Source organism: Oncorhynchus mykiss, chromosome 2 (genome assembly GCF_057628025.1).
Source record: "Oncorhynchus mykiss isolate SJ-2025 chromosome 2, ASM5762802v1, whole genome shotgun sequence".
NCBI lineage: Eukaryota > Metazoa > Chordata > Actinopteri > Salmoniformes > Salmonidae > Oncorhynchus > Oncorhynchus mykiss.
The window spans coordinates 88987516-89058866 of NC_143023.1; the positions used below are offsets into that span (position 1 = coordinate 88987516).

Genomic DNA, 71351 nt, shown 5'->3' on the forward strand with positions numbered 1-71351 from the left:
ACAGGGCGTTTAGCCTCAGGCCTTAACTCCTTGGCTTTACCCCATTGGAGGTAGCAGCGGGAGGGAGGGAGAGATGCAAACTAGATAGGAGCAGCAATCGGGGAAAATATAAGCAATATTCTAAGTGAGATATTTGCTGAGAACCAGTTCAGTGCTCACAGTGACTACATACTATGGTCACTCAACCCAATCCAAGCCAAAAGGTACACACAGTAACAGAGTGCGCCTACTAGATAAGAATCATACAGTACCTTCAGAAAGTATTCCCACCCCTTGACTTTTTGTTGTGTTACAACCTGAATTTAAAATGGATTAAATCAATATTTTGTCACTGGCCTACACACAATACCCCATAATATCAAAGTGGAATTCATTTATTTTTTACAAATGAATAAAAAATGAAAATTTGAAATGTCTTGAGTTAATAAGTATTCAACACCTTTGTTATGGAAAGCCTAAAAAAGTTCAGGAGGGGAAAAAAATTAAATAAAATTGGCTTAACAAGTAACATAATAGGGTTAATCGACCGTGTGCAATAATAGTGTTTAACATTATTTATGACTACCTCATCTCTGTACCCTGCACACACAATTATCTGTAAGATCCCTCAGTCGAGCAGTGACTTTCAAACACAGATTCAACCACAAATACCAGTTTTTTTCAATACCTCACACATACTTATATCTCCCTCACTAACTTTAAGCATCAGCTGTCAAAGCAGCTTACCGATCACTGTAACCTGAACACAGCCAAACTTCATCTCCATATTATTTATTTTTTGCACCCAGTATCTCTACTTGCACATCATCTGCACATCTATCACTCCAGTGTTAATGCTAAATTGTAATTATTTCTCCTCAATTGCCTTACTTCCCTAATCTTACTACATTTGCACACATTGTACATAGACTTTTCTATTGTGTTATTTACTGTACGTTTGTTTATCCCATGAGTAAATGTTGTTTTTGTCACACTGCTTGGCTTCATATTGGCTAGGTCGCAGTTGTAAATGAGAACTTGTTCTCAACTGTCCTACCTGATTAAATAAAGGTGAAATATATTTTTCAATATTGGTAGATGGGTTAATATATATATATATATATATATACACAAAAAAAGACATAAAATATCCCTTTGAACATGAAGTTATTAATTATACTTTTGATGGTGTATCAATACACCCAGTCACTACAAAGATACAAGCAACCTTCCTAACTCAGTTTCCGGATAGGTAGGAAACCGCTCAGGGATTGTTGACTAAAATATTTACAGTTTAAATGGCTGTGATAGGAGAAAACTGAGGATGTATGAACATTGTAGTTACTCCACAATACTAACCTAATTAACATAACGAAAAGGAAGCCTGTACAGAATTTTTTTTTTTCAAAAAATATGCATCCTGTTTGCAACAAGGCATTAAAATAATACTGCAAATAATGTGGCAAACCAATTAATAATTTGTATTCAGGACAAAAGGTTATGTTCCGGGCAAATCCAATCCACGTCACGTCCTGACCATAGAAAGCCTTTATTTTCTATGGTGGAGTAGGTCAGGGTGTTCTAGTTTATTATTTATATGTGTAGTCTAGTTTTTGTATTTCTATGTTGGCCTGGTATGGTTCCCAATCAGAGACAGCTGTCTATCGTTGTCTCTGATTGGGGATCATGTTTAGGCAGCCTTTTCCCACCTGTTGTTTGTGGGATCTTGTTTTTATATTGTTGCTTTTGAGCCCTACAAGGCTGTATGTTTGTTTGTTAGTTACTCTTTATTGTTTTGTTGCTGGTTCACATTTGGGGCGGCAGGGTAGCCTAGGTGGTTAGAGTGTTGGACCATTAACTGAAAGGTTGCAAGTTCAAATCCCTGAGCTGACAAGGTACAAATCTGTCGTTCTGTCCCTGAACAGGCAGTTAACCCACTGTTCCTAGGCCGTCATTGAAAATAAGAATTTGTTCTTAACTGACTTGCCTAGTAAAATAAACATTTAAATAAATTATGAACCCAAAGCACGCTGCGCCTTGGTCCACTCCTTGGATTGTTACGATCCAACCTATTACGGAGTACCACTCCATATTTTCAAGCATGGCCAGCATGGCCACACCACCACAAATCTACACTGGAGTTGCTTACTAAGACAGTGGATGTTCCTGACTGGCCGAGTTAGTTTTGACTTAAATCTGCTTGAAAAAAACTGATGGTAAGACCTGCACTTTTTTTTCTAGCAATGATCAAACATCCAATTAGACAGTTTGAATTTAGAAAAATAATAAAATGTGCAAATGTTGCATAATCCAGGTGTGGAAAGCTCTTGGAGACTTACCCAGAAAGACTGCAATCAATGCCAAAAGCTGATACTAACATATATGGATATATGGTTTGAATACTTATCTAATCAAGATATTATTTTACATTTGTTCATATATATATATATTTTTTAAATAAATGTTACAATTTTTCTTCCACTTCACAAAAATAAAGCCCTTTTAATCCCACTAACACTGGGGGGTGAATACTGTAACCCCCAGGGACTTTGAGGTATAGGTATACCTTAGTACCACAAGATATTATAGCCTAGTCTCTTCCCACAGCCACTGGAGCGCCATGAGTCTGGCAAATAGTGCTAGACTAGCTATAGCCCCAACAGGTACTGTATCTCACATGCACACCTCAGCGACTGACTGGTGCAGAACCAATTAAGACTCACTTCAGCTGCTCATTGTCCTGCAGAGAGAATGAGAGGCCGGTCAGCCTGATAAGAGGCTCAGCAACACTTTATACCAGCAGCATTACCACGCTGTTCTACCACTGGAGTTGTCCCGCTTAGGACCCGGTGCTATCTCCAACAATGGTGGCAAGAAGAGGCAATTTACCGAGGTTAGAGACTAATCATGCTAGCTAATACAACTCAGTGTATATTTTGTGTTATCACACATTTGATAACCTGTTTGGGTGTACCCAAGGAGGGAATTGGCAGAATAAGTCTCTGCAAATGCAAACAGGACTAGGTAATCTAGGTGCAAATTATGTAAATATATTGATTAGATATTTCTCAAAATATTATGCTTAACACAGCGGTCAGATATCCAGCGTTAAACTATTAATAAGCTGTTGATTGGGTTTGCTCCGATTCCCAGTCTTGGTACACAATGAGAAAACAAGCAAATATTTTTCTCTTCTCTTCTTGGCACTTTTCTCAGTGTGTGAATTCACCAGAACTCATAGCCGGAGACCCAGTGGACGCTCTTTGTCCACCAAAGCTGTTGCATGTTAATTTCTCTACCATAAGCCACCTCCAACGTCATTTTAGACAATTACGTCCAACCGGCCTCACAACCAGACCACATGTATGGCGGCGTGTGGGCAACCGGTTTGCTGATGTCAACGTTGTGAACAGAGTGCCCCATGGTGGTGGTGGGGTTATGGTATGGGCAGGCATAAGCTACGGACAATGAACATAATTGCATTTTATCTATTCAATTTGAATGCACAGATACTGTGACGACATCCTGAGGCCCATTGTCGTAACATTCATCTGACGCCATCACCTCACGTTCCAGCATGATAATGCACGGCCCCATGTCACAAGGATCTGTACACAATTCCTGGAAGCTGAAAATGTCCCAGTTCTTCCATGGCCTGCACACTCACCAGACATGTCACCCACTGAGCATGTTTGGGATTCTCTGGATCAATGTGTACGACAGCGCGTTTCAGTTCCTGCCAATATCCAGCAACTTCGCATAGTGGGACAACATTCCACAATCAACAGCCTGATCAACTCTATGCAAAGGATGTGTCGCATTGCATGAGGCAAATAGTCTTCACACCAGATACTGGACTGGTTTTCTGATCCACACCCCTACCTTTCTTTTTCAAGGTCTGTGACCAACAGATGCATATCTGTATTCTCAGTCATTGAAATCTATAGATTAAGACCTACTTCATTTATTTTAATTGACTGATTCCCTTGTTCGAACTAACTCAATAAAATCTTTGAAATTGTTGCATGTTGCGTTTATATTTTTGTTCAGTAAACCTCTACCTCCCTCTGAATATGCCTCTCCTTTCGCTCTCTTACCTAAAGTCCTAAAACAATTTGAAAGGCCTTGCTGCCAGTCTTTAGAGAAGCTACAGAGGTGGCATGCATGGCTGACAGTTACAGACGGATGGTGACATACACATGCCTCGACTTCCCATGACCTTGGTTGACCTGGTTAGACATAGACAAACCATCAATCAGTCTCACTAGATGAAGGCCATTGTAACGGTGAGAGGTCAGGAGCTGTAGCATTCCTCATACAAAACACAAAATTAGGCTAGACCGCAGGAGATTCGCATTATAGCGCAATTGACATTTAAAGGTAATTTCCGATTGAGCCGACATATGTAGTGTTTACCGTTAAAGAGGTCTCCGCGAATGCAGGAAAAAAACAAACATTGCCTTTAAAAAGGTGCATAGCTGAAAAAGAGCGATCATATTGAATCTGAATGCTCGTAAACCAGTTACATACATTTTTGCTAGAAGCTTAATAGCCAGTAATAGGCTTTAAAATGAGTCATACCAGGGATGTGCTCAATACAACAGTCTCTACTGTAAAATATTGTTGTTCTGTTTAACCTGGGCATAGTGTATCATGAAGAGGGAGAATTTGAACCTCAATGATTGAGACAGTAAACGTTCCCTTGGAGACTAGTGTACTCTTACTGCCCTCTAGTGAAAAATGACAGTCACAGAGTACCATAGTAATACTGTATAGGGACCCAAACTGGTGGGGGGCAAAGAAGGTGAGAAGGTGGAAACTAGCGTGATGTGTAGAATAGAGCTATGCAGGATTTCAACTGGATGACCCATTTCAGGTTTAAAACCACCCATTTCTCCAACGAAGTGCCGTTGTAAAGAAAACACTACTGTTTCTAAAACAAGGCAAAGACCAAACAGGGTTACAGCATCTATAGTAGCTATGCATTGTATTTGTAGAGGGTCATTTCACATGTAAAATACAGTCATTACAAAAGTATTTACCAATAGAATAAAAAATAAAAAAAATTTTATTTTATTTTTTTATTCTATTGGTAAATACTTTTGTAATGACTGTATTTTACATGTGAAATGACCCTATATATATATATATATATAATATATATATATAATATATATATTATATATATAATATATATATATATTATATATATAATATATATATATAATATATATATATATATCCATACACACACATATACATACAGTGGGGCAAAAAAATGATTTAGCCAGCCACCAATTGTGCAAGTTCTCCCACTTAAAAAGATGAGAGAGGCCTGTAATTTTCATCATAGGTACACGTCAACTGTGACAGACAAAATAAGAAAAAAAATCCAGAATATCACATTGTAGGATTTTTAATGAATTTATTTGTAAATTATGGTGGAAAATAAGTATTTGGTCAATAACAAAAGTTTCTCAATACTTTTATATACCCTTTGTTGGCAATGACAGAGGTCAAACGTTTTCTGTAAGTCTTCACAAGGTTTTCACACAGTGTTGCTGGTATTTTGGCCCATTCCTCCATGCAGATCTCCTCTAGAGCAGTGATGTTTTGGGGCTGTTGCTGGGCAACACGGACTTTCAACTCCCTCCAAAGATTTTCTATGGGGTTGAGATCTGGAGACTGGCTAGGCCACTCCAGGACTTTGAAATGCTTCTTACGAAGCCACTCCTTCGTTGCCCGGGTGGTGTGTTTGGGATCATTGTCAGGCTGAAAGACCCAGCCACGTTTCATCTTCAATGCCCTTGCTGATGGAAGGAGGTTTTCACTCAAAATCTCACGATACATGGCCCCATTCATTCTTTCCTTTACACGGATCAGTCGTCCTGGTCCCTTTGCAGAAAAACAGCCCCAAAGCATGATATTTCCACCCCATGCTTCACAGTAGATATGGTGTTCTTTGGATGCAACTCAGCATTCTTTGTCCTCCAAACACGACGAGTTGAGTTTTTACCAAGTTATATTTTGGTTTCATCTGACCATATCACATTCTCCCAATCTTCTTCTGGGTCATCCAAATGCTCTCTAGCAAACTTCAGACGGGCCTGAACATGTACTGGCTTAAGCAGGGGGACACGTCTGGCACTGCAGGATTTGAGTCCCTGGCGGCGTAGTGTGTTACTGATGGTATGCTTTGTTACTTTGGTCCCAGCTCTCTGCAGATCATTCACTAGGTCCCCCCGTGTGGTTCTTGTGATCATTTTGACCCCACGTGAGGGTGAGATCTTGCGTGGAGCCCCAGATCGAGGGAGATTATCAGTGGTCTTGTATGTCTTCCATTTCCTAATAATTGCTCCCACAGTTGATTTCTTCAAACCAAGTTGCTTACCTATTGCAGATTCAGTCTTCCCAGCCTGGTGCAGGTCTACAATTGTATTTCTGGTGTCCTTTGACAGCTCTTTGGTCTTGGCCATAGTGGAGTTTGGAGTGTGACTGTTTGAGGTTGTGGACAGGTGTCTTTTATACTGAGAACAAGTTCAAACAGGTGCCATTAATACAGGTAACGAGTGGGGGACAGAGGAGCCTCTTAAAGAAGAAGTTACAGGTCTGTGAGAGCCAGAAATCTTGCTTGTTTGTAGGTGACCAAATACTTATTTTCCACCATAATTTGCAAATAGATTCATTAAAAAAATCCTACAATGTGATTTTCTGGATTTTTCTCTCTCATTTTGTCTGTCATAGTTGAAGTGTACCTATGATGAAAATTACTGGCCTCATCTTTTTAAAGTGGGAGAACTTGCACAATTGGTGGCTGACTAAATACTTTTTTGCCCCACTGTATGTATGTATGTATGTATGTATATACACACATATATATATATATATATATAAAAATCATTCTTGATCCACTGTTGAATTTAGGCACAAATTAAGTGAACAAAATGCATTCCTATGATTTAGTTACGTATGCATTTTTGCTAAATAATTTTACAAACCATTCTGTAAACAGTTCCATCATCCAGTTGATAGTCCAAAGGATACCGTGCCATCTATATTATATATCAAGAAATACTGTTTCAAGGTGCAAATGTGCAACCAAAACAAAACACAAACGTCATAGTATTGTCCAGGTCTACAAAGACCAAGCCTAACATTTTGTGACACGTAAAAAGCTGTTCATTTCAGGAGAGTTGTAACTACAAAACACAAGTCCCAAACTTCCCTGGTTTTCCAGAAAAAATTGGATTCTGGGAATCTTTCAACCAGGATTTCTGGAACTTTGCAACTCTACTAGGGAATACTAAGAAGAGAAGCCTCTGGCAGATCATGATGATCCAGATGCATGCATAGAGAGACATAAAAAAAATATTTTTAAAAGGACAACACAGCATGAATTCAATAAAATATCACTACAAATACTTCTCGCAATGCAAAATACAATGAGCAAGACGTAGATGTCTATGTACAGGTATGAAGGTGTTATGGCAACGTTTCCTAAACTCATTCCTCGGGACCCCATGGGGTGCAAGATTTGTTTTGCAGTAACACTATACAGCTTATTCAAAATATCAAATCTTTATGATTAGTTGAATCAGCTGTGAAGTACTAGGGTAAAAACCAAAATGGGCACCACTTGGGGCCCCCGAGGACCGAGTTTGGGAAACCCTGTATTATGAAATCCTTACAGTGCCTTTGGAAAGTATTCAGACCCCTTGACTTTTTTAAAAATGGATTAAATAAACAAATCCTCAGCAATCTACACACAATACCCCATAATCTAAAAAACAGGTTTTTAGAAATGTTTGCAAATTTATCAAAACATTTAAACAGAAATACCTTATTTACTTAAGTATTCAGACCCTTTGCTATGAGACTCAAAATTGAGCTCAGGTGCATCCAATGATAATCCTTGAGATGTTTCTAGAACTTGGAGTCCACCTGTGGTAAATTCAACTGATTGGACATTATTTGGAAAGTCACACCTGTCTATATAAGGACCTATATAAGGACAGTGCATATCAGAGCAAAAACCAAGTCTTGAGGTTGAAAGAATTGTGTCAAGGCACAGATCTGGGGAAAGGTACCAAAATATTTCTGCAGCATTGAAGGTCCCCAAGAACACAGCGGCCTCCATCATTCTTAAATGGAAGAAGTTTGGAACTAACAAGACTGTTACCCGATGGTCACTGACAGAGTTCCTTTGTGGAGATGGTTGTCCTTCTGGAAGGTTCTCCCATCTCTGCAGCACTCCACCAATCAGGCCTTTATGGTAGAGCGGCCAGATGGAAGCCACTGCTCAGTAAAAGGCACACGACAGCTCGCTTAGAGTTTGTCAAAAGGCACCTAAAAGACCCTCAGACCATGAGAAACAAGATGAGTCTGGAAGAAACCTGGAGGAAACCTGGCAGCATGGTGGTGGCAGCATCATGCTGTGGGGATATTTTTCAGCGGTTGGGACTGGGAGACTAGTCAAGATCAAGGCAAAGATGAACAGATCAAGGTACAGAGAGATCCTTGATGAAAACCTGCTCCAGAGCGCTAAGGACCTCAGACTGGGGCGAAGCACACAGCCAAGACAATGCAGGAGTGACTTCGGAACAAGTCTCTGAATATCCATGAGTGGCCCAAAAAGAGCCCGGATTTGAACCCAGTTGAACATCTCTGGAGCGACCTGAAAATAGCTGTGCGTCAACACTTCATCCAACCTGACAGAGCTTGAGAGGAATGGGAGAAACTCCCCAAATACAGGTGTGTCAAGCTTTTAGCGTCCTACCCAAGAAGACTCAAGGCTGTAATTGCTGCCAAAAGTGCTTCAACAAAGTACTTAGTAAAGTGTCTGGATACTTATGTAAAGGTGATATGTTTTTTATTTGGGGTATTGTGTATAAATTGGGGGGAAAAAACAATTGAATCAATTTTATAATAAGGCTGTAACCTAACAAAATGTGGAAAACGTAAAAGGGTGTGAATACTTTCCGGAGGCACTGTAGGTCAGTACCATTCAAATAAAGTGTGATCCAGCTAAAGCCTTTACCCAAGGTTTTGAAGAATCATGTAGACAATCTAAATGCTACCGATGCCATCTACGCATGTACACAAATAAAGAATCAATTCATATTTCAACTCCTTATAATACAAATTCAAATGTGGCTTTTAGCTATGAATCATAGTGGTACACTATCAATACACAAGGCAATGGAACTGAACGTTTTTCTTGAAAAATGAAGAGTACGTGCGCCTATATATGTATTCAGGACAGAAAATAGATCTTTCCTACATCAAACTGTACTAGACTCTGCAGTATCAGAAAGTAGATGGAGACTGTCTGTTCAATGTTTCTTCATGGTAGAGATAGGAGCAGAAATGTGGACAAAACAGATTTCTGTCTAATAATGTATTGGCAGGCAGTCTCCCGTCTCAGTACTAACCAGGCCTGACCCTGAACAGGCGTGTTCTGGGTGTTATGGCCACAAGCAGTTTTTTTTTTTACCTAGTCTTCTCCCCGAATTAGGTCCCTTGGCATCTCTGCAACTCCTCAATGGGCTTGGGAGAGGCAAAGGCCAAGTCATGAGTCCTCCGAAACATGACCCGCCTGGCTGGCTGCCTTACCACACCGCCTGCTTGAGCTGGATGTCAGCCGCACCAATATGTTCAATTGACGACGGGATTCAGCTTGCAGGTGCCCGGCCCTATCACAAGGAGTTGCTAGAGCATGATGAGCCAAGGAAAGCCCCACCGGCCAAACCCTCCCCTACCCCAGACAGTGCTGGGCCAATTGTGCACCCTCCTATGGGGCTCCCGGTCACGGTCCATTGTGACAAAGCCTGGGATCTCATGTTTAAAACACAGGGTGGGAAAAATGTAATCATGCACATTTCTCAGGTTAATTTAACAGATAGACAGTCCATTCAGTAGTAGGTTACTTACTCCAGCCCTAGATGGACTGTAGAGGGGCAGGTTTGGTGGTACAGTGAGACCTGTCATAACCAGTTTAAATCTTACTGGTTCCCACTAGGGCTGTGACAATACCAGTATCACAAAAAAAATTCCATGACCAAAATTAAAACACGAAGCAGATCTAACTCTGGTCCTTTAATAACCTGCTGTATGCAAGATATTGTTTGCTACAGCTTGGAAAATAAATACACGTGACTCTGGATGACAACATAATTACATTTGATTCCAACATTAGGGATGTTTTCCTAAAGTTAATTCCGCTTTGTGTTTGGTTTCCTTGCCATGATACTAACGAGTATGGTAATACTGGTATCATCCCGGCCCTAGTTCCCAGTCCAGCCTCTTCACTGGTAAGTGTGCATGCGGCGCTCAGCAGCTGCCGCTAACTTTCTGCGTCGCAGGGTCATAGAGTCTAAAACTGAGCCTGCTGGGATGTCATCCTCAAGAGAGGGCAGACCTTCATCGTACTCATCATCGTCGTTCATAGCAGCAGCATTTTCCTCTGGGCTCTTGCTCAGATATCTCCTGAGAGGGGCGCAGGAAGAGAGGAGCAGGTTTTAGTTTAAGACCTCTGCTGGGTTCTTAGGGTTACGGTTGAGCCAGGATGTGGACATGAAGCTAGGGTTAGGGTTGAGGCTAGGGTTGAGCAGGGACGTGGACACGAAGCTAGGGTTAGGGTTTTTGGTTGAGCCGGGACGTGGACACGAAGCTAGGGTTAGGGTTTTTGGTTGAGCCGGGACGTGGACATGAAGCTAGGGTTAGGGTTGAGGCTAGGGTTGAGCAGGGACGTGGACACGAAGCTAGGGTTAGGGTTTTTGGTTGAGCCGGGACGTGGACACGAAGCTAGGGTTAGGGTTTTTGGTTGAGCCGGAACGTGGACATGAAGCTAGGGTTAGGGTTTTTGGTTGAGCCGGGACGTGGACACGAAGCTAGGGTTAGGGTTTTTGGTTGAGCCGGGACGTGGACACGAAGCTAGGGTTAGGGTTTTTGGTTGAGCCGGGAGGTGGACACGAAGCTAAGGTTAGGGTTTTTGGTTGAGCCGGGACGTGGACATGAATCTAGGGTTTTTGGTTGAGCCGGGACGTGGACATGAAGCTAGGGTTTTTGGTTGAGCCGGGACGTGGACATGAAGCTAGGGTTTTTGGTTGAGCCGGGACGTGGACATGAAGCTAGGGTTAGGGTTTTTGGTTGAGCCGGGACGTGGACATGAAGCTAGGGTTAGGGTTGAGGCTAGAGTTAGGGTTGTGGTTGAGGCTAGTGTTGAGCCTAGAGTTAGGGTTGAGGCTAGGGTTAAGGTTGAGCCGGGATGTGGACATGAAGCTAGGGTGGTATTTAATATTGGCTTATTTTTATTTTTTTAAGACTTTGGCTCAGCTTGATTTAGCTTGCCTGGTGCAATGGAACCAATAGAATAGTCCCACAAGTGCAACTGCAGACCCTGCCCATCTAACGAACTGTATTTGAAAGAAGACAAGTACTATTTAAAGCCAGGCATGTTAATGTCCTGGTGCCGGGGGACATGTCTATCGGTGAGCTAATGGGGTCAGTGCTGCTCAGAGCCTCATGACCAGGTCGTATTATTAGCCATCGCTGACAATAGAGATCAGTACCATTAACAGGAGCATGAGAAACACAATGAGCTGAATGGAATAGAGCAGCATGAAAAGGTGAAAAGCACAGGGTACGACCCCTTTAGCATACAATACCAAATATTCTAACAAAAACACCAATAGACAAGTGGGCACAAACAGAGCATAGAAAGGTAGTAAATATGATAAAATAGACCATTTGCAACATCCATAATATATTAATTTGAAATCCAGGCTAGCAGGTTAGGAACTGGAAGTGTTCCATTGAAGTCAGTACTTTCTTTTTAACTTTAAATAAGCAGATCCAGTACCTCTGTGCTCGTAGCAGTAGCTCATCTTTCCTCTGTAGCAGTATCTTCTGTCTCTCCTCGGCTGACTTGGAGAAGCGGCTGCCTCTGACCTCAAAGTCCTCCACCTCGGGGGTCACGAACTCTGAACTCCCGCTGGCCCCACCCACATCTTGTGGGGAGGGGTTGACGTGGGAGGCGGAGTGATCCACAGGCTGGAGAGGGAGACAGCAGACATTTTAAGCAGACCTGGAAGTCAGGTATGCGCTAAACTTACTGTGGAAGTCAAGTGTCCCAAGAAGGCTTTTCTCAAGTCATTTTGGGTATCGGCTCATGGGATGAATTGACCCTGAACTCTATTTTAGCCCTTCCTTATGTTAATGTCACATCCAAGGAGACCACATAAGCACCCACACAACCAGCGTGTGGAGTTCCCTGTAGCAGTGTGGGACTGACCTGTATGGGGAAAGGAACCACGATGCGTCCATCCAGGATGTTGTCAGTGGTGACCTCTACAGAGCGGGTCAGCTGCAGATCCTGCAGCACAAGATGGTAGGGAACCCCTGGAAACATCTCCCCGATTTGATGGGCCTAAAGATAGCGAGAGAGGAGATGTAGCATTATTTCAAACATCTAAAGTAGCCTCCTTCCTTTACCTCCTTATCTTCATTGTTACTGACATGAGAGAATAGCACAGGTGAAAGTTAACAAGAATATAATGAGACACTGGTAAAAAGAAAAACAAGTAATGGATGGACCCCACAAACACTGACCATGGCATTGAGCTGGGAGTTGTTGGCCTGTTGTACAATTCCCAGGATGTTGGTTGTGTGCATCACTTCCACAGAGAAACTGGGCAGCCAGCTGGCAATGCGAGAACCTAGTAGGGGTGATACATGCACGGACAAGCTCATTAGATATTCATGGAGAGGTGTCCTCTCTAATCTGTATATGGATTTAGAGTGGTGAGAGAAAAGCCTGAATAGTTGCCAACTGTGTCAGATTAACCACATAGGATGTCTATCTGCATATTTTATGGGTGTTATTCTTGGCCCTAAAGATACTGATGCCTGATCCAGAAAACAACAAAACTAGTAGGGACTACAGATTTCATTTAGTTTCATAGCCAACACTGACATTTACATTGATGAGTAAAAAACTTTACAGGGTTAACTACTGTAATCAAAAATATCCTGTCAATGGGGGTGAGGCCTGAAATAGTCCCATGGGGTTGGGACTTTCTCTCTGACAGGAGACAACAGGTCATTATGGTGCCCCATCTGAATGAGAGTCCCTCATGTGGGGTGGCCCTGGGGACTCTCCTTGGCCCGGTCCTTTTCCTTGCCCTCAATGACGCTGAACATGAAGCTGCCAACCCTGTGTGGAAATATGTATTTTCTAGATATGTGGTAGTAGAGTAGTGGCCTGAGGAAACACACTTAATGTATTGTGTAAAGTGTTATGAAATGTAATGTAATATTTGAAGTTGTATATAACAGCCTTAATGTTGCTGGACCCCAGGAAGAGTAACTGCTGCCTTGGCAGGAACTAATGGGGATCCTTAATAAATACAAATACAAAGCTGCCACCCACACCATGTATTTATAGTATTGTTGTTTGTATACAAAGCATTAAGAACACCTGCTCTTTCCATGACATAGAATGACCAATGGCTGCACCATTGAGAGCATCCCGACTAGCTGCATCACCGCCTGGTATGGCAACTGCTCGGCATCCAACCGCAACATGCTACAGGGTAATGTGTATGGCCCATTACATCACTGGGGCCGAGATCCCTGCCATCCAGGACCTCTATACCAGGTGGTGTCAGAGGAAGGCCCTAAAAATTGTCAAAGACTCCAGCCACCCAAGTCGTAGACGGTTCTCTCGGTTACCGCACGGCAAGCAGTACCGGAAAGGCCAGTCTGGTACCAAAAGGCTTAACAGCTTCAACCCCCAAGCCATAACACTGCTGAACAGTTAATCAAATGGCTACATAGACTATTTACATTGACCCCCTTATTTTATTATTATTTGTTGCACTGACTCTTGCACAGGCTTGATGTACACTCAGTGGAATCCACACACAAACTACTCTGTTATTATCTATGCCTAGTCACTTTACCCCAACCTACATGTACATATTACCTCTACCTCGTACCCCTGCATATTGACTATATAGTCTAGTTATTGCTATTTTATTGTGTGTTACTATTTTTCCTTTAGTTGATTTCAATTTTTTTTTCACGGTAAGGTTGTATTTGGCGCATGTGACAAATAACATTTGAAGTCACTTGTTAAATCCACTTCAATCAGTGTAGATGAAGGGGAGGAAACAGGTTAAAGAAGGATTTTTAAGCCTTGAGACAATTGAGAGATGGATGGTGTATGTGTGCCATTCAGAGAATGAATGGGCAAGACAAAATATTTAAGTGTTTTTGAACGGGGTAAGGTAGTAGGTGGCAGGCACCCCGGTTTGTGACAAGAACTGCAACACTGCCAGGTTCACACAACAGTATCCTGTGTATCAAGAAGGGTCCACCATCCAAATGACATCCAGCCAACTTGACACAACTGTGGGAAGAATTGGAGTCAACATGGACCAGCATCCCTGTGCAATGCTTTCGACACCTTGTAGAGTCCACTCCCTGATGAATTGAGGCTGTTCTGAGGGCAAAGGTGGGGTGCAACTCAATATTAGGAATGCGCTCTTAATGTTTTGTACATTCAGCATATATTGCATATTTTAACATTGTATTATATTAAGTGTTTTACTGTTTTAGGATTATACTATTTGATAATTATTTAATTATTCATGTTATGAATGAAACCTACTACGTATTTACATACTTTTAAAGGACCAAAACATGAACGCAAAGCAATGTTCTAGAATATTGGACCGTTGGCTTTGATACTTTCCGAATTCTCAGCACGGCTCAAGCAATTTCTCCAACTGTCAACACACTCAAATGAATATAGAGGACACATACCGGAGATACGTTGGTTGGGAATTTAGAGCGTCCCCCGCAGACGGTGGTCTCAGAAACGCATAGCGATGTCACAATGGGATGCGGGACTATGATTTACACTTAAGCCTAAATGTTGATTAATGTCTCCTGTCCCTGTGAAATAAATTGGTTCTGATTCTGGGTGCTAGTAAAAAAGTAGAAAAGTGAGTATACTGGGTGAGTGTTGGGGCCTCACCATCAAAGTGGAAGAAGTGGTTGTGTTGGTTGAGGTGTTGCCTTGCATCTGGGCCGGGGCCTCCAGGGCCCATGTTGTCTTCCAGCATGGGCTCCCTCTGCCTCTCCTCTCTCTCTCCTCCAGCCCCCTCGCTGATGTTCAGAGACATACGGCAAGTGGGACACGACGTGTCCTGCTCCAACCAGGAACGCAGGCAAGAGCTGGGCACACAAAAACACACTGTTAATAGTGACCATAATAATGCTTTAATTTTATGTAGCACTAGGCACAATGTTAAATCATGATAATGGACTGGAGTTATGTATAGCAGAATAGATAGTTGTGGTTGCTGAAATGCACACTGCATGGGGGTTAAGCGTTTTTGCATATCTGCTCACTTGTGGAAGAGATGTCCACAGGGCAGCTTGCGTGCTGTCAACATGGAGTCCCAGCAGATAGCACAGTCATCATTGTTCGCTACCAGCTCATCAGAGGTGGCCACAGCAAACCTGCAATCAACAATATACTTAGAAGAACAATACTTTGCACATTTTCTTTTCAGATCATGGAAATTAATATTTTGCTTTCAACCTTTTGCCTTCAAATATCCCTCGGAGCATAGATGGATACAGCTATAACACAATGTAATGTAAATAAATACAGGTACTGTTCAGTATGTAGAAAGATAAAGCTTGACTGAGCAACAAACCTGGCCTCCATGTTGTTGATGACACGGAGGTAGTTCTTGTGGCGACGGATTCTCTTCTGCACCTCATGGAACAGGTAACGTAGCTGCATGAAGATCACCAGGCTGGCCATAGAGAGCCAGATGTTACCAAACAGCTGAGAGGAGAAGGGGAGAAGAGGGAGAGAAAGAGGAGAAAAGAGCAGAGAGGATAGGAGAAAGAAGACATTCTGGTTACAACATGAAGGGACCTATAGATAAATGGACACTACTAACAAGTCAAATAGGGACATGCCACTCTTGTGCAGTTGTTTTGTGTGAAAGTGAGTGGATGTGAGGATGGGTGTTGAACTCACCAGCATGTGGATGTGGTGCATAAGGTCCAGCCCCAGCAGAGCCAGCTCCATCACAAAGTCAGTGTAGTAAACGTAGGATCCTTTACTCTCCCAGGTGCCCTCATGGTTCAAGTCCCACAGGTGGATAAAGTACCTGGAGGAAGCAGGAACAGGTGTTCAGTGCGTGCGTGCGTCCTTTTCAGATTGTTACAGGCTTTGGATTTTCCATTTATATTTAGAGGTTTGACGTTAGTACGTGGGGCGCACAGACTGGTGTCACTTCGTTAGTCAGCTTGTGTTACACCTGTGCTGGTTTGTCATCTTGTTAGTGGGAAGGTGTTTCACCTGTGCTAGCCCAGGTGATTTTTAAGAGTGGCTGGCCCAGTGCCCCAGTTGTCTGAAGAGATGTGGAAGGTCAACTCCCTATTAGATTTCTAGGAAAACAATCCTTTATCTGATCTTCCCCGTTTTTGTTTTGCTCCAACATTTTGGTTTGCTTCCTGTCTGAGTTTGGTGTGGGTTTTTATTTTATTTGTCTCTTAGTGGGCACATTTAGTGGGTGCTCATGGTGGGTGTCTTTTAGGTTCCAGTTGTTGTTGCTATGCAACTTTCAGTGGACAGCCACAAGAGTATCTTTCAGAACCCTTCCTAAAACCCCACCCGTTTCATTTTGTTTGATGTCAGTGACTATTTGTTAGATCCCCCTTCTGTTTTGAGTGCCATGTTTGGTTTTCATGCTGGGGAACCTTAACAAGATGTACCACCAGTTGGTAATGGTTTATACAAGATATACAATATTTTGGCAATTGCCTGCACAATCACTTACCGGATAATGACATGTCCAGTTCTAACGGACACCAGCATACACTGAAAGGAAACATAAGAAAACAATGGTCTGGTTAGATAATGGGGAGCATCATTAGATAAGACCATGATGTATACATTAAAAACAGGCAGCTAAGCACTACACCGCAAATGTTTATCCATATAGAATAGAGAAACAAAGGCAAGAGGACCCAATAGACTTTTTAAATGTCGCCTCCATCTCAAAATGCATTGGAGAAACATTCCTCTCCTGAGGCGAGGAGACACGATGAATCAAGGAAAAACAGTTGAGATCCACCTGGGGAGCGGGCTCCAGGCATCCTACCTCAGCGGCCATGAAGGTGACGGTGTGTACGCCGTGGGGATTTCCCAGGAGCCCACAGAGCAGAGCCAAGCCACAGCAGGTCAGCAGCATACCCACCAGCAGGGTCAGAACCCTCACATGGCTGACCATAGGAGTGGTGGGTGAGAATGACAGCTGTAACAACACACACAAGACTCAATGATAAAGTACGATACTGCCGTGGATGATAATAGAATATCATAACATTAAAAACCCTATTCATGAACCGGGGAAATCAGAGTTTGTTTTACAAAACAAAGACACTATTGATTAACCTTACAGATATTGGCTAAATACAAATGATGAAACAATATTGTGAGAAGAGGATAACTCCTATATAGGACTATTGGAAACGAACATATTCAAAGCGGTCCTTGCAGAGCTGGACCATGAGGTGCATGAAGACGAGGACAGCAAACCACAGACACCACATCACCACCTCCTCCACCGTCTGAACGTTGAGCACCCCGAAGATGAAGATAAACTTGTAGAAGATGAAGTTCCAGAACTTGTCCTTTAGGTGCTGTTTCAACAGAGAAAGCAGCCAGGGCAGATAGGGCATTACAACATTTGATTTAGTAAGCTTTCTTGTTTTGAGGAAGGATTGTTGACATATTTTACAGTTGTATCTAAAAGCATAATTGAGCAATGATTTATCAAAGATTGGCATATTTATTACATTTTGGCCTTATCCAGGCATCTCATCTGGGTTTCGTGAGGAATTGCTCATTGCCTACATTGGCTAGGATTTAATTCAGCTGCATAATAAAATGTTTATGATAGTGACCTCGATCTTAGCATGCATATCTCAATGACTACTAATGAAATGACATTCCCATTATACCCCAGTTACAGGGGACCTGGCAGTTTGCAGTAAGTGTTTCAAAGAAAAACATTAGGCTACCTGGTTAATGAATGACATTACCTAGAAAAACACCAAACACATTCCTACTTACCTGTTTTTCACTGACACGGAGCGGCCCAAAGACAATGCACTGGATCACCTTTGCAATCAGCATCAGGACACAGCAGGCTGTATTCACCATCACCTGATCAACATGATATATTGAATTGAACGTTAAATCCGCCATCAAATGAAACAGCAAATTGACACTATCACAAATCCATTATTTCAATATCAAGGTAAAAGTTTGTCCCGGGTTACGAAAGTCTCAATTGCAATATCAGCACAATATCTAGCGGACTAATCTCCACGGTACAGGAAGTTTCTGATGAACTTCACCAAGACCAAGCTTTCTGGAATATACTGTACAAAGTCAAAAGTTTGGACAATCCTGATGAATTTACTGTGTTAAATGAGGCCTCGCCTCCTGGTTACACTAGTGACCATATCCCCCGTGCATCCCGCAAAGGCGAGGGTGTTGCTAACATTTACGATAGCAAATTTCAATATAGAAATCTATGCAGACTACTCAATCACTTTTTATAGCTACTGTTTACAGGCCTCCTGGGCCATATACAGCGTTCCTCATTGAGTTCCCTGAATTCCTATCGGACCTTGTAGTCATAGCAGATAATATTCTAATTTTTGGTAACTTTAATATTCACATGGAAAAGTCCACAGACCCACTCCAAAAGGCTTTTCGGACCCATCATCGACTCAGTGGGTTTTGTCCAACATGTCTCTGGACCTACTCAATGTCATAGTCTGGACCTAGTTTTGTCCCATGGAATAAATGTTGTGGATCTTAATGTTTTCCCTCATAATCCTGGACTATCGGACCACCATTTAATGACAATTGCAACAAATAATCTACTCAGACCCCAACCAAGGAGCATCAAAAGTCGTGCTATAAATTCACAGACAACACAAAGATTCCTTGATGCTCTTCCAGACGCCCTCTGCCTACCCAAGGACGTCAGAGGACAAAAATCAGTTAACCACCTAACCAAGGAACTCAATTTAACCTTGCGCAATACCCTAGATGCAGTTGCACCCCTAAAAACATTTCTCATAAGAAACTAGCTCCCTGGTATACAGAAAATACCTGAGCTCTGAAGCAAGCTTCCAGAAAATTGGAACGGAAATGGCGCCACACCAAACTGGAAGTCTTCCGACTTGCTTGGAAAGGACAGTACCGAAGAGCCCTCACTGCTGCTCGATCATACTATTTTTCCAACTTAATTGAGGAAAATAAGAACAATCCGAAATTTATTTTTGATACTGTCGCAAAGCTAACTAAAAAGCAGCATTCCCCAAGTGAGGATGGCTTTCACTTCAGCAGTAATAAATTCATGAACTTCTTTGAGGAAAAGATCATGATTATTAGAAAGCAAATTAAGGACTCCTCTTTAAATCTGCGTATTCCTTCAAAGCTCAGTTGTCCTGAGTCTGCACAACTCTGCCAGGACCTAGGATCAAGAGAGACACTCAAGTGTTTTAGTACTATATCTCTTGACACAACGATGAAAATAATCATGGCCTCTAAACCGTCAAGCTGCATACTGGACCCTATTCCAACTAAACTACTGAAAGAGCTGCTTCCTGTGCTTGGCCCTCCTATGTTGAACATAATAAACAGCTCTCTATCCACTGGATGTGTACCAAATTCACTAAAAGTGGCAGTAATAAAGCCTCTCCTGAAAAAGCCAAACCTTGACCCAGAAAATATAAAAACTATTGGCCAATATCGAATATTCCATTCCTCTCAAATTTTAGAAAAGGCTGTTGCGCAGCAACTCACTGCCTTCCTGATGACAAACAATGTATATGAAATGCTTCAGTCTGGTTTTAGACACCATCACAGCACTGAGACTGCACTTTTGAAGGTGGTAAATTACCTTTTAATGGCATCAGACCGAGGCTCTGCATCTGTCCTCGTGCTCCTAGACCTTAGTGCTGTTTTTGATACCATCGATCACCATATTCTTTTGGAGAGATTGGAAACCCAAATTGGTCTACACGAACAAGTTCTGGCCTGGTTTAGCTCTTATCTTCAGAAAGATATCAGTTTGTCTCTGAATGTTTTGTCCTCTGACAAATCAACTGTAAATTTCGGTGTTCCTCAAGGTTCCGTTTTAGGACCACTATTGTTTTCACTATATATTTTACCTCTTGGGGATGTCATTCGAAAACATAAGGTTAACTTTCACTGCTAAGCGGATGACACACAGCTGTACATTTCAATGAAACATAGTGAAGCCCCAAAATTGCCCTCGCTAGAAGTCTGTGTTTCAGACATAAGGAAGTAGACGGCTGCAAACTTTCTACTTTTAAACTCGGACAAAACAGAGATGCTTGTTCTAGGTCCCAAGAAACAAAGAGATCTTCTGTTGAATCTGACAATTAATCTTAATGGTTGTACAGTCGTCTCAAATAAAACTGAAGGACCTTGGTGTTACTCTGGACCCCGATCTCTCTTTTGACGAACATATCAAGACTGTTTCAAGGACAGCTTTTTCCATCTACGTAACATTGCAAAAAATCTGAAACTTTCTGTCCAAAAATGATGCAGAAAAATGTATCCATGCTTTTGCTACTTCTAGGTTAGACTACTGCAATTCTCTACTTTCCGGCTACCTGGATAAAGCACTAAATAAACTTCAGTTAGTGCTAAATACGGCTGCTAGAATCCTGACTAGAACCAAAAAATGTGATCATATTACTCCAGTGCCTAGCCTCCCTACACTGGCTTCCTGTTAAGGCAAGGGCTGATTTCAAGGTTTTACTGCTAACCTACAAAGCATTACATGGGCTTGCTCCTACCTATCTCTCTGATTTGGTCCTGCCGTACATACCTACACGTACACTACGGTCACAAGACGCAGGCCTCCTAATTGTCCCTAGAATTTCTAAGCAAACAGCTGGAGGCAGGGCTTGCCTACCCATGTGAGAGACGCAGACTCGGTCTCAACCTTTAAGTCTTTACTGAAGACTCATCTCTTCAGTGGGTCATATGATTGAGTGTAGTCTGGCCCAGGAGTGTGAAGGTGAAAGGAAAGGATCTGGAGCAACAAACCGCCCTTGCCGTCTCTGCCTGGCCGGTTCCCCTCTTTCCACTGGGATTCTCTGCCTCTAACCCTATTACAGGGGCTGAGTCACTGGCTTACTGGTGCTCTTTCATGCCATCCCTAGGAGGGGTGCGTCACTTGAGTGGGTTGAGTCACTGATGTGATCTTCCTGTCTGGGTTGGGCCGTGGAGGAGATCTTTGTGGGCTATACTCCGGCTTTGTCTCAGGATGGTAAGTTGGTGGTTGAAGATATCCCTCTAGTGGTGTGGGGGCTGTGCTTTGGCAAAGTGGGTGGGGTTATATCCTTCCTGTTTGGCCCTGTCCGGGGGTATCATCGGATGGGGCCACAGTGTCTCCTGACCCCTCCTGTCTCAGCCTCCAGTATTTATGCTGCAGTAGTTTGTGTCGGGGGGCTAGGTTCAGTTTGTTATATCTGGAGTACTTCTCATGTCTTATCCGGTGTCCTGTGTGAATTTAAGTATGCTCTCTCTAATTCTCTCTTTCAGAGGACCTGAGCCCTAAGACCATGCCTCAGGACTACCTGGCATGAGGACTCCTTGCTGTTCCCAGTCCACCTGGCCGTGCTGCTGCTCCAGTTTCAACTGTTCTGCCTGCGGCTATGGAATCCTGCCCTGTTCACCGGACGTGCTACCTGTCCCAGATCTGCTGTTTTCAACTCTCTAGAGACAGCAGGAGTGGTAGAGATACTCTTAATGATCGGCTATGAAAAGCCAACTGACATTTACTCCTGAGGTGCTGACTTGCTGCACCCTCGACAACTACTGTGATTATTATTATTTGACCATGCTGGTCATTTATGAACATTTGAACATCTTGGCCATGTTCTGTTATAATCTCCACTCGGCACAGCAAGAAGAGGACTGGCCACCCCTCATAGCCTGGTTCCTCTCTAGGTTTTTCTTTATTTTTTTACTATTTTCTACATTGTAGAATAATAGTGAAGACATCAAAACTATGAAATAACACATATGGAATCATGTAGTAACCAAAAAAAAAAAAAGTGTTAAACAAATCAAAATATATTTTATATTTGAGATTCTTCAAAGTAGCCATCCTTTACTTTGATGACAGCTTTGTACACTCCTGCCATTCTCTACAACCAGCTTCATTAGGTAGTCACCTTGAATGCATTTCAATTAAAAAGGTGTGCATTGTTAAAGATATGTTGTGGAATTTCTTTCCTTCTTAATGTGTTTGAGCCAATCAGTTGTGTTGTGACAAGGTAGGGTTGGTATACAGAAGATAGCCCTATTTGGTAAAAGACGAAGTCCATATTTTAGCAAGAACAGCTCAAATAAGCAAAGAGAAACGACTGTCCATCATTACTTTAAGACATGAAGGTCAGTCAATCTGGAAAATGTCGAGAACTTGAAAGTTTCTTCAAGTGCAGTTGCAAAAACAATCAAGGGCTATAATGAAACTGGCTCTCATGAGAACCGCCACAGGAAAGGAAGATCCATAGTTACTTCTGCTGCAAAGGATACGTTCATTAGAGTTACCAGCCTCAGAAATAAGCAATTAACTGTACCTCAGAATGCAGCCCAAATAAATGCTTCAGAGTTCAAGTAACAGACATCAACTGTTCAGAGGAGACTGCGTGAATCAGGCCATCATGGTCGAATTCCTGGAAAGAAACCACTACTAAAGGACAACAATAATAAGAAGAAAGTTGCTTGGGCCAAGAAACATGAGCAATGGACATTAGACGGGTAGAAATCTGTCCTTTGGTCTGATGAGTACAAATTTGAGATTTTTGGTTCCAACCTCCATTTCTTTGTGAGACGCAAAGTACGTGAACGGATGATCTCCGCATGTGTGGTTCCCACCGTGAAGCATGGAGGTGTGATGGTCTGTGATTTATTTAGAATTCAAGGCACACTTAACCAGCATAGCTACCACAGCATTTTGCAGCGATACGCCATCCCATCTGGGTTGCGCTTAGTGGGACTATGATTTGTTTTTCAACAGAACAATGACCCAAAACACACCTCCTGGATGTGTAAGGGCTATTTGACCAAGGAGAGTGATGGAGTGCTGCATCAGATTACTTGGCCTCCAAAATCACCCAACCTCAAGCCAATTGAGATGGTATGGGATGAGTTGGACCGCAGAATGAAGGAAAAGCAGACAAGTGCTCAGTATATGTGGGAACTCATTCAAGACCGTTTGAAAAGCATTCCAGGTGACTACCTCATGAAGCTGGTTTCAGAGAATGCTAAGAGTGTACAAAGCTGTCACCAAGGCAAAGGGTGGCTACATTGAAGAATCTCAAATATATTTTGATTTGTTTAACACTTTTTTGGTTACTACATGATTCCATGGTGTGGTATTTCATAGCTTTGATGTCTTCATTATTATTCTACAATGTAGAAAATAGTTTTTTTTTTTAAATAAAGAAAAACCCTTAAATAAGTAGGTGTGTCCAAACGTTTGACTGGTACTGTAGCTCGTACTATATCGATTCACCCAGGGTTAATACTTCAAAAAATATTAAAACACCCACCTTGTACCTATGTTTGTCCTCTGTAGATGGTTGCCTTTGTTTACTGAAATCTACACTTTTTCAATAAACAATCAAATACCACCACTGATTATTTAATTGTTGAAATTCAATAGGCACATGCGCATTTACACTGAGTTGCCATCTTAGAGCAACACCGATGAGCAAACAGTCGGTAGTTGTATGTGATTAACCCTTTATTGAAAAAGTATGGATTTCAGCAAACAAAGAAAGGCACGCAACTACAGAGGATAAACATAGGTACAAGTTGGCCGTTTCATAATTTATATTTTTTTAAGTATTGACCTCAGGCAAATCGATGTGGTCGGAGCTAGATTCCGCAAAGCCTGTTCTCAGCTCCACGCCGTTGGTGAAGTATATCATTAAACATCCTTTACCATGGAGTGGAGTTTAGTCCGCTACACAATATTCAGATAATTCAGTACAATTCAAAGCATGACTATCAACAAACCACAGGAGCAGAGTTCATGAACTTACCCAAACAAAAACAGTGTCTGAGACCAGGTACAACCGGACAGTGGCTGCCACATCGCTAAGGCTGGTGATTGGGTCCTCATCAACATCATCACTTTCTACAGGAGAACTACTCTGTGTCTGTGTGTACTCTACTGGCTCTGGGACAGTACAGTAGCCACTCAATATGGACCCAGCGAGAAATACAGCACTCAGAGCTGTATATGTCTGCAAACTGGGCCATGGAAATCTCTCCAAAAACAGCAAAGGCATATTGACTGGTGCAAGGTTTGCCACTTTGGAAAGTTCAGATAAATACGTATTGAGTGAACACCTATTTCGAGAGATTATTTTATCAACTAGTGATTTAAAGATGAAATGTCACTTTTTGGAAGACCCCACCAAATACAGCAAAGGCATATTGACTGGTGCAAGGTTTGCCACTTTGGAAAGTTCAGATAAATACGTATTGAGTGAACACCTATTTCGAGAGATTATTTTATCAACTAGTGATTTAAAGATGAAATGTCACTTTTTGGAAGACCCCACCAAATACACATAGAAATTTAAGTAATAGATATGTAATTTGCAAGTCCAAGAAGCGGTAGATATGTTGTGTGCGCTATATCTTTCCTTCCCGTTTTACATTTTCTCTTTTACTTTCAGTTCAATACACCAGCTTCAAACAGATGAAAATACTATATGTTTTGGTTATTGAAAATATATTTATCGACGGTTTATATGGTACACTGATCTGTTTTTATCACAAACTGAAATTAGGCGAACTATTAGAATTTTAGCAAGCAAGCAGGAAATGGTGCAGCGATTTATGCGTAGTGCACATTTAATTTAGCGTTATTTAGAAAACGTTAACTTAATTATCTCGTTTGTAGCTAATACCGTGGTAACATTTGATATGCATCCTCCTTGGCTAGCTAGCTAGGTATATGGTAAATATACTGGTAAATCAACAACAGTTTAGCTAGCTAAACTAGTACACGCTGATAACTATGTACGATGTCGCCAAATACCAACTGTATATCGGCGTCTCTCTGAAAAAACCGTAAAAGGCTTAACTGTGTCGACCCTCCTATTGCATGTTGCTGTAGAAATATCTCTGAGTTTCCACTTTATTGCGTCTATTTCGGTGTACTTCCGGTTTTGGAGCATCTGGATTCCTCTCTGGATTGGCTTGATCAGAGAGCGCTCTAAATTACATAAAAAAATATCAGAATTTGTCTGTCTGTGTGAACGCAGCCATGTTGTCTCAGCAAGGGACCTCATTCAGAGTAAGGCATCATACCTACAGTGCCTTCAGAAAGTATTCATACCCCTTTACTTATTCCACATTTTGTTATGTTACAGCCTGAATTCAAAATGTATTAAATATATGTTCTTCTCACCCATCTACACACAATACGCCTATAATGACAAAGTGAAAACATGTTTTTAGAACTTTTAACACATTTATTGAAAATTAAATACAGAAATATCTCATTTACATAAGTTCACACACCCCTGAGTCAATACATGTTAGAATCACCTTTGACAGCGATTACAGCTGTGAATGTTTCTGGGTACGTCACTAAGAGCTTGGCACACATGAATTGTACAATATTTAAACATTATTATTTTAAAAAATGTTCAAGCTCTGTCAAATTGGTTGTTGATCATTGCTAGACAACCATTTTCAAGTCTTGCCATAGATTTTCAGGCAGATTTGACTCAAAACTGTAACTAGGCCACTCAGGAACCTTCAACGTCCTCTTGGTAAGCAGCAGTATAGTTGGCCTTGTGTTTTAGGTTATTGTCCTGCTGAAAGGTGAATTTATCTCCCAGTGTCTGTGAAAAAAAGACTGAAACAGGTTTTGCTTTAAGATTTTGCCTCTGCTTAGCTCTATTCTGTTTATTTTTATCCTAAAAAACTCCCTAGTCCTTGCCAATGACAAGTATACCCATAACATGATGCAGCCACCACCATGCTTGACAATATGAAGAGTGTGTTGTGTTGGATTTGCACCAAACCTAACACTTTATATTCAATAAAATCAAATGTATTTATGAAGCTTTTTTTTTTTTACAACAGCAGATGTCACAAAGTGCTTATACAGAAACCCAGCCTGAAACCCCAAACAGCAAGCAATGCAGATCTAGAAGCATGGTGGCTAGGAAAAACTCCCTAGAAAGGCAGGAACCTAGGAAGAAACCTAGAGAGGAACCAGACCCTGAGGGGTGGCCATTCCTCTTCTGGCTGTGCTGGGTGGAGATTATAAGCGTACATGGCCATTAAGGCCAGATCTTACTTCAAGATATTCAAACGTTCATAGATGACCAGCAGGGTCAAATAATAATCACAGTGGTTGTAGAGGGTGCAACAGGTCAGCACCTTAAGATTAAATAGCCACAGGCAAAACAGCAGAAACTGGATCAGCAGCACGACCAGGTGGACTGAGGACGGACACAGCCAGGAGTCATCAGGTCAGGTAGTCCTGAGGCATGGTCCTAAGGCTCAGGTTCTCTGGGAGGGGAGAGAGAGAGAGAGAGATGGGTGCATACTTAAGTTTACACAGGACATCAGATAAGACAGGATAATTACACCAGATAGGACAGACTGACCCTAGCCCACCAGCACATAGACTATTGCAGCATAGATACTGGATGCTGAGAATGGGGGGGTCGGGGGACACTGTGGCCCTGTCTGATGATACCCCCGGACAGGGCCAATCAGGCAGGATATAACCCCATCCACTTTGCCAAAGCACAGCCCCCACACCAGTAGAGGGATATCAAGAGTCCACCAACTAACTACCCTGAGACAAGGCTGAGTATAGCCCACAAAGATGTCCTCCACCGCACAAGCCAAAGGGGGGCAAAACCGGACAGGAAGATCACGTCAGTGACTCAAACAACTGAAGTCTGGCACGTCGTGACACACTCTTAGGGACAGCAGCTTGCAAGCTGCATTCGAATGGCTACTGCTGGCTAACGCCTTTGTCCCGAAGCAAGCACCAGTTAGCCTTGAGCTAGCCTCAAGCTAGGACCATCTCCCGGCTAGCCGAAGAGGTCCACCAGCTAATTCTTGGGCTCCAACAGCTCTTTTGACAATTGGCCTGGACCCTTTATTGCCGACACGGAGCCCCGTCGATCCATCACGACTGGTCTGCCGATGTAATCATCCGAGGTGGTTTCAAAAGGCTCTTCCGTTGCGACGTCGCCGAAGGACCATCTGCTAGGCCCCGGCCCGCTAGCTGTCTGAATCGTCATGTCTCCAGCTTGCCTACCGTAGTAGCGACTACCGAACGGCTCCCTGACTCACCTATTGCTGCTCATTGGACCCTATGATCACTTGGCTACACATGCCTCTCCCTAATATCAATATGCCTTGTCTATTGCTGTTTTGGTTAGTTATTATTGTCTTATTTCACTGTAGAGCCCCCCTGCCCTACATGCCTTAGATAGCTCATTTGTTCCACCCCCCACACATGCGGTGACCTCACTTGGCTTAACTGGTGCCTCTAGACAAAACCTCTCTCATCATCACTCAATGCATAGGTTTACCTCCACTGTACTCAGATCCTACCATACCCTTGTCTGTACATTATGCCTTGAATCTATTCTTCTAAGCCCAGAAATCTTCTCCTTTTACTCTCTGTTCCGAACGCACTAGACATCCTTTTCTTACAGCCTTTAGGCGTACCTTTATCCTACTCCACCTACGTTCCTCTGGTGATGTAGAGGTTAACCCAGACCCTGCAGCCCCCAGCATCACTCCTATTCTCCAGGTGTTCTCATTTGTTGACTTCTGTAACCGTAAAAGCCTTGGTTTAATGCATGTTAACATCAGAAGCCTCCTCCCTAAGCTTGTTTTATTCACTGCTTTAGCACACTCCGCCAGCCCTGATGTCCTAGCCGTGTCTGAATCCTGGCTTAGGAAGGCCACCAAAAATTCTGAAATTTCCATCCCCAACTACAACATTTTCCAACAAGATATAACTGTCAAAGGGGGCAGAGTTGCAATCTACTGCAGAGATAGCCTGCAGAGTTCTGTCATACTATCCAGGTCTGTGCCTAAACAATTCAAGCTTCTACTTTTAAAAATCCACCTTTCCAGAAACAACCGTTGCCACTTGTTATAGACCCCTCTCAGCCCCCAGCTGTGCCCTGGACACCATATGTGAATTGATTGCCCCCCATCTATCTTCAGAGTTCGTACTGTTAGGTGACCTAAACTGGGATTTGCTTAACACTCCGGTTGTCCTACAATCTAAGCTAGATGCCCTCAATCTCACACAAATGATCAAGGAACCTACCAGGTACAACCCTAAATCCGTAACCATGGGCACCCTCTTAGATATCATCCTGACCAACTTGCCCTCTAAATACACTTCTGCTGTCTTCAACCAGGATCTCAGGGATCACTGCCTCATTGCCTGCGTCTGTAACGGGTCCGCAGTCAAACGACCACCCCTCATCAATGTCAAAAGCTCCCTAAAACACTTCAGTGAGCAGGCCTTTCTAATCGACCTGGCCTTGATATCCTGGAAGGAAGGACATCATCCCGTCAGTAGAGGATGCCTGGTTGCTCTTTTAGAAGTGCTTTCCTCACCATCTTACATAAGCATGCCCCATTCAAAAAATGTAGAACTATGAACCGATATAGCCCTTGGTTCACCCCAGACTTCACTACCCTTGACCAGCACAAAAACATCCTGTGGCATTCTGCATTAGCATCGAATAGCCCCCGCGATATGCAACTTTTCAGGGAAGTCAGGAACCAATATACACAGACAGTTAAGAAAGCTAAGGCTAGCTTTTTCAAACAGAAATTTGCATCCTGTAACACAAACTCCCAAAAGTTCTGGGACACTGTAAAGTCCATGGAGAATAAGAGCACCGCCTCCCAGCTGCCCACTGCACTGAGGCTAGGAAACACTGTCAAAACCGATAAATCTACAATAATCGATAATTTCAATAAGCATTTTTCTACGGCTGGCCATGCTTTCCACCTGGCTACCCCTACCCCGGCCACACCTCTGCACCCCTGCAGCAACTTGCCCAAGCCCCCCTCCCCGTTTCTCCTTCACCCAAATCCAGACAGCTGATGTTCTGAAAGAGCTGAAAAATCTGGATCCCTACAAATCAGCTGGGCTAGACAATCTGGACCCTCTATTTCTAAAATGATCGGCCAAAATTGTTGTAACCCCCATTACTAGCCTGTTCAACCTCTCTTTCGCATCGTCTGAGATCCCCAAAGATTGGAAAGCTGCCGTGGTCATACCCCTCTTCAAAGGGGGAGACACTCTCGACCCAAACTGCTGTAGACCTATATCCATCCTGCCCTGCCTTTCTAAAATCTTCAAAAGCCAAGTTAACAAACAGATCATCGACCATTTCGAATCCCACCGTACCTTCTCCACTATGCAATCTGGTTTCCGAGCTGGTCATGGGTGCACCTAAGCCACGCTCAAGGTCCTAAACGATATCATAACCGCCATCGATAAAAGAAGTACTGTGCAGCCGTCTTCATTGACCTGGCCAAGGCTTTCGACTCTTTCAATCACTGCATTCTTATCGGCAGACTCAATAGCCTTGGTTTCTCAAATGACTGCCTCGCCTGGTTCACCAACTACTTCTCAGATAGAGTTCAGTGTGTCAAATCGGAGGGCCTGTTGTCCGGACCTCTGTCAGTCTCTATGGGGGTGCCACAGGGTTCAATTCTCGGGCCGACTCTTTTCTCTGTATGTATTAATGATGTCGCTCTTGCTGCTGGTGATTCTCTGATTCACCTCTACGCAAACGACACCATTCTGTATACATCTGGCCCTTCTTTGGACACTGTGTTAACAAATCTCCAAACGAGCTTCAATGCCATACAACTCTCCTTCCGTGGCCTCCAACTGCTTTTAAATGCTAGTTAAACTAAATGCATGCTCTTCAACCGATTGCTGCCTGCACCCGCTCGCCTGACTAGCATCACTACTCTGGACGGTTCTGACTTAGAATATGTGGGCAACTACAAATACAGCTGAAGAGTTTACATACAACATACACGTTTACATATAACTTAGCCAAATATATTTAAACTCAGTTTTTCACAATTTCTGAAATTTAATCCTCATAAAAAATCCCTGTCTTAGGTCAGTTAGGATCACCACTTTATTTTAAGAATGTGAAATGTCAGAATAATAGTAGAGAGAAGGATTTCTTTCATCACATTCCCAGTGGGTCAGAAGTTTACATACACTCAATTAGTATTTGGAATCATTACCTTTAAATTGTTTATCTTGGGTCAAACGTTTCGGGTAACCTTCCACAATAAGTTGGGTGAATTTTGACCCATTCATCCCGACAGAGCTGGTGTAACTGAGTCAGGTTTGTAGGCCTCCTTGCTCGCACACGCTTTTTCAGTTCTGCCCACAGATTTTCTATAGGTTTGAGGTCACTCGAATACCTTGACTTTGTTTTCCTTAAACAATTTTGCTACAACTTTCGAAGTATGCTTGGGGTCATTGTCCATTTCAAAGACCAAACAGTTCTATTTTTATTTCATCATACCAGAGGACATGATGAAAAAAAAGTATGATCTTTGTCCCCATGTGCAGTTGCAAACCATAGTCTGGCTTTTTTATGGTGGTTTTGGAGCAGTGGCTTCTTCATTGCCAAGCAGCCTTTCAGGTTATGTCGATATAGGACTTGTTTTACTGTGGATATAGATACTTTGGTACCCGTCTCCTCCAGCATTTTCACAAGGTCCTTTGCTGTTCTGGGATTGACTTGCACTTTTCGCACCAAAGTACGTTAATCTCTAAGAGACAGAACGCGTCTCCTTCCTGAGCGGTATGACGGCTGCGTGGTCCCATGGTGTTTATACTTACTATTGTTTGTACAGATGAACGTGGTACTTTCAGGCATTTGGAAATTGCTCCCAAGGATGAAACGGACTTGTGGAGGTCAACACTTTTTTTCTGAGGTCTTGGCTGATTTCTTTGGATTTCCCCATGATGTCAAGCAAAGAGGCACTGAGTTTGAAGGTACACCTCCAATTGACTCAAATTATGTCAATTAGCCTATCAGAAGCTTCTAAAGCCTTGACATCATTTTCGGGAATTTTCCAAGCTGTTTGAAGGCACAGTCAACTTGGTGTATGTAAACTTCTGACCAACTGGAATTGTGATACAGTGAATTAAAAGTGAAATAATCTGTCTGTAAACAATTGTTGGAAAAATTACTTGTGTCATGCACAAAGTAGATGTCCTAACTGACATGCCAAAACCATAGTTTGTTAACAATACATTTGTGGAGTGGTTGAAAAACGAGTTTTAATGACTCCAACCTAAGTGTATATAAACTTCTGACTTCAACTGTACCTAGGTGTCTGGTTAGTCTGTAAACTCTCGTTCCAGACTCACATTAAGCATCTCCAATCCAAAATTAAATCTAGAATTATCTTCCTATTTTGCAACAAAGCCTCCTTCACTCATGCTGCCAAACATACCCTCATAAAACTGACTTTGGCGATGTCATTTACAAAATAGCCTCCAACTCTCTACAAACTGGATGTAGTCTATCACAAGGGCAGCAGAGGTGGCAGGTAGCCTAGTGGTTAGAGCATTGGACTAGTAACCAAAAGGCTGCAAGATCAAGTCCCCGAGCTGACAAGGTAAAAAATCTGTTGTTGTTGAAAATAAGAATTTGTTCTTAACTGAATTGTCTAGTTAAATAAAGGTAAAACATAAACGATGCCATCCATTTTGTCACCAAAGCCCCATATACTACCCACCACTGTGACCTGTATGCTCTCGTTGGCTGGCCCTTGCTACATAGTCATCGACAAACCCACTTGCTCCAGGTCATCTATACGTTTTTGCTAGGTAAAGCCCTGCCTTATCTCAGCTCACTGGTCACAATAGCAACACCCACCGGTAGCACGCGCACCAGGAGGTATATTTCACTGGTCCTACCCAAGCCAACACCTGCTTTGGCCGCCTTTCCTTCCAGTTCTCTGCTGCCTATGACTGGAACGAATTACAAAAATCACTAAAGCTGGAGACATATCTCCCTCTCTAACTTTAAGCATCAGCTGTCAGAGCAGCTTACCGATCACTGTACCTGTACACAGCCAATCTGCAAATAGCACACCCAACTACCTCATTCCCATATTGTTATTTATCTTTTTGCTCTTTTGCACCCCAGTATCTCTACTTGCACATCATCATCTGCACATCTTCACTCCAGTGTTAATGCTAGTGTAATTATTTCGCCTCTATGGCCTATTTATTGCCTCACTTCTGTCATGATGTGGCCCTTTCTGGGTATAGAGCGTGGCATCCCCCTCTCTCTCCTCTCCTACACCCAGGTTCTGTTATCTCAGGTTGTAAATTCCTGAAGGAGACTCTCTCCTCCTGGCCACACAGTATAGAGAGAGAGAGTTTCACAATATAACAAAGGAACTTCTTCTACATCACAGAACTTGAGAACTGAACAATATCCATGTTTTGGAGAATGTGTAAACGGTCGGTGGAGAAGCCAGCTACGACCCGGTCCGTTTTGTTTCATGTTTGTGACCTCATGAAAGACAATACAGCCACATTACAATAACTATGTTTATACAGGAGCCTCGGTTATGAGGTTTGCGTCTAATTATTGTATAAAATGAATGAGTAAAGATGAAACTATTTGTGAAATGATGTGATGCTGTGTTAAACCATTAATGTGAGAGTATTGTATTCCCTTTAAAGTTGAACTAAGTCATTGGCCCGCCCCCAGGAGCACAGACATTATCTGGCTCATGGGACAGCCCTTTTCTACTGTTACAAATAAAAACCCCACCTGAAGAAATCCTCTTCAGATCATGCGTACCTCGATCACCGAGGGGGCAAAGGTAGGAGTAGAGATCACAAAAACCTCAGTATAAGCTAAGGTTGTAATGGTTGTTGAATTCCCAACCATACCACGTTGAGCATTGGCTACACGGGTGGAAATTGTCATGTATTGTCATGTTGTGTCTTTCTGTCCTTTCCTTTCACCCTGTCTCCCTCTGCTGGTCGTATTAGGTTACCTTTTCTCCCCCGCTTTCCCCCAGCTGTTCCTTGTCTCCTCCTAACTACCCATTCACCCCGTTTCCCACCTGTTCCCTTTTTCCCTCTGATTAGGTCCCTATATCTCTCTCTGTTTTTGTTCCTGTCCTTGTCGGATTCTTGTTTGTTGTGTTTCATGCCTGAACCAGACTATCGTCATGTTTGCTGTAACCTTGTCCTGTCCTGTCGGAATCTGCCGGTCTGTCTGAACCTACCTATGTTTGGTAATTAAAGAAGCTCTGTTAAGTTAATTCGCTTTTGGGTCCTCATTCACTCACCGTGACAGAAGAATCCGACCAAGAATGGACCCAGCGACTTCGGATCCTCTCCACTCAGCCGTCGAGATCCAGGGAGCGATGCTAGGCAGACACGAGCAGGAATTGTCTGCTGCTCGACATGCCGTTGAGACCCTGGCCACCCAAGTCTCCAACCTCACAGAACAGGTTCACCATCTCCGCCTCGATCCACCGGCCACTTCCAGGGCTTTCGAATCTCCGGAGCCCAGAATCAATAACCCGCCGTGTTACTCTGGGGAGCCCACTGAATGCCGCTCGTTCCTCACCCAGTGTGATATTGTGTTTTCTCTCCAGCCCAACACTTACGCCAGGAGCACTGTTCGTGTCGCCTACGTCATATCTCTCCTTACTGGACGGGCTCGTGAGTGGGGCACGGCAATCTGGGAGGCAAGGGCTGAGTGTACTAACCAGTATCAGGACTTTAAGGAGGAGATGATACGGGTTTTTGATCGATCTGTTTTTGGGGAGGAGGCTTCCAGGGCCCTGTCTTCCCTATGTCAAGGCAATCGATCCATAACTGACTACTCTATTGAGTTTCGCACTCTTGCTGCCTCCAGTGGCTGGAACGAGCCGGCCTTGCTCGCTCGTCTTCTGGAGGGTCTCCGCGCAGAGGTAAAGGATGAGATTCTCTCCCGGGAGGTTCCTTCCAGCGTGGATTCCTTGATTGAACTCGCTATTCGCATTGAGCGACGGGTTGATCTTCTTCACCGAGCTCGTGGAAAGGAGCTCGCGCTCTCCGTTGCCCCCCTCTCCGCATCACTACCATCTTCCTCTGCCGGCTCGGGAGCTGAGCCTATGCAGCTGGGAGGTATCCGCATCTCGACTAAGGAGAGGGAACGGAGAATCACCAACCGCCTCTGTCTCTATTGCGGTTCTGCTGGTCATTTTGTCACTTCATGTCCAGTAAAAGCCAGAGCTCATCAGTAAGCGGAGGGCTACTGGTGAGCGCTACTACTCCTGTCTCTCCTTCAAGATCCTGCACTACCTTGTCGGTCCATCTACGCTGGACCGGTTCGTCAGCTTCCTGCAGTGCCTTAATAGACTCTGGGGCGGAGGGCTGTTTTATGGACGAGACCTGGGCTCGGGAACATGACATTCCTCTCAGACAGTTAAGGGAGTCCACGGCCTTGTTCGCCCTGGATGGTAGTCCTCTCCCCAGGATTCAGCGTGAGACGCTACCTTTAACCCTCACTGTTTCTGGTAATCATAGCGAAACCATTTCTTTTTTAATTTTTCGTTCACCTTTTACACCTGTTGTTTTGGGCCATCCCTGGCTAGTTTGTCATAATCCTTCCATTAATTGGTCTAGTAATTCTATCCTCTCCTGGAACGTCTCTTGTCATGTGAAATGTTTAATGTCTGCTATCCCTCCTGTTTCCTCTGTCTCTTCTTCACAGGAGGAGCCTGGTGATTTGACAGGGGTGCCGGAGGAATATCACGATCTGCGCACAGTGTTCAGTCGGTCCAGGGCCACCTCTCTTCCTCCACACCGGTCGTATGATTGTAGTATTGATCTCCTTCCGGGAACCACTCCCCCCCGGGGTAGACTATACTCTCTGTCGGCTCCCGAACGTAAGGCTCTCGAGGATTATTTGTCTGTAGCTCTTGACGCCGGTACCATAGTCCCCTCCTCCTCTCCCGCCGGAGCGGGGTTTTTTTTTGTCAAGAAGAAGGACGGGTCTCTGCGCCCCTGCATAGATTATCGAGGGCTGAATGACATAACAGTGAAGAATCGTTATCCGCTTCCTCTTATGTCTTCAGCCTTCGAGATCCTGCAGGGAGCCAGGTTTTTCACTAAGTTGGACCTTCGTAACGCTTACCATCTCGTGCGCATCAGGGAGGGGGACGAGTGGAAGACGGCGTTTAATACTCCGTTAGGGCACTTTGAATACCGGGTTCTTCCTTTCGGCCTCGCTAACGCTCCAGCTGTCTTTCAGGCATTAGTCAATGATGTCCTGAGAGACATGCTGAACATCTTTGTTTTCGTTTACCTTGACGATATCCTGATTTTTTCACCGTCACTCCAGATTCATGTTCAGCACGTTCGACGTGTCCTCCAGCGCCTTTTAGAGAATTGTCTTTTTGTGAAGGCTGAGAAGTGCACTTTTCATGCCTCCTCCGTCACATTTCTCGGTTCTGTTATTTCCGCTGAAGGCATTAAGATGGATCCCGCTAAGGTCCAAGCTGTCATTGATTGGCCCGCCCCTAAGTCACGCATCGAGCTGCAGCGCTTTCTCGGCTTCGCGAACTTCTATCGTCGTTTCATCCGTAATTTCGGTCAGGTGGCAGCTCCTCTCACAGCCCTTACTTCTGTCAAGACGTGCTTTAAGTGGTCCGTTTCCGCCCAGGGAGCTTTTGATCTCCTCAAGAATCGTTTTACATCCGCTCCTATCCTTGTTACACCTGACGTCTCTAGACAGTTCGTTGTCGAGGTTGACGCGTCAGAGGTGGGCGTGGGAGCCATTCTTTCTCAGCGCTCCCTCTCTGACGACAAGGTCCACCCATGCGCGTATTTTTCTCATCGCCTGTCGCCGTCGGAACGTAACTATGATGTGGGAAACCGCGAACTGCTCGCCATCCGGTTAGCCCTAGGCGAATGGCGACAGTGGTTGGAGGGCGCGACCGTTCCTTTTATCGTTTGGACTGACCATAGGAACCTTGAGTACATCCGTTCTGCCAAACGACTTAATGCGCGTCAGGCGCGTTGGGCGCTGTTTTTCGCTCGTTTCGAGTTCGTGATTTCTTATCGTCCGGGCTCTAAGAACACCAAGCCTGATGCTTTATCTCGTCTCTTCAGTTCTTCAGTAGCCTCCACTGACCCCGAGGGGATTCTCCCTGAGGGGCGTGTTGTCGGGTTGACTGTCTGGGGAATTGAGAGGCAGGTAAAGCAAGCGCTCACTCACACTCCGTCGCCGCGCGCTTGTCCTAGGAACCTTCTTTTCGTTCCCGTTCCTACTCGTCTGGCCGTTCTTCAGTGGGCTCACTCTGCCAAGTTAGCCGGCCACCCTGGCGTTCGGGGTACGCTTGCTTCCATTCGCCAGCGTTTTTGGTGGCCCACCCGGGAGCATGACACGCGTCGTTTCGTGGCTGCTTGTTCGGTCTGCGCGCAGACTAAGTCCGGTAACTCTCCTCCTGCCGGCCGTCTCAGGCCGCTTCCCATTCCCTCTTGACCGTGGTCTCACATCGCCTTAGATTTTGTCACCGGACTGCCTTCGTCAGCGGGGAAGACTGTTATTCTTACGGTTGTCGATAGGTTCTCTAAGGCGGCTCATTTCATTCCCCTTGCTAAGCTTCCTTCTGCTAAAGAGACGGCACAAATCATCATCGAGAATGTTTTCAGAATTCATGGCCTTCCGTCAGACGTCGTTTCGGACAGAGGTCCGCAATTCACGTCTCAATTTTGGAGGGAGTTTTGCCGTTTGATTGGGGCTTCCGTCAGTCTCTCTTCCGGCTTTCACCCCCAGTCTAACGGTCAAGCAGAACGGGCCAATCAGACTATTGGTCGCATCTTACGCAGTCTTTCTTTTCGCAACCCTGCGTCTTGGTCAGAACAGCTCCCCTGGGCAGAATACGCCCACAACTCGCTTCCTTCGTCTGCGACCGGGCTATCTCCTTTTCAGAGTAGCCTCGGGTACCAGCCTCCGCTGTTCTCATCTCAGTTCGCCGAGTCCAGCGTCCCCTCCGCTCAGGCTTTTGTCCAACGTTGCGAGCGCACCTGGAAGAGGGTCAGGTCTGCACTTTGCCGTTATAGGACGCAGACTGTGAGGGCTGCTAATAAGCGTAGAACTAAGAGTCCTAGATATTGTCGCGGTCAGAGAGTTTGGCTCTCCACTCAGAACCTTCCCCTTAAGACGGCTTCTCGCAAGTTGACCCCGCGGTTCATTGGTCCGTTCCGTATTTCTCGGGTCATTAATCCTGTCGCAGTTCGACTTCTTCTTCCGCGATACCTTCGTCGCGTCCACCCGGTCTTCCATGTCTCCTGTATCAAGCCCGTTCTTCGCGCCCCCGCTCGTCTTCCCCCCCCCCCCCCCATCCTTGTCGAGGGCGCACCCATCTACAGGGTCCGCAGGATTTTGGACATGCGTCCTCGGGGCCGTGGTCACCAGTACCTCGTAGATTGGGAGGGGTACGGTCCTGAGGAGAGGAGTTGGGTTCCCTCTCGGGACGTGCTGGACCGTGCGCTGATCGAGGATTTCCTCCGTTGCCGCCAGGTTTCCTCCTCGAGTGCGCCAGGAGGCGCTCGGTGAGTGGGGGGGTACTGTCATGTATTGTCATGTTGTGTCTTTCTGTCCTTTCCTTTCACCCTGTCTCCCTCTGCTGGTCGTATTAGGTTACCTTTTCTCCCCCGCTTTCCCCCAGCTGTTCCTTGTCTCCTCCTAACTACCCATTCACCCCGTTTCCCACCTGTTCCCTTTTTCCCTCTGATTAGGTCCCTATATCTCTCTCTGTTTTTGTTCCTGTCCTTGTCGGATTCTTGTTTGTTGTGTTTCATGCCTGAACCAGACTATCGTCATGTTTGCTGTAACCTTGTCCTGTCCTGTCGGAATCTGCCGGTCTGTCTGAACCTACCTATGTTTGGTAATTAAAGAAGCTCTGTTAAGTTAATTCGCTTTTGGGTCCTCATTCACTCACCGTGACAGGAAATGGTTAAACTCTGAGACTATCGATCCCAACAAAATAAGAGCAAATCTTCGATACAAATTACTAGTCTGCAGCTAGAAATTATGTTGACCTGGAATGCGAAGACAACCGCCGAAACATCTATTTTATAAGAACATTTCTGAATGGTACTCTGAAGTATCCATTCTAACCACGAAAGACTCCAGGGAAGCAGAGAGATGCTTGGATGAACATTCCAACAGAAAGACAGACGATTCCAACAGAGATCACAGCGACAGACTGAGCGTAAACATATATTGATTGCAATTATTCCCGAATGAGTGAGCGTTCATGTGCAAAGGATTAGCATTTCAATTAATATAATTATCAACTGTTTTAGTGACTCTTTTGTCTTTCGCCCCCTTCTCAGTCCACACCCACTTCCCTTTGTACGCCAAGCCGTCATATCGGCTTAGCCCACTAGGGAACCTCCCCTATCATTTCCTTGTAACCATATCTACTGTTTGTTTGTTTGTTTATGCAATTCTGGGATGATTTAGTTAGTTAGTAAATAAATGATTAATACATGATTAAGGCACTGCAGGATTTTAATCCATGACGGCGTAGTGTGTTACTAATGGTTTTCTTTGAGACTGTGGTCCTAGCTCTCTTCAGGTCATTGACCAGGTCCTGCTGTGTAGTTCTGGGCTGATCCCTCACCTTCCTCATGATCATTGATGCCCCACGAGATTGGGTTGAGATCTGGAGACTGGCTAGGCCACTCCAGGACCTTGAAATGCTTCTTACGAAACCACTCCTTCGTTGCCTGGGCGGTGTGTTTGGGATCATTGTCAGGCTGAAAGACCCAGCCACGTTTCATCTTCAATGCCCTTGCTGATGGAAGGAGGTTTTCACTCAAAATCTCACGATACATGGCCCTATTCATTCTTTCCTTTACACGGATCAGTCGTCCTGGTCCCTTTGCAGAAAAACAGCCCCAAAGCATGATGTTTCCACCCTCATGCTTCACAGTAGGTATGGTGATCTTTGGATGCAACTCAGCATTCTTTGTCCTCCAAACATGACGAGTTGAGTTTTTACCAAAAAGGTCTATTTTGGTTTCATCTGACCATATGACATTCTCCCAATCTTCTTCTGGATCATCCAAATGCTCTCTAGCAAACTTCAGACGGGCCTGGACATGTACTGGCTTAAGCAGGGGGACACGTCTGGCACTGCAGGATTTGAGTCCCTGGCGGCGTAGTGTGTTACTGATGGTAGGCTTTGTTACTTTGGTCCCAACTCTCTGCAGGTCATTAACTAGATCCCCGTTCTTGTGATCATTTTGACCCCATGGGGTGAGATCTTGCGTGGAGCCCCAGATCGAGGGAGATTATCAGGGGTCTTGTATGTCTTCCATTTCCTAATAATTGCCCCCACAGTTGATTTCTTCAAACCAAGCTGCTTACCTATTGCAGATTCAGTCTTCCCAGCCTGGTGCAGGTCTACAATTTTGTTTCTGGTGTCCTTTGACAGCTCTTTGGTCTTGGCCATAGTGGAGTTTGGAGTGTGACTGTTTGAGGTTGTGGACAGGTGTCTTTTATACTGATAACAAGTTCAAACAGGTGCCATTAAAACAGGTAACGAGTGGAGGACAGAGGAGCCTCTTAAAGAAGTTACAGGTCTGTGAGAGCCAGAAATCTTGCTTGTTTGTAAGTGACCAAATACTTATTTTCCTCCATAATTTGCAAATAAATTCATTAAAAATCCTACTATGTGATTTTCTGGATTTTTTTCCCTCATTTTGTCTGTCATAGTTGAAGTGTACCTATGATGCAAATTACAGGCCTCTCTCATCTTTTTAAGTGGGAGAACTTGCACCATTGGTGGCTGACTAAATACTTTTTTGCCCCACTGTATGTTTCCCATGCCAATAAAGGGGGAGCCGGCCAGGCGGAGACAGGAAGGGCAGTTCATCACTCCTTGCCGTCCACCTTTGCTGCCATGGGCCAAACTACACTCAATCATAGGACCTACTGAAGAGATGTGTCCTCAGTAAAGACTTAGAAGTCGAGACTGAGTCTTGCGTCTCTCACATGGATTGGCAAATCATTCCATAAAAATTAAGCTCTATAGGAGAAAGCCCTGCCTCCAGCTGCTTGTGTAGAAATTCTAGGGACAATAAGGCCTGCATCTTGTGACCATAGCATAGTCTCCAAATCGGAGAGATAGGTAGGAGCAAGTCCATGAAATGCTTTGTAGGTTAGCAGTAAAACCTTAAAATCAGCACGAGCCTTAACAGGATGGCAGGCTACCACTGGAGTAAAATTATCACATTTTTTGGTTCTCGTCAAGATTCTAGCAGTCGTATTTAACACTAACTGAAGTTCCTTAAGAAGGATGCCTGTATCTTTGTAGAGAATGGGTGAATGGGATGTTTTTTACCCATCTACCAATAGGTGCCCTTCTTTGCATGTCATTCGAAAACCTCCCTGGTATTTCTGTTTGAGTCCGTTTGAAATTCACTGCTCGACTGTGGGACCTTACATATAATTGTATGTGTGGGGTACAGAGATGAGATAGTCATTCCAAAATCATGTTAAACACAATTGTTGCACACAGTGTCCATGCAACTTATTATGTGACTTATTAAGCTTTCCATAACAAAGGGGTTGAATACTTATTGACTCAAGATATTTCAGATTTTAATTTGAAAATAATTTACAAAAATTTCTAAAAACATAATTCCACTTTGACATTATGGGCTATTGTGTAGGCCAGTGAAACAAAATCTGAATTTAATCAATTTAAAAAAAGTCAAGGGGTGTGAATACTTTCTGAAAACACTGTACATGTTGTCCCATTCCTGTGGTCGCAACATCATGCATGTGTTGACTGAGTGGGAAAAAAGGAGAAAGTGTAACCACCTACACCCACGACCCACCTGTTGTAGGCCTATATCATTTTGATACCACTCATAGATACAGCTAACAAGATTTTTTACATTTGTTTTCTTTTAATTGAACAAAACCACCCGATGAAGAAACTTTGACTTTGAAATAGCTGCTTCACACCTGACATATTGCCAAAGAGTGTCATATAATTCTTTATAATATTGTACATTCTTTGGAAAGTAAAATCCTAAAATAGAAAATGGGCAGACAATACCAGGCCGTCAATACAAGGCTATGAAAATGAATCATTATTCTAAAGAATCATACAACTGCAAGAGCTACAGTATAAAAAAATAGATTAAAATCTAATATATTTTGCCAATAAATATTACAATAATACAGCATTTACTATTTGGCCTTCTTCAGCCTCTTCATTGACATCAAGGTTCTTTCAACAGCAAATTAGTCATTTTTATGCATTTATAGACATTTTAGCTGTGACATATTTTAGCTGTGCCTCCATCTGCTCTTTTTCAAAAGGCAGCAGGAAGATCTTTGGTATGAGAGACATAGCCATCTTTTTTCCTGAAAGATACTTTAGTTTGACTTGAAAATCGTGATCTGTTAAACAGGCATAACTTCTCTACAACCTAACCACCTATATGAATTACCAGTGACTGGGTTGGTAATTGCACCAGTTAAAGACATGCTTGGGAACTTTGGTGACTACTAATTATTTGTTCAACCTCCCGCTTTGGGATGGATGTGTCAATGTGTAGTTCATACATGCATAATCTATGAGCAGAATTACTGTTTTATCTCAATTAGTCACGAAATCCCTAGTTTGAAAGCGAATGTTTTTTGTGAAGCTGTGCTGTGCCATTTTTGCCACATTTTCCCCCACATGGGCCAGCCCCCTAGCAATTTAAGTTCTAGCCAATAAGCTTCAGCCCCTCGCCATTTGACAGCTAGCAAGATGCACACACAGCAGAGCGACAGAGAGAGCAATGACTTGGTGCACATATGTGACATAGTATGCAATTTTCAGGGACAACTTTTGGCTTGTAAGCGCTACTTTCAAAACTACTGGCTAAAAAGTATACAAAAGGACAGGAGAATCTCTTTAAGCCACCACAGTTTTGCCATCAAAATTGTGATCAGTTATAATAGAACTGCCAAATGCATTGATAGCACCAGTCAACTCATGTCCTGAGTAATGATGATTAGAAAATGAATGAAAGACAAAGAATGGAAGAACATTATCACTGGAGAATCACAGAATCCCATTCATAAGGATCCTGTCCTGGTTGGCTGGACTCTGCTGCACTACCACCAACGAGCTGAGATATGTCTCTGTCGATGATCTCATTCACTGCAAAAGAGAGACACACGGGGGTTTAGTTTCAAGTCTCTTGTTGTTGGCATCTGTATAGTTGATTCAGCCATCTGAGGGCAGCATTGCCCATCTCCTAAATATAAACCAAATCACAAATGTAAAAGTAAGTAAATGACACATCAAGCAATACAACACTGACACATACAATGCAGGGCATTGTTGATACAGATGTAGGATCTTAATTTGAACCAGTTTGCTACAGCTGGAAAATAATCCTGTAGCAATAGGAAATGTGAATTATTATGTTGATTATAATTCATTAATATATTTTGTAAGGGATGATACACATTACGTTAGGGCAAATCAGGTTTAAATTTTACAAACTTTAGAAGTATTTGCATTTCCTGCTGTGCCGAGAACCTACATCTGTACATTGTATTATTTTAATGACACTCTCCATCTACAGATGTCACGCATTATGAAAAACAACCAAGCATTGAGGCCTGGTCTAAAGGTTAGAATTGGCTGTATGGTGAAACATTTTCTGGAGCTTTATCAAAGGGTGTGATCCATGTCGATGGCTGAGGCTTCGGTCTGTATTTGTGATGTCTATTTATATTCCCCACAGTGCAACAAAAACACATGGATTATAAGGCCACATATACACTGTCTATTCATAGCCTGCCCATGAAAATGTGGTGTATGAAACCCGAGCTGTGTATGAGGGTAGATGAAAGACCATATGTAAAAAAGCAAGGAAAAAAACATGTTTAATTGTCACATACACTGGACAGGTGCAGTGAAATGTGTTGTTTTACAGGGTCAGCCATAGTAGTACGGCACCCATGAAGCAAATTGGGGTTAAATCCCTTGCTGAAGGGCACAGCGACAGATGTTTCACCTTGTCGGCTTGGGTATTCAAATCATCAGGCCTTTTGGTTACTGGCCCAACGCTCTAACTGCTTACCTGCCGCCCAAACAAACATATGTAAACAAACACACAGCACCAGGCTAGCACTGTTGGTACCGAAATAACAAGTCCCTGGCTTTCCCAACCAACAGACTGACGGGAACTCAAGACAGCTTGACTGCACCAGCTCCCTTCCTCCAAGACCAGTTACAAGACACTGTAAGGGCCGTAAACTATTTTATGCTTTAAGCAAAACCAAATTACTAAACCTAAAAGATCCCAGCACTGTAAATCAATGAAATCACTGTCATTTGAAATTAAAATCGAATCAAATCAAATTTTATTTGTCACATACACTTGGTTAGCAGATGTTAATGCGAGTGTAGCGAAATGCTTGTCGTGGATTAAATCATTTGAATTAAATCATTATCACCTAATGTGGCATAAGCTTGCTGTACCCTAATTTATGTATCAGAGTCGCAGAAACCCTGTAGGGTGAAAGTCCAAGTTCAAAGAGGACCCTTCCACCAAACTCAGACCAGGGGTCTTATTTCCAAGCCATATGTAGTGAGGGGGTTGTGGGGTTGTTATGAATACCTGTCATCACTGCACTGTGACAGCTGTGCCACAGACAGTAACTGAAGAAGATTAGCATGCAAAGTACCTTTAGTCTCTTCTGTGTGATTATAGTGTCTATGCTATACCAATCACAGTTAAAAGTGTTATCTCCTCAACTAGCAACCAGGGCCCCTGCCTATAATTAACCTAGATCAGCATTCTTCAACTATGTTCCTGGAGAGCTACCTGGTAATAGGTTTTCACTCCAACCCCAGTTGTGACTAACCTGATGCAGCTGATCAACCAGCTAATTATTATAATCAGGTATGCTAGATAACCTACGGGACGGTAGCTCTCCAGGAACAGGGTTGGAGAGCCCTGACCTAGATCGTATTGTACGCAAACACACATAAACATATGTGCACAAGCGCGCACACACACATACATGGGCAGGCAGCCATGCAGCCCTGTAGGACAGCAAACAAAGACCCAGTGGGCATATGCCTATGGTGACAAGAAAACTGGGCAACAGTGACCGACTGTGTGGTTGGGACAAACACAGTCCGTCCAGCGAGAGGTGATTCATTAAAATATCTGGTCGGCATGGTGAGAGCCTGAGAGCTTAATGGTTCATTGCCTGGCCCCTGAAGGCTTGTAATTACAGCCAGCCCTACTGCTGCCTATCACCTAGCCCACAGTGCAATGGCATCCATTGATTCCTGCACTGTAATGTTCTTTATTTTTGCTTTCAAACCGATTTCTTTAAAGTAACTCCCCTGAGAATAAAATAAATAAGACCGATCAGATAGGGAAAAATCATCTATTCTACCCCTTCATTCATAACTAATGGCCCAGTAATAACTGTGCTCTAAATACCCAATATCAAACATTTTATAGTCCCGTACCCCTTTAAACATTCAACCTCCAGCTACATACCCCCTCTAGCACAAGGGTCAGCGCACTCTCAAATGTTGTTTTTTGTCATCATTGTAAACCTGCCAAACACACACTATACGATACATTTATTAAACATAAGAATAAGTGTGAGTTTTTGTCAAAAGGCAGCTCGTGGGAAGTGACAAAGAGCTCTTATAGGACCAGGTCACAAATAATAATAATCAATAATTTTGCTCTTTATTTAACCATCTTACATATACAACTTTATTTGTTCATTGAAAATTGTGAATAACTCACCACAGGTTAATGAGAAGGGTGTGCTTAAAATGATGCTCATAACTCTGCAATTTTGTTTTGTATTGGACAGAGTCTTAAATCATTTTCCACACACGGTCTGTGCCTGTATTTATTTTGTCATGCTAGTGAGGGCCTAGAATCCACTCTCACATAGGTACGTGGTTGCAAAGGACATCAGTGTCTTAACAGTGCGATTTTCCAATGCAGGATAGAAATCTGCCAGTGGCTTCTGATTAAATTACATTTTCACAGAACCGCTTGTTTCAATTTCGATGAGGCTCTCTTGTTCAGATATCGGTAAGTGGACTGGAGGCAGGGCATGAAAGGGATAACGAATCCAGTTGTTTGTGTCATCTGTTTCGGGAATGTAACTGCGTAACTGCACACCCAACTCACTCAGGTGCTTCGCTATATCACATTTGATGTCGTCCATTTGCACACAAAAAAATCATACAATGATGGAAAGACCTGTGTGTTGTCCTTGTTAATGCAGACCGAGAAGAGCTCCAACTTCTTAATCATAGCCTCAATTTTGTCCCGCACATTAAATATAGTTGCAGACAGTCCATTGAATATAGTTCCTGTAATCCTAGATTCAGATCATTCAAGTAAGAAAAAACATCCCCCAGATAGGCCAGTCGTGTGAGAAACCCGTCATCATGCAAGCTGTCAGTGTCATGTACTGTCATGTTGTGTCTTGTTTCTGTCCTTTCCCTTCACCCTGTCTCCCTCTGCTGGTCGTTGTTAGGTTACCTTTTCTCCCCCTCTTTCCCCCAGCTGTGCCTTGTCTCCTCCTAACTACCTCGTCACCCCTTTTCCCACCTGTTCCCTTTTTCCCTCTGATTAGTCCTCTATATCTCTCTCTGTTTCTGCTCCTGTCTTTGTCGGATTCTTGTTTGTGTTGTTCATGCCTGAACCAGACTATCGTCATGTTTGCTGCAACCTTGTCCTGTCCTGTCGGAACCTGCCGGTCCATCTGAGCCTACGTTTTGTTTTGTTATTAAAGAAGCTCTGTTTACGTTAATTCGCTTTTGGGTCCTCATTCACGCACCGTAACAGAAGAATCCGACCAAGAATGGACCCAGCGACTTCGGATCCTCTCCACTCAGCCGTTCGAGATCCAGGGAGCGATGCTAGGCAGACACAAGCAGGAATTGTCTGCTGCTCGACATGCCGTTGAGACCCTGGCCACCCAAGTCTCCAACCTCACAGAACAGGTTCACCATCTCCGCCTCGATCCACCGGCCACTTCCAGGGCTTTCGAATCTCCGGAGCCCAGAATCAATAACCCGCCGTGTTACTCTGGGGAGCCCACTGAATGCCGCTCGTTCCTCACCCAGTGTGATATTGTGTTTTCTCTCCAGCCCAACACTTACTCCAGGAGCACTGCTCGTGTCGCCTACGTCATATTTCTCCTTACTGGACGGGCTCGTGAGTGGGGCACGGCAATCTGGGAGGCAAGGGCTGAGTGTACTAACCAGTATCAGGACTTTAAGGAGGAGATGATACGGGTTTTTGATCGATCTGTTTTTGGGGAGGAGGCTTCCAGGGCCCTGTCTTCCCTATGTCAGGGTAATCGATCCATAACAGACTACTCTATTGAGTTTCGCACTCTTGCTGCCTCCAGTGGCTGGAACGAGCCGGCTTTGCTCGCTCGTTTTCTGGAGGGTCTCCGCGCAGAGGTAAAGGATGAGATTCTCTCCCGGGAGGTTCCTTCCAGCGTGGATTCCTTGATTGAACTCGCTATTCGCATTGAGCGACGGGTTGATCTTCGTCACCGAGCTCGTGGAAAGGAGCTCGCGTTCTCCGTTGCCCCCCTCTCCGCATCACTACCATCTTCCTCTGCCGGCTCGGGTGCTGAGCCTATGCAGCTGGGAGGTATCCGCATCTCGACTAAGGAGAGGGAACGGAGAATCACCAACCGCCTCTGTCTCTATTGCGGTTCTGCTGGTCATTTTGTCACTTCATGTCCAGTAAAAGCCAGAGCTCATCAGTAAGCGGAGGGCTACTGGTGAGCGCTACTACTCCTGTCTCTCCTTCAAGATCCTGCACTACCTTGTCGGTCCATCTACGCTGGACCGGTTCGTCAGCTTCCTGCAGTGCCTTAATAGACTCTGGGGCGGAGGGCTGTTTTATGGACGAGACCTGGGCTCGGGAACATGACATTCCTCTCAGACAGTTAAGGGAGTCCACGGCCTTGTTCGCCCTGGATGGTAGTCCTCTCCCCAGGATTCAGCGTGAGACGCTACCTTTAACCCTCACTGTTTCTGGTAATCATAGCGAAACCATTTCTTTTTTAATTTTTCGTTCACCTTTTACACCTGTTGTTTTGGGCCATCCCTGGCTAGTTTGTCATAATCCTTCCATTAATTGGTCTAGTAATTCTATCCTCTCCTGGAACGTCTCTTGTCATGTGAAATGTTTAATGTCTGCTATCCCTCCTGTTTCCTTTGTCTCTTCTTCACAGGAGGAGCCTGGTGATTTGACAGGGGTGCCGGAGGAATATCACGATCTGCGCACGGTGTTCAGTCGGTCCAGGGCCACCTCTCTTCCTCCACACCGGTCGTATGATTGTAGTATTGATCTCCTTCCGGGAACCACTCCCCCCCGGGGTAGACTATACTCTCTGTCGGCTCCCGAACGTAAGGCTCTCGAAGATTATTTGTCTGTAGCTCTTGCCGCCGGTACCATAGTCCCCTCCTCCTCTCCCGCCGGAGCGGGGTTTTTTTTTGTTAAGAAGAAGGACGGGTCCCTGCGCCCCTGCATAGATTATCGAGGGCTGAATGACATAACAGTGAAGAATCGTTATCCGCTTCCTCTTATGTCTTCAGCCTTCGAGATCCTGCAGGGAGCCAGGTTTTTCACTAAGTTGGACCTTCGTAACGCTTACCATCTCGTGCGCATCAGGGAGGGGGACGAGTGGAAGACGGCGTTTAACACTCCGTTAGGGCACTTTGAATACCGGGTTCTTCCTTTCGGCCTCGCTAACGCTCCAGCTGTCTTTCAGGCATTAGTCAATGATGTCCTGAGAGACATGCTGAACATCTTTGTTTTCGTTTACCTTGACGATATCCTGATTTTTTCACCGTCACTCCAGATTCATGTTCAGCACGTTCGACGTGTCCTCCAGCGCCTTTTAGAGAATTGTCTTTTTGTGAAGGCTGAGAAGTGCTCTTTTCATGCCTCCTCCGTCACATTTCTCGGTTCTGTTATTTCCGCTGAAGGCATTAAGATGGATCCCGCTAAGGTCCAAGCTGTCATTGATTGGCCCGTCCCTAAGTCACGCGTCGAGTTGCAGCGCTTTCTCGGCTTCGCGAACTTCTATCGTCGTTTCATCCGTAATTTCGGTCAGGTGGCAGCCCCTCTCACAGCCCTCACTTCTGTCAAGACGTGCTTTAAGTGGTCCGTTTCCGCCCAGGGAGCTTTTGATCTCCTCAAGAATCGTTTTACATCCGCACCTATCCTTGTTACACCTGACGTCTCTAGACAGTTCATTGTCGAGGTTGACGCGTCAGAGGTGGGCGTGGGAGCCATTCTTTCTCAGCGCTCCTTCTCTGACGACAAGGTCCACCCTTGCGCGTATTTTTCTCATCGCCTGTCGCCGTCGGAACGTAACTATGATGTGGGAAACCGCGAACTGCTCGCCATCCGCTTAGACCTAGGCGAATGGCGACAGTGGTTGGAGGGGGCGACCGTTCCTTTTGTCGTTTGGACTGACCATAGGAACCTTGAGTACATCCGTTCTGCCAAACGACTTAATGCGCGTCAGGCGCGCTGGGCGCTGTTTTTCGCTCGTTCCGAGTTCGTGATTTCTTATCGTCCGGGCTCTAAGAACACCAAGCCTGATGCTTTATCTCGTCTCTTCAGTTCTTCAGTAGCCTCCACTGACCCCGAGGGGATTCTCCCTGAGGGGCGTGTTGTCGGGTTGACTGTCTGGGGAATTGAGAGGCAGGTAAAGCAAGCACTCACTCAAACTCCGTCGCCGCGCGCTTGTCCCAGGAACCTTCTTTTCGTTCCCGTTCCTACTCGTCTGGCCGTTCTTCAGTGGGCTCACTCTGCCAAGTTAGCCGGCCACCCTGGCGTTCGGGGTACGCTTGCTTCCATTCGCCAGCGCTTTTGGTGGCCCACCCGGGAGCATGACACGCGTCGCTTCGTGGCTGCTTGTTCGGTCTGCGCGCAGACTAAGTCCGGTAACTCTCCTCCTGCCGGCCGTCTCAGGCCGCTTCCCATTCCCTCTCGACCGTGGTCTCACATCGCCTTAGATTTTGTCACCGGACTGCCTTCGTCAGCGGGGAAGACTGTTATTCTTACGGTTGTCGACAGGTTCTCTAAGGCGGCTCATTTTATTCCCCTTGCTAAGCTTCCTTCTGCTAAAGAGACGGCACAAATCATCATCGAGAATGTTTTCAGAATTCATGGCCTTCCGTCAGACGTCGTTTCGGACAGAGGTCCGCAATTCACGTCTCAATTTTGGAGGGAGTTTTGCCGTTTGATTGGGGCTTCCGTCAGTCTCTCTTCCGGCTTTCACCCCCAGTCTAACGGTCAAGCAGAACGGGCCAATCAGACTATTGGTCGCATCTTACGCAGTCTTTCTTTTCGCAACCCTGCGTCTTGGTCAGAACAGCTCCCCTGGGCAGAATACGCCCACAACTCGCTTCCTTCGTCTGCGACCGGGCTATCTCCTTTTCAGAGTAGCCTCGGGTACCAGCCTCCGCTGTTCTCATCTCAGTTCGCCGAGTCCAGCGTCCCCTCCGCTCAGGCTTTTGTCCAACGTTGCGAGCGCACCTGGAAGAGGGTCAGGTCTGCACTTTGCCGTTATAGGGCGCAGACTGTGAGGGCTGCTAATAAGCGTAGAACTAAGAGTCCTAGATATTGTCGCGGTCAGAGAGTTTGGCTCTCCACTCAGAACCTTCCCCTTAAGACCACTTCTCGCAAGTTGACCCCACGGTTCATTGGTCCGTTCCGTATTTCTCGGATCATTAATCCTGTCGCAGTTCGACTTCTTCTTCCGCGATATCTTCGTCGCGTCCACCCGGTCTTCCATGTCTCCTGTGTCAAGCCCGTTCTTCGCGCCCCCGCTCGTCTTCCCCCCCCCCCCCCATCCTTGTCGAGGGCGCACCCATCTACAGGGTCCGTAGGATTTTGGACATGCGTCCTCGGGGCCGTGGTCATCAGTACCTAGTAGATTGGGAGGGGTACGGTCCTGAGGAGAGGAGTTGGGTTCCCTCTCGGGACGTGCTGGACCGTGCGCTGATCGATGATTTCCTCCGTTGCCGCCAGGTTTCCTCCTCGAGTGCGCCAGGAGGCGCTCGGTGAGTGGGGGGGTACTGTCATGTACTGTCATGTTGTGTCTTGTTTCTGTCCTTTCCCTTCACCCTGTCTCCCTCTGCTGGTCGTTGTTAGGTTACCTTTTCTCCCCCTCTTTCCCCCAGCTGTGCCTTGTCTCCTCCTAACTACCTCGTCACCCCTTTTCCCACCTGTTCCCTTTTTCCCTCTGATTAGTCCTCTATATCTCTCTCTGTTTCTGCTCCTGTCTTTGTCGGATTCTTGTTTGTGTTGTTCATGCCTGAACCAGACTATCGTCATGTTTGCTGCAACCTTGTCCTGTCCTGTCGGAACCTGCCGGTCCATCTGAGCCTACGTTTTGTTTTGTTATTAAAGAAGCTCTGTTTACGTTAATTCGCTTTTGGGTCCTCATTCACGCACCGTAACAGTCAGGCATTCCTTTGGCAGCAAGAGCCTCTCGGTGGATGCTGCAGTGTACCCAAGTGGCGTCTGGAGCAACTGCTTGCACGCTCGTTACCACTCCGTTATGTCTCCCTGTCATTTTGCGGCATCAGTACAGATACCAACACATCTCGACCACCAAAGTCCATTTGATATCACAAAGCTGTCCAGCACTTAAAAAATATCCTCTCCTGTTGTCCTGGTTTCCAGTGGTTTGCAGACGAGGATGTCTTCCTTAATTGACCCCCCCATAAATGTAACAGACATATACCAGGAGCTGTGTCAGGTCCACCATGTCTGTTGACTCATCCAGCTGTAACGCATAGAATTCACTGGCTTGTTGGCGAAGAAGTAATTGTTTCAAAACATTTCCTGCCATGTCACTGATGCATCCTGAAACAGTGTTGTTTGATAAAGTCATTGTCTGTATAGCTTTTTTGGCCTTCCCCCAGCATTGTCCCAGCCATATATTTTTACCTTTATTTAACTAGGCAAGTCAGTTAAGAACAAATTCTTATTTTCAATGACGGCCTAGGAACAGTGGGTTAACTGCCTGTTTAGGGGCAGAACGACAGATTTGTACCTTGTCAGCTTGGGGGTTTGAACTTGCAACATTCCAGTTACTAGTCCAATGTTCAAACCACTAGGCTACCCTGCTGCCGATATCTGCAGCAGCAGGAAGAATGAAGTCCTCCACAATAGTATGGGGCTTGCCTGTCCTCGTCACTCGGTAGCTCACCATATAAGACTCTTCCAGCCCCTTCTTATTAATGGTATCTGCTTTTATACATAAAAGTAGTCTTAATTCTTGCTCAAAAAACTCCCGCGGCTTATTTTTCAAATTGCCGTGTTTTGTTTCTAAATGTCTGCGCAAGAGTGATGGTCTCATCAAGTTGTAAGATAGTACTTTTGCACATATAGCACATTGTAGATGAGGAAAGGCACTACTCCCAATATAAGTGTACCCCAAATCAATGTAGTTCTCATCATATTTGTGTCTCTTCGATGGTCCAACGTCCCTGTCTGTTGTTAGGTGCTTTCCCGGGTGAGGGGGCAGTAGCTCTTCGGCTGCATCAGATTCACAACTGTCAGTGTCCATGCGAGCTGGGCTAACAACAAATGTAGAATTACTGATGTGCTTGTGGAAGCAGAACAACTTTTTTTTAACCATTTAACTATTTTTGAGCAAACTGAATGAGCAGCAGCTACGTTTGACTACATACGGACCGTTAGTGGAATTCCCGAGAGAGTAACGGTTAATGTAATTTGATGTTAATTATTTGACTAGGCTACCTGTATTCGACATTGTGTTGTTATTTTGCTGAACACCAGATTGTTTAATTTTATCTTTGGCAGTAAAACGAGGATACTCAGGCGAGAAAAAAAACTCACACAAATGTATAGCGCCGTTAAAAAATATACTGTTTGAAAATGTTAGAATATTTAAATGTTTTATATAAATGTTTTTAATAATAAAAATACATATTTTTATATTAATCACATTTTTATTTGCCGTACCCTCAACAGCATTGCGCATACCCCAGTACCCCAGTTTGGGAATACCTGCCCTAGAGAACATTTATCATCTGAGCCTCTTACCATCATCCAGTGTGATCTCCTGGAGCCCCATGTTGCCGAGAGGCAGCTTCTCCTCTGGTTCCTGCTTGATGTTCACTTTCCCATGGTCGTTTGAGAAATGGAAATGGGGGGCCGGGGGACACTCCTGGGGGTCACTACTAGAGGCCAGGCCCTGGGCTCTGCTGGGGGACAGTTGCCTCAGAGGACCCCCAGAGGAGGCTGATGCTGACGGGGAGGTGGAGCAGGTTGCTTGTGCTCCAGGGGTGGGGGAATACGAGGCAGGCAAGTTTCTTGCAGAGTGATAGCTCAGATTATACTCAGCCTGTAGGGCTACCAGATCAGAGTCTGATTGGGAGCAGTGGTAGCTTAGAGAGTGCAGCTGGGTTGTATTCTGGGTGTGGTTTCCCGCAGACTGGAGAGTGGCGCCAGAGAGATCAGGTCCAATGAGGTTCTGGTACATTTCCCTATGAGGGCTGGAGGCAGCTGGTCTGGTCTGGGCAGACTGAGGTCGATTGACCTGGGGTGCGGCAGGGCCAGGTCTCATGGGAGAGCTGGCCTGGCCACTGTAAGGCACATTGTGTTGTGTGACCTGATAGACAGGCCTTGTCCGAATGGGTGGCATGGGGTCAGGTGTATGCACAAGGCTTATCTGCTGGTATCCCATACGGGGGCTGTAGCTGTGGAGGTGAGGGGAGTGCTGAAGAGGCGAGGAGCAAGAGGGAGTGTATGCTGCCTGGGAGGGTGGATCACAAGGCACTGGGTGACCACCAGAGGAACCATACAAGGGCTTGTCCTGAGAGAAGGCCCCGTCTGGAGAAGTCAGCTGGCTGCTGGTTGGATCTAGGCCAGGGGGATTGGTGCAGGTAGACAGATAGGCTGAGTCTCCGTGCTCTTGCTTCACCCGAGTAGCCACAACTGCACAGTCAATGGCAGTGGGATAATGGTGTGGAGAAGCACCAGCCAAGTATGTGAAGTTTTGTGTCTGGCTTCTTCTCCTCTTCCCGTTACACACATAGAACTGCACCTGGATTGCAGAGCTCACAGTTGTGTTGTGGTAGGTAGGAATCTCAACCACGATTCTGGACTGCAAAGAGAACGTTTCAAAATTATTTATTATCTATTCAAGGGATTCACGGTTTCTGTGAGGTCCATTTCATGTAACTTTTATTAACGTAATGTACATTACTACTTACTATTTTACTCTTTTCACCAATAACTTTTCCATCAACTTCCCATTGTGTGTGTCCATCTGGAGAGATAAAACATCACAATTAATAACACGTTAATAAACCTCTGCTAAAGTTGGGCAGCATCACCATCTCTTACCAGGGCTTTTCTCCAGGAAGATGACCTTTGACTCTGGGGATATGTTGGATCCGGTGATGACCATCTCCTCTCCCCCACTGACCAAGCAGCTGACGGGACTGCAGCTCTCCATCTGGGGAAGGTCTGTGGCCGAGCGCTGGGCTGCAAGCCAATTACATTTAACTATTAAATATACTATACAGTAAAACAACATTACTGTATAAAATAAATTCAAGGGGAAACCTCTGACTTCTAGTTATAGCCTTGCCTAATTATTATAGCCAATAACTTAATACAGGTTACATAAATAAAGAGTATTCCTGGTCAAGTCGGCAGGGTAGCCTAGCGGTTAGAGTGTTGGACTAGTAACCAAAAGGTTGCAAGATCAAATCCCCGAGCTGACAAGGTAAAAATGTGTTGTTCTCCCCCTGAACAAGGCAGTTAACCCACTGTTCCTAAGCTGTCATTGAAAATAAGAATTTGTTCTTAACTGACTTGTTAAATAAAGGTAAAAAAAAATGTAAAGTCCCATAATGGAGAAAAACTCAGGACTCTATGAATCATGTACATGTATCTTTGAATGTTTGTACATACCATATACCAGAGACCATCAACTAGAGGATGGTCAGGGGGCCGGTACATAATTACAGATAATTTGTGGACCAGATATATTTAACTAAAACATAATAATTTCAAACCTTGCTACATTTGTATACGATCATATATATATTTCTCTATTATGCATGGGAATAATTTGGAACAGATTTCCAAAATGATGATATGCTGGTGTTTTTAGTCTTTTATGTCCAACAATCTATAAAAAATATATCTTAAAAAAAAATATATATATATTATTATTTTTTGCTCAGAAAAATAAAATCCCGCGCGGGCCAAATTTGGCCTGTGGGCCGCCAGTTGGGGAACCCTGCCATATACAATATGTAGCCCTACTGAAGATACTCACAGCACTCCACAGGAATAGAGGCAGCTTGCAGACACATGACCTTTCCACTGGGCTGAGGGATATACACACGGAATGCCACTCGCACACGCGTGTTCTTCCTCCCGATGTCTGTCTCCCCCTTCCTGAGCTCAATGTCAGAGTTCCTCAGCTTCAAGATGCCTGCACAGTCAATACTATAGAGGGGGACAAGACAACATTATATAAAGGCCATTTGAATATAAAAGCTAAAAATGGAATATACACTGCTCAAAAACAATTAAGGGAACACTAAAATAACACATCCTCGATCTGAATTAATGAAATGTTCTTATTAAATACTTTTTCCTTTACATAGTTGAATGTGCTGACAACAATATCACACAAAAATGATCAATGGAAATCTAATTTATCAACCCATGGAGGTCTGGATTTGGAGTCACACTCAAAATTAAAGTGGAAACCACACTCCAGGCTGATCCAACTTTGATGTAATGTCCTTAAAACAAGTCAACATGAGGCTCAGATGTGTGTGTGGCCTCCACATGCCTGTATGACCTCCCTACAACGCCTGGGCATGCTCCTGATGAGGTGACGGATGGTCTCCTGAGGGATCTCCTCCCAGACCTGGACTAAAGCATCCGCCAACTCCTGGACAGTCTGTGGTGCAATGTGGCGTTGGTGGATCTCGGTACCTAATGGCAGTCAGGCTACCTCTGGCGAGCACATGGAGGTGCGGCCCCCCAAAGAAATGCCACCCCACACCATGACTGACCCACCGCCAAACCGGTCATGCTGGAGGATGTTGCAGGCAGCAGAACGTTCTCCACGGCGTCTCCAGACTCTGTCACGTCTGTCACATGTGCTCAGTGTGAACCTGCTTTCATCTGTGTAGAGCACAGGGCGCCAGTGGCGAATTTGCCAATCTTGGTGTTCTCTGGCAAATGCCAAACGTCCTGCACGGTGTTGGGCTGTAAGCACAACCCCCACCTGTGGATGTCGGGCCCTCATACCACCCTCATGGAGTCTGTTTCTGACCGTTTGAGCAGACACATGCAAATTTGTGGCCTGCTGGAGGTCATTTTTCAGGGCTCTGCCAGTGCTCCTCCTTGCACAAAGGCGGAGGTAGCGGTCCTGCTGCTGGGTTGTTGCCCTCCTATGGCCTCCTCCACGTCTCCTGATGTACTGGCCTGTCTCCTGGTAGCGCCTCCATGCTCTGGACACTACGCTGACAGACACAGCAAACCTTCTTGCCACAGCTCGCATTGATATGCCATCCTGGATGAACTGCACTACCTGAGCCACTTGTGTGGGTTGTAGACTCCGTCTCATGCTACCACTAGAGTGAAAGCACCGCCAGCATTCAAAAGTGACCAAAACATCAGCCAGGAAGCATAGGAACTGAGAAGTGGTCTGTGGTCACCACCTGCAGAACCACTCCTTTATTGGGGGTGTCTTGCTAATTGCCTATAATTTCCACCTGTTGTCTATTCCATTTGCACAACAGCATGTGAAATTTATTGTCGATCAGTGTTGCTTCCTAAGTGGACAGTTTGATTTCACAGAAGTGTGATTGACTTGGAGTTACATTGTGTTGTTTAAGTGTTCCCTTTATTTGTTTGAGCAGTGTAGTAAGCTAATAAAATAGGCCCATATGAATAGTTCAAGTTTTTCATGTGTAATTTGATGGTGTTATGCAGTTTGTTGATTAGTCACAACATGTATCAGATAGTGTGAGAAAGATCTAGTCTTGAGACAAAATAATACCTGGATTTTTCTACTATGGAAGGCAGCCACATTTCCATGACAAAATAAACTCAGCAAAAAAGGAAACCTCCCTTTTTCAGGACCCTGTCTTCCAAAGATAATTCGTAAAAATCCAAATAACTTCACAGATCTTCATTGTAAAGGGTTTAAACACGGTTTCCCATGCCTGTTCAATGAATCATAACCAATTAATGAACATGCACCTATGGAATGGTCGTTAAGACACTAACAGCTTACAGATGGTAGGCAATGAAAGTCACAGAAAACTTAGGACACTAAAGAGGCCTTTCTACTGACTCTGAAAAACACCAAAAGAAAGATGCCCTTATCTGCGTGAACGTGCCTTAGGCATGCTGCAAGGAGGCATGAGGACTGCAGATGTGGCCAGGGCATAAAATTGCAATGTCCGTACTGTGAGACGCCTAAGACAGCAATACAGGAAGACAGGATGGACAGCTGATCGTCCTCGCAGTGGCAGACCACGTATAACAACACAGGATCGGTACATCCGAACATCACACCTGCGGGACAGGTACAGGATGGAAACAACAACTCTTCGAGTTACACCAGGAATGCACAATCCCTCCATCAGTGCTCAGATTGTCCGCAATAGGGTGAGAGAAGCTGGACTGAGGGCTTGTAGGCCTGTTGTCCTCACCAAACATTACCGGCAACAATGGGCACAAACCCACCGTCGCTGGACCAGACAGGACTGGCAAAAAGTGCTCTTCACTGACGAGTCGCGGTTTTGTCTCACCGGGGGTGATGGTCAGATTCGAGTTTATCGTCGAAAGAATGAGCGTTACACCCAGGCCTGTACTCTGGAGTGGGATCGATTTGGAGGTGTAGGGTCCGTCATGGTCTGGGGCGGTGTGTCACAGCATCATCGGACTGAGCTTGTTGTCATTGCAGGCAATCTCAATGCTGTGCGTTACAGGGAAGACGTCCTCCTCCCTCATGTGGTACCCTTCCTGCAGGCTCATCCTGACATGACCCTCCAGCATGACAATGCCATCAGCCACACTGCTCGTTCTGTGCATGATTTCCTGCAAGACAGGAATGTCAGTGTTCTGCCATGGCCAGCGAAGAGCCCGGATCTCAATCCCATTGAGCACGTCTGGGACCTGTTGGATCGGAGGATGAGGGCTTGGGCCATGAGGGCTTGGGCCATGGAAACTTGCAGGTGCCTTGGTGGAAGAGTGGGGTAACAACTCACAGCAAGAACTGGCAAATCTGGTGCAGTCCATGAGGATGAGATGCACTGCAGTATTTAATGCAGCTGATTTTGACCCCCCTTTGTTCAGGGACACATTATTCAATTTCTGTAAGTCACATGTCTGTGGAACTTGTCCAGTTTATGTCTCAGTTGTTGAATCTTGTTATGTTCATACAAATATTTACACATGTTAAGTTTGCTGAAAATAAATGCAGTTGACAGTGAGAGGACATTTCTTTTTTTGCTGAGTTTAGCAAAGCTATGGTCTGTTAAAAAATGTTTTCACTATGTAGAAATATGCTTATTCTTCAGATGACAACCCTAACCCATTTTTACATGCTATGATCTGTTCTAAATCTTAAAAAAGGAATAGAATTCACAGTGGAAACCATTTTACATTTTAGATCATAAAACCAATAAATCAGAAGCACAAATGTTATATTTTTAGCATTTGAAAACATAAATCTTGCATGGTTATGACCAGTACCTGCTGGACATATTGTTTTCGGGGAGCAGAGGTATTTCCAGAACCTTTGTACTGCTTATTACACTTTCCTGGCAAGCAGTAGCCACCGTTTTCCCTGTTACTCTGTGCACCTGGTAGAAGGCATGCGGTCTCAAGTAGCGATCGTCTGCCGTTCCAATGAAAATCTGCAGGTTGACTGGCTTCTCGTTGTATCCAATGAGCTGAAAATGAAACCAATCCATAGAGATATTAATAAGCATACTATTGAAGCATACTAGAGCATTTGATTTACAAAGCTATAAATACACTGTTTCACTTCTTCTTATGAGCACTATTTTTCTGAGCTGTTTTCTAAGCAGACCTGATTATAATGTGATTATAATGACAACATGAACTGAATAATGTATATTTCACACGCATAACTGTGTTCATCATGTTTGGGTCTATTTATAAACAGTATGCCAAAACAATACCAAAGCTCTGTACAGATAGCATTACACTCAGAGAACGTCTAAAATGTGACCTGAAGGATGAGCACTATTTAGTTTACTTATGGAGGGTTTGTAGTGCGCTTTCCCTACAGGAGTCCTGTAAGGAATATCCAGAATTGCCCGCAATGAAATGTCCAAATTGAAACCAATTGAGGTCACCACAAATTTGTTGTGCCATAAAGGAGCATGAGATTGAGGAATGTTGAACCCGCCTATGTGATGTAATGTACGGGGAAACACTGTTAGTGGCATTACAGAGGACTAGAGAGTGAAGCTGTGTGGCTTTAGCATCAGAGTCAATTCAATGTAACACTTCCTTTGATATCTCAAGATATAACACGTTGATTGACACTTCAAGGCTACAACTGAACTGCAAACAGCAGCTAATCAAAACACAATTTATGCGAACCAGGCATAACGTTTTAACCATTTTCTGTTTTGCTTTGATCTCTTTAGAGACCCTCAAAGTTTGCATTGTATCAATAGCACAATCATATTGATATTCTAGGTGAGAGCCTGACACTGACCCTCTATAGATACATTTGTCATGTTGACTTGGATTTACATAGAAGGTGTCTAAATACTTTAGCTGTGCTAGATTGAGCATGCCAAGTTAAAATACTAATTGAATCCAGGTCTGGTGTCATGATTTTGTGTAAGTCTTGCTTTTTACCTTGACTAAAGGGTGTCCACCTGAGGCAGCCTTGATGGCCCCCCGACTGCCCTCTGTCTCATAGTGGGCCCTGTGGTGGCCCCGCGGCTGCACATCCACCTTCAGCTCACACTGGCCAAACTGGCTGGGCAGGGGCCAGTCCAGAGGGGGCAGGGACGAGGTTCTGGGTGGGGGAGGCAACACAGGGCTGTATTAATTAGGCAGCAAATGGAAGAAAACAGACTGAAACAGGGAGGGAACTACCTGAACTTGTCCAATAAGCAATGCTCATTTTAAATGTCGTTTTTTTTTGTTACGTTTTGGTAAATTTTGCTACAGTGTGTGCACTAATGAATATGACCCAGCAGTTCTTTCTCATAAACATAGTCATTCAGATTTGGTGTTAAAAATACCATGGGGGTCTGTGTTTTGTTCTTCACCTTTAGTTAAGCTGTGCTGACCCTTTGCCTTGCTAGGGTTCTATGGTAGTACAATGTCTGCACCATGCTGAGTGATCGGGGAAATGAGAGCACGTTTTCAACCAGTGGTTGGCATTATGAAGCACGCATGTGAGTATTGATGCCAATGTGATTATGAATAACAAACCTGAAAAGGGGTGTGTTGCCAAGTTTGGGTTTGCTCCAGGTGAAGTGTGAGGGAACCGAGAGAAAAAGTTCTTCAAAAAGACCATCCTGTTTTAGAGTAGACTCAGACTCCTCTGCAGGTGAATCCAGGTTAGGCAAAGCCGCTCTGTGGTCTTCCAGCCTCTGCCCGGAATCTCCCTGTGCTTGCAATAGACCCATGTGATGAGAGGTCCTCCTGGTCTTGGACGGAACGTCTACCTCAGGGAAGCTGTACAGGAGGGCCCCCATGGCACCAGGGCTTCCAACCACCCAGGTATCCTCTGTCACACTGCCCCTGGGAGAGTGGCCCGGTGTGGGGCTGGGGGAGTGGTGTGGCGAGGGGGAGGGGGAGGCTAAGTGGACGTCGGCACTGGAGTGCCTTCTTTTCCCACAAGGGGATGTGGGTCTTGAGCCAGACCTGGAGGTGGGACGCAGGTTCAGCCAGTTCTCATCTGTGACGCTGTTGCGCGGGGAGTGACAGGGGGACTGGCGGGGCGACTGGTGGGGGGACCCGCGAGGGGACTGTCGGGGCGAGAGTGAGTAGGTGTTCATGAAGTACTGCTGCTGCCACAGCTCTACCCCAAATCCCCCTGCGGCCTGGCCCTGTGGCGAGCAGACAGGGGAGACCAGGGGAGAGGCCAGCGGGGAGCCCAGGGTGAAGCGGGCGGCCGCCTCGTTTAGCTCAGCCTCCACGTCGTCATACACATGGGAGAAGGACTCGCAGGAAGACATGTCAGACAGCCAGCTCCTGGAGGACAGGCTGCTGCAGGGGCTGGGGTTCAGGGAGGATGAGTCCCTGTAACAGGGGTCCAGGGACAGGTAGAGGTGGTCCGTGGACAAGGAACGCTCGTGGCTGCACTCCCCCCCACCATCTGCCCCGCTGATGAGCACGGCATCCTGGCTGGAGACCAGCTCTTGGTGACTAATGGATGTGATTTGGATGCTTGGGCAGTCAAATGCCTTGGGGATGTGTCCAGTGGCACTGTATCTGGAACCGTGATCTTCATAGCTGGAGCTAGGGTGGTAGTTACCATGGGCCTGCAGAGGAGCCTGGTTAGAGACAGCTTGATGGCGCTGGTGACTCTGTTGTACGTCCTGGGCCTGGCCAATAGGCTGGGTGGTGTAGTATTGCGTGCTGTCATCAGGGTCTGGACCAGCTGGGTATAGAAAGAAAGTAGGCCAATTGAGAGGGTTGTTCATTTGCAATGAAAAGTGTCTACTCTTTAGAGCGTAGCAGATAAAAACAGTGACACTGCGCCCTGTATTAATCCGGAGTCCAGACAAAGGAACAGACAAACAAATTATAATTCTTTGATCTGTTACTCTCTATTTGCATCTAACAGACAACAGCCTAGACTAGCCATCTATAGGTTAACCCACTGGGAAAGGTTTGTCATAAATGCCATTGCAGTCTCTACAAAATGTGGGGAAGACTGACCTGTTTAGCAGGGGCCACTGTGGAATGGCGATATATAGATTAACAGCAGCACTCGCCAGGCTAATTCGTATAACTGTATGTGCTCACAGCTGTCAACAGAGCAGAAGCAGCAGCATTAGAAGTGGCCTACTACTAATAAACAGTTTCACACAGGACACACGCCCACACACACTGTTTCTCTCTGGCCTGGTCTGGTCTGCATGCAAAATGCAAAGAGGGTGAAAGGTCAAATGGCTGATTGTGCCTTGATATGGAGCACATAAAATAATTGCCTTTGGCCTTGACTTATTTGCAAATGCAATGAATGTAATGAATATAAATATTATCTGATGCAACATGGGCTCAGCAACCCCTCTGGCTGAGTGGTAGAGTGTGGCGCCTGAATGAGCTGCGGGTGCCATTTACAACCGTTAGAAATAAGGAAGGAAACAGACAAGAGAAGGGCTTATGGCAAGAAGGGAGTGGGCGGCTGTTATTATGATTTATGCTCTTATATTACAGTAGACATGACCTTTCACTTTTCATACCCCAATGTCGCTGGCATTTGACCCCTTATGAGTCCCTTTCTACTGAAAACTGCTGCTGAAATCTTTATCTAAAATGGCAAAATGGGCAGTTGTCAGTAAAATAGTATTTTATCCTACAAAGTACATAGTTATACACTGAGTATAACAACCTTAAGAACACCTTCGTAATATTGAGTTGCACCCCCCCCCCCCCCGAATGGCACACATACACAATCCATGTCTCAATTGTCTCTAGGCTTAAAAATCCTTCTTTACCTTTCTCCTCCCCTTCATCTACACTGATTGAAGTGGATTTAAAGTTGCACTATGCAGAACTCGCTACACCATTTCCTGGTTGCTATAACTCTAGTTCGCCTATTTTCAGTTTTTGTAACAAAATAAGCTGGTATAGTGTAAAGAATTATTATACCATCTAAACCTCTGTGAAATATATTTTCGATAATCAAAAATATTGTATTTTCAGTTGGTGACAAAACCAAAAGTAAAAGAGCAAAAACACCACTTAAGAACAGGAAGCATAGAAATAGCGCACATAGAACAGATCTACAACTTCTTAAGACTTACTTTAAAGTAGAATGATAGATCTATAACTCACATTTCTGTGAATTTGGTCAGGTTGCCCAAAAAGTTACATATTGCCATTTTAACAAGTGACATCCATAAGGGATCATAGCTTTCACCTGGATTCACCTGGTCAGTCTATGTCATGGAAAGAGCAGGTGTTCATAATGTGTTGTGCACTCAGCGTATATTGAGCCTCTGGGATTTTGCATGTCAGTGCTGTCCAAATTTCAACTGGACCAGGATCTGATTAGATATAATCCAATGTATCAGTGCAATGTATAACTGTGTAATAAACTCAGTGGTGGAAAATTGCCCAATTGTCATACTTGAGTATAAATAAAGATACCGTAATAGAAAATGACTCAAGTAAAAGTGAAAGTCTCCCAGTAAAATACTACTTGAGTAAGAGTCTAAAAAGTATTTGGTTTTAAATATAATGAACTATGTAATTCCATATATTAAAGCAAACCAGATGGCAAAATTGTCTTGTTTTATTTTTACAGATAGCCAGGGGCACGCTCCAACACTCAGACATCATTTACAATAAAGCATTTGTGTTTAGTGAGGTAGGCCAGAACAGAGGCAGTAGGGATGACAATGGGATGTTCTCTTGATAAGTGCATGAATTGGACCATTTTCCTGTACTGCTAATGAGTACTTTTGGGTGTCGGGGGAAAATGTTTGGAGTAAAAATTATACTGACCTAAAATATAAACGCAACATGTAAAGTGTTGGTTCCATGTTTCATGAGCTGAAATAAAACATCCCAGAAATTTGCCACATGCACAAAAAGCTTATTTATCTCAAATTGTGTGCACAAATTTGCGTACATCCCTGAAAGTGAGCAGTACGTCCAACCGGCCTCACAACCACAGACCACGTGTAACCATGCTATTCCAGGATCTACACATCCTGCTTCACCTGCAGGATTGTCTGAGACCAGCCATCCGGACAGCTGATGAAACTGTGGGTTTGCACAATCAAATAATTTCTGCACAAACTGTCAGAAAACATCTCAGGGAAGCTTATCTGCGTGCTCGTCGTCCTCTCCAGGGTCTTGACCTGACTGCAGTTTGTCGTATTAACCGACATCAGTGGGCAAATGCTCACCTTCGATGGCCACTGGCACGCTGGAGAAGTGTGCCCTTCACAGATAAATCCCGATTTCAACTGTACCGGGCAGGTGGAAGACAGTGTGTATGGCAACGTGTTGGTGAGCAGTTTGCTGATGTCAACGTTGTGAACAGAGTGCCCCATGGTGGAGGTGGGGTTATGGTATGGGCAGGGATAAGCTACAGACAACAAACACAATTGCATTTTATTGATGGCAATTTGAAAGCACAGAGATACCGTTACGAGATCCTGAGGCCCATTATCGTGCCATTGACCCGCTATCACCTCATGTTTCAGCATGACAACATACAGCCAGCCCCATGTCGCAAGGATCTGCACACAATTCCTGGAAGCTGAAAATGTCCCAGTTCTTCCATGGCTTGCATATTCACCAGACATGTCACCCATTGGGCATGTTTGGGATTCTCTGGATCGACATGTACTACAGCGTGTTTCAGTTCCCGCCAAATCCAGCAACTTCGCACAGCCATTGAAGAGGAGTGGGGCAATAATCAACAGCCTGGTCAACTCTATGCGAAGGAGATGTGTCACGCTGCATGAGGCAAATGGTGGTCACACCAGATACTGGCTGGTTTTCTGATCCACACCTCTACCTCTTTTTTTAAGGTACAGTGCCGTGAAAACCATCCCTTCCCTAAAATGTTGCATATTTTTTATACTGAATGTTATCAGATCTTCAACCAAAACGTAATATTAGATAAAGGGAACCTGAGTTTACAAATAAATAATAAAAAGTGAAATTAAAAAAATTGATACTTACTCTATTTAATTAACAAAGTTACGCAACACCCAATTCCCCTGTGTGAAAAAGCAATTGCCTCCTTACACTCAATACATTGCAAATGCTTCCTGTAGTCGTTGATCAGTCTCACATCGCTGTGGAGGAATTTTGGCCCACTCTTGCATGCAGAACTGCTTTAACTCAGAGGTTTTCAAGAATGAACTGCTCATTTCAAGTTCTGCCACAACATCTCAATTGGGATTAGGTCTGGACTTTGACTAGGCCCTTCCAAACTTCAAATGTGTTGCTTTTTTGACATTTTCATGTAGACTTGATCGTGTGTTTTGGATCATTGTCTTGCTGCATGACCCAGCTGCATTTCAGCTTCAGCGCACAGATGGAGAATTCATGGTTCCTTCTATTAAGGGAAGTAATCCAGGTCCTGAGGAAAATAAGAAAATCATCCCCAAACCATCACACTACCACCACCATGCTTGACTGTTGGTATAAGGTTCTTACTGTGGAATACAGAGTTTGGTTTTCGCCAGGCATAATGGGACCCATGTTGTCCAAAAAGTTATACTTTTGACTCATCTGTCCATAAAACATTCCTCCAAGAGTCTTGATGATCATCCAGGTGATTTTTGGCAAACTTGAGTCAACTTTTTGGACGAGATGAGTCCCATTGGGACGGCAGGAAGCCTAGTGGTTGGAGTGAGCTGACAAGGTACAAATCTGTCATTGTGCCCCTGAACAAGGCAGTTAACCCACTGATCCCTGGTAGGCTGTCATTGTAAATAATAATTAATTTGTTCATAACTGACTTTCCTAGTTAAATAAATTGTCTGGTACAGATACCCCAAATAAACTACTTAAGTAGTACTGTCAAGTATTTTCCCTTAAGTACTTTACACCAGTGAATAAACTCCACATAATTCAGAATGGCTGGTGTATTATGCAATGTGATCGTAAAACACTGGTCTAGTATTTTACATGTGTGTTATATGTTTTAGAACTGTCAAAATATTCCTGTTGCCTAAGTAAGCTACACATTTAAAGATATAACAAGTAAATGCTTATTCAACTGAATCTGACAGTCTAGGTTTATTAGGCTACAATTGATACCTTACAACGGGGATAATTAACTAGATTCAGCAGCGGGACGATTTTTTTCTTGAGTGGGTGGTTTAGGGGGCCAGAACATAATTGCAAATCATTTGTAGACCAGATATATTTGATTAAAACACAATTTCAAACCTTGTTTACATTTGTGTACAATCACATATCTCTTTATTATGCGTACTTTGGAACAGATTTCAAACATTTAAATCACTTGGGAGATGATTTGCTGGTGTTTTTACAGTATTTTATGTTCCAGAAAATTTTGGGGCCAAATAAAATCACCCGCGAGCCAAATTCGGTCCGTGGGCCGCCAGTTGGTGAACCCTGCCCTACAAGACAGTAGCGACACATATAGGTCAATGACTGCAGCCTACATTCGTAGTTCTTCTACTTTGGCTCCAGGACCAGGTAGCCAAGGCAAATTGGCATCGAATGGTTAACTTTATAACATTCTATTACGGCTTTGGCGAATACATTGTTGCATCAAAAAAAGAAGAGAACTCACCTACGGGGCCTAGCTGTTGTTGCGCCTCCTCCCCGAAAATAAGTCTGAAGTCCAGCTCCTCATTGCCGCTAAAATTTACAGTACTCATTCGGTCTGACGAGTCGTTTTTTTTTTTTGCCGTTGTTTCAGAACTGCATTCAAGATTTTAACGATGTAAGGAGGAAATACTTTTTGTTTTTACTATTAACAGCAAGAAGCCTATCCGAAGTTGTAAATAGTTAAAACGACTCCAAAATGCGTGTTCCCTCCAGACGACATTTATAACGACGTTATAATCTCTCAATACTTTACCAGTTCAGTTATGCAAATAAAAAAGACGCATAGACAATAGTTTGTCTGTAGTTATTCTCGATTACCCTTGAAGAAGCAGTCAGTCTACTCACTAAACTTCCATATTACAAACAAAGCATTGACAGACAGCTCCGTTCATGACGTCAGCTAAATCCACCACAGGCATCAGCCTGCGTACAAGTACAGTAGCTGGTGAGAGATTATTAGAGTATCAAATCACCTGACACGGCAGTGTCTCTGGATACGAATAAAGATAATTAGAATCAAACTGTTTAATTAAAAACAATTGATTCAATAGCAGCCAACTGTCAATGTATACAATCAACAAAAACGTTTATTGTTTAACGTGAAAGAGCAACAACCAATTAATTTAGGATGAAAACATAAAAAAGCAAGTTTTCCTAATTTTGTAAGGTCCCATGTGAGACAATGGTGCAATAAATACTGCCTGAGAAAATTAACTCTCTTTATACAGCTCCTGTGCCGCCCTCCTCTGGCAGATTTCACTACACTGTACATACACTCCTGTCAAGAATTATAAAATAAAAACTTGCTTCTGGTCAATATGAGTAGTGCAGAAAGTTGATAAGTGGTTTTCTATTGTGACTTTACAGAAGAAACCTTTGAATATTGCAAGAGTAAGCAGAATGCATGATTTCAAGTAGCCTGACAAACTGTCTTGTTACACATTTGGACCGGTTTCTTTGTAAACTAATCCGATTACCAGTTTGGTTTATCAAAAAATAAAATAATAATAGGGCCATTTAATAATCCCATGCAGAGCATGTTTTCTGCAAACCAACACCGAACAGGCTTGTTGTCACTAAACAAAATAATCCAGGAGAAAAAATAAATAGCATTGAACACCTCATGCTGATGTCTGTTTGACTATTTGGGGGGGGAGCTGACAGAATATCTCAGACACTGTACACTACTCGTTGCCATGTCTCAATCTCACAATAATATGACCACTACTGTATCAATCACTCCCCATGGTAAGAGCTGACCCCTGCTGCAAAACAGTCACCATTTAATATAAAAGGTACATGCTGTCTTATTGCGGTCGTAAAGCAATAATTTTACACAGTTGTTACACAGTGTAGTAGTCAGGCTGTGCATGTCTTGTGCTGTACACTATTTGGAATAGTTGGTGACCCGTTGCTCTTCTGGGTTTTCAGATGTCTTCAGGTGTCTTTTCCTGGCTCCAAAGTATGTAGTGGTGTCCTCCTTATCTGGCGTCTCGTTGCTCTTCTCCTCCCTCTTCCTCTTGCCCACCAACCCAGAGTACTCTTCACCAGCCCGCCCCTCTGGTAGCCCCAAAACACGTAGACATACTATAGCAGAAGCCTGCTCTGCATATTTCTTTGACTTCTCCCTGCATGGTTATAAAAGAGAATGTGTTTTTATGTGTGAATACAGTGTACTTTAGCATTTGTATGAGTAAATAACACTGTTTTAAGCATTGTGTGTTATAACAGTGTTATCAAGATTTAAATTCCCAGGGTTTAACTTGGTCATAAATATAAATACAATTAATTAAGCCTTTTGTGAACTAACATCTGCTAAATGACTAACATTTAAAATGTCTATAACACTTTCACTATTAACTCACCACAGAGTGGATCTGTACTTTTTCCCTGTCATCGTTACCATGGATTGGAAGGCCCGGTCTTGAGAGCGCTGTACCTGAAAACATCATACACAATGCACATAGGCACACTACATACACATAAATGCACTCTGGTTTTGACATGTATGTTGAAAGACCATGGCTAATCTAAAGTGGTCATCTTACGGTCTCATATCGTGGTTGCTCTAAGTTCTCCTTGCGGCTCCACTCCAGCAGGAACATCTTAGGGCTGAATTCTCCAGGGTACTCCCTCCTGACACACCAACATCACACATCCATCATACTATGTACAGTCATAATAATATGTGCAATATGTAATATTCACAGTAATATATTACAGGACTTCCCACTACCTGCCTACACAACTCAACTAGTGACTTACTAGACATAAACCAATGGTCTTAAAGGTGCACTATGCAGAAATTGCTCCGACGTTTCCTGGTTGCTGAAATTCTAAGAGTTCGCCTAATTTCAGATTTTGACAAAACCACCAGTCATTGTGTAGAGAATCATTGTACCATCTAAACCGCTGTGACATATCTTTTCCATAACCAAAAATATAGTAGCTGGTGTACAAAACTAACAGTACAAGATGCAAAAACTAAACTTAAGAACAGGGAGCATAGAAATAATGCACAGAGAACAGATCTACAGCTTCTTAGTATTGCTTTCAATTAGAGTAACAATCTGTAAATTACATTTCTATGCAAATTTGGTCAGGTCATCCCTTAAACATTATCCACCAGACAGAGTAGAGCTGCTGTTACCCGATGAGAGAGATGTGTAAGAGGAGTTCCAAATAGCCTTAGAACAAACCGTTCAAATTTGACATGCATTGTGGTGACATCACCATCTAGAACAGGCTGGTTGGGGTGATTGTGGTTGGTTTGGATGGCTTCCCTTCTGGCTTGTAGTTCTGCCTGGGTCTTCGTATAGTACTCCTGCAGCCCATATCCCTCGCTGGAAAACACAGGTGTAGAGTTAAATACCCAAACATCAAACTTGAGTACCAATACTACAATTTTTTAGTACTTATTACCAAAAATGTTCACCAATAGAATAATATAGGAAATAGAACTACATTTACTAGGAAATTAAATAGAATACTGGAATTCTGAAGTTCTCTGACATCATGATTCAAAAGACATGTACCAGATCTCTTTGTTGGTCTGGGCAGATTTGAGTTGCTTCCCCAGTGGAGACTCCACCTTATCCCTCAGCATCTGACAGAGGCAGTACTTGGTGTTGAAGGCATGGTTGTCGTAGCGGATGGCCTACAAATAAAAAGAGCACAAATGTTTCTTAATTGGCTTCTAACATGACACAATGTATTTTATGCTTGGTAAAGTTGGCATATAGCAAGTAATCTTTGATTAACGTCCCTGTAGTTTGTGATTGCGTCATTATCAGATCAAAAAACAAGCCTAGGTAACTTTCCTATGTCATACCACAATATGTCAATCTACAATATGAAAGTGATAGTTGAGTTTGGCATTTTAACACAGTGGGTCTCCTGCAGAGTGAGGTAAAGTGGACGGAGGGTGGTAGACTCACGTATTTGAGGTATTCCTCCATGACCTCCTCCACAGACAGCAGTCCCTGACTGCGGAACACTGAGGGGTTCCACATAGCCGCCCTGGCAACCATCACAGAGGACGCCCCGGTGGCCTTCCGGAACTCCTCGATGTCAGCGTGGGCTTTGACCCGGTCCAGAGAACCTCCGCTACACAAAATACAGTAAGTGTCGAAGGCAAGGACAGTCGGTCACATAATAATTTATTTATCTCCGTGTTCACAACACCTTTGAGAGAGACAGAGCGACTCACTTAGCGATGACAGGAATGGACACCGCCTCAGCTATTGCCTGGATGAAGTCACAGTGAACAGGGTGTCTTGGTCTTTCATCTTTTAACCTGAGGAAGTAGAGGCAGTCACAAATCAATTTGGATATGCAAAATGCCAAAAAGGAAAATGAGCCACAAAAAGGTTTGGGTCTCTATAAATCACTAGTTTCACACAAAATCAAGCATCTAAAATCAGATGAATGCAAAATGCAATATATATACAAAAGTATGTGGACACCCCTTCAAATGAGTGGATTTGGCTATTTCATCCACACCCGTTGCTGACAGGTGTATGAAATCGAGCACACAACCATGCAATCTCCACAGATAATTATTGGCAGTAAAATGGCCTTACTATAGAGCTCAGTGACTTTCAACGTGGCACCGTCATAGAATGCCACCTTTCTAGCAAAGTCAGTTTGTCAAATTTCTGCCCTGCTAGAGCTGCCCTGGTCAACTATAAGTTCTGTTATTGTGAAGTGAATACTTCTAGGAGCAACAACGGCTCAGCCTCAAAGTGGTAGGCTACACAAGCTCACAGAACTGGACCGCTGATTGCTGAAGCATGTAAAAATCATCTGTCATCGGTTGTAACACTCACTACCGAGTTCCAATCTGCCTCTGGAAGCAACGTCGGCACAATTATTGTTCGCCGGGAGCATCATGGCCAAGCAGCCGCACACAAGCCTAAGATCACCATGAGCAATGCCAAGCAAAGCGTTCTCTGGAGTGATGAATCACGCTTCACCATCTGGCAGTCTGACGGACAAATATGGGTTTGGCGGATGCTAGGAGAACGCTACCTGCCCCAATGCATAGTGCCAACTGTAAAGTTTTGTGGAGGAGGATTAATGGTCTGGGGCCCCTTTGTTTCAGTTTCCTGTTTCAGCATTACAATGCCCCCATACACAAAGAAAGGTCCATACAGAAATGGTTTGTCGAGATCAGTGTGGAAGAACTTGACTGGCCTGCACAGAGCCCTGACCTCAACCCCATCGAACACCTTTGGGATGAACACAGACTGCGAGCCTGGCCTAATCACCCAACATCAGTGCCCGACCTCACTAATGCTTGTTGCTGAATGGAAGCAATTCCCCGCAGCAACGTTCCAACATCTAATGGAAAGCCTTCCCAGAAGAGTTATAGAAGCAAAGGGGGGACCAAATCCATATTAATGCACATGATTTTGAAATGAGATGTTTGACGAGCAGGTGTCCACAAACTTTTGATCATGTAGTATAACAAAGGGTATGATAAGAACAGGACTTTACCTGCCATGAACGGCAATAGCTGCCACACCCGTGTTCTCAATTCTCTTTACCAGACTAAGAGTATCTTCCAGCTGAACACACACATAAACACAGGGGTCAGTCAGTCTGCCTCACAAGTACAATTTTAATGGTGAATGTAATCTTTAACAAGTGAGGTCAAAAGACGAATGAATTTGTCTCAAAACACATGACACCCATCTAATTGCTGTAGGAAAGGCATTGTCCTTTTAAAACTTACTGTGGGCAATATTCTGATTTTACATGTCACTGGTTTGGACACTCCTTTCACAAGTGTTCTAAGAATCTAGAAAAAGAGAGATGACAAAAATATAGATATTATTTCTCAACAGTGCTCTATTCAATTAGCTTTCTGATGGGGGAGAAGATTGACGACTCACCGCTTCGATTTTGTCTGGGTCTGAGAGCAGAGCAGCTCCCATCCCACCCTAGAGGAGATACAGAAAAGTGAGGGGTCAGCAGACAGTTACCTTAGTGTGAACATTATATTAGGTCTGAACTGAC

The 71351-nt window shown here is 44.2% G+C and overlaps 3 protein-coding genes across 5 annotated transcripts in view; all 3 read right to left on the minus strand.

Annotated features, from left to right (window-relative positions):
* Window positions 1–10061: 10061 nt before the first annotated feature.
* Window positions 10062–26265, minus strand: amfra (autocrine motility factor receptor a). Of its 2 annotated transcripts, XM_021576137.3 has the most exons (13): window positions 24178–26265; window positions 18143–18235; window positions 17545–17709; window positions 17169–17321; window positions 16845–16885; window positions 16040–16172; window positions 15708–15841; window positions 15397–15507; window positions 15020–15219; window positions 12589–12695; window positions 12272–12406; window positions 11840–12030; window positions 10062–10464 (listed from the first exon to the last, which is right to left on the minus strand). In XM_021576137.3, the coding sequence occupies exons 1-13, from the start codon at window positions 24424–24426 to the stop codon at window positions 10284–10286; spliced, it is 1893 nt and encodes a 630-aa protein (XP_021431812.1). In that variant the 5' UTR covers window positions 24427–26265; the 3' UTR covers window positions 10062–10283. The 2 variants fall into 2 exon arrangements, with proteins under 2 accessions (XP_021431812.1, XP_090067989.1); XM_090211863.1 differs by lacking the exons at window positions 10062–10464; window positions 11840–12030; window positions 12272–12406; window positions 12589–12695 and adding an exon at window positions 14012–14937.
* Window positions 26266–40805: 14540 nt separating this feature from the next.
* On the minus strand, window positions 40806–66286 carry nfatc3b (nuclear factor of activated T cells 3b). 2 transcript variants are annotated; one of them, XM_021576146.3, is made up of 9 exons: window positions 65794–66286; window positions 59766–60939; window positions 59181–59343; window positions 58038–58237; window positions 54592–54764; window positions 53649–53789; window positions 53516–53571; window positions 52344–53406; window positions 40806–42391 (listed from the first exon to the last, which is right to left on the minus strand). In XM_021576146.3, the coding sequence occupies exons 1-9, from the start codon at window positions 65879–65881 to the stop codon at window positions 42282–42284; spliced, it is 3168 nt and encodes a 1055-aa protein (XP_021431821.3). In that variant the 5' UTR covers window positions 65882–66286; the 3' UTR covers window positions 40806–42281. The 2 variants fall into 2 exon arrangements, with proteins under 2 accessions (XP_021431821.3, XP_090067984.1); XM_090211858.1 differs by lacking the exon at window positions 65794–66286 and adding an exon at window positions 61221–61331.
* A 114-nt stretch (window positions 66287–66400) lies between these two features.
* dus2 (dihydrouridine synthase 2) overlaps window positions 66401–71351 on the minus strand; it is a 6431-nt gene continuing 1480 nt past the window's right edge. The window contains exons 7-16 of the mRNA XM_021576168.3: window positions 71228–71275; window positions 71068–71133; window positions 70830–70900; window positions 69541–69627; window positions 69269–69437; window positions 68867–68988; window positions 68531–68674; window positions 67880–67967; window positions 67697–67770; window positions 66401–67459 (exon numbers count right to left, since the gene is read on the minus strand). Coding sequence (XP_021431843.1) covers window positions 67219–67459; window positions 67697–67770; window positions 67880–67967; window positions 68531–68674; window positions 68867–68988; window positions 69269–69437; window positions 69541–69627; window positions 70830–70900; window positions 71068–71133; window positions 71228–71275 — 1110 coding nt within the window. The 3' untranslated portion in view covers window positions 66401–67218. The remainder of the gene's footprint in view (window positions 67460–67696; window positions 67771–67879; window positions 67968–68530; window positions 68675–68866; window positions 68989–69268; window positions 69438–69540; window positions 69628–70829; window positions 70901–71067; window positions 71134–71227; window positions 71276–71351) is intronic.

What these genes read in the sequence shown, in the direction of transcription:
- amfra (XM_021576137.3), bottom strand. Translation starts at nt 24,426, where the DNA reads ATGCCTTTGCTGTTTTTGGAGAGATTTCCATGGCCCAGTTTGCAGACA. An exon ending in ACTGGACATGTCATTATCCG is followed by an intron (nt 16,173 to 16,844) that starts GTAAGTGATTGT and finishes TGCTTCCTCCAG; the next exon opens with GTACTTTATCCACCTGTGGG. An exon ending in TGTGGACATCTCTTCCACAA is followed by an intron (nt 15,220 to 15,396) that starts GTGAGCAGATAT and finishes TTGTGTGCCCAG; the next exon opens with CTCTTGCCTGCGTTCCTGGT.
- nfatc3b (XM_021576146.3), bottom strand. Translation starts at nt 65,881, where the DNA reads ATGAGTACTGTAAATTTTAGCGGCAATGAGGAGCTGGACTTCAGACTT. An exon ending in CTCTATTCCTGTGGAGTGCT is followed by an intron (nt 53,790 to 54,591) that starts GTGAGTATCTTC and finishes ATTGGCTTGCAG; the next exon opens with CCCAGCGCTCGGCCACAGAC. An exon ending in CTTCCTGGAGAAAAGCCCTG is followed by an intron (nt 53,572 to 53,648) that starts GTAAGAGATGGT and finishes TTATCTCTCCAG; the next exon opens with ATGGACACACACAATGGGAA.